We start from the raw sequence: 72,089 nt of genomic DNA on the forward strand, positions 1-72,089 counted from the left end.
ACCAAGGTGTGTTCCACCTTTGCAGCCTCTCTCACATGCATCAAGGTGTGTTCCACCTTTGCAGCCTCTCTCACATGCACCAAGGTGTGTTCCACCTTTGCAGCCTCTCTCACATGTACCAGGGCCCCCACTTCGCCTTTGCAGCCTCTCTCACATGCACCAAGGTGTGTTCCACCTTTGCAGCCTCTCTCATATGCAACAAGGAGTGTTCCACCTTTTGCAGCCTCTCTCACATGTACCAGGGCCCCCACTTCGCCTTTGCGGCCTCTCTCACATGCACCAAGGTGTGTTCCACCTTTGCAGCCTCTCTCACATGCACCAAGGTGTGGTCCACCTTTGCAGCCTCTCTCACATGTACCAAGGTGTGTTCCACCTTTGCAGCCTCTCTCATGTACCAGGGCCCCCACTTCGCCTTTGCGGCCTCTCTCACATGCACCAAGGTGTGTTCCACCTTTGCAGCCTCTCTCACATGTACCAAGGTGTGTTCCACCTTTGCAGCCTCTCTCACATGTACCAGGGCCCCCATTCCACCTTTGCAGCCTCTCTCACATGTACCAGGGCCCCCATTCCACCTTTACGGCCTCTCTCACATGTACCAGGGCCCCCACTTCGCCTTTGCAGCCTCTCTCACATGTACCAGGGCCCCCACTTCGCCTTTGCGGCCTCTCTCACATGCACCAAGGTGTGTTTCACCTTTGCAGCCTCTCTCACATGCACCAAGGTGTGGTCCACCTTTGCAGCCTCTCTCACATGCACCAAGGTGTGTTCCACCTTTGCAGCCTCTCTCACATGTACCAGGGCCCCCATTCCACCTTTGCAGCCTCTCTCACATGTACCAGGGCCCCCACTTCGCCTTTGCGGCCTCTCTCACATGCACCAAGGTGTGTTCCACCTTTGCAGCCTCTCTCACATGCACCAAGGTGTGGTCCACCTTTGCAGCCTCTCTCACATGTACCAAGGTTTGTTCCACCTTTGCAGCCTCTCTCACATGTACCAGGGCCCCCATTCCACCTTTGCAGCCTCTCTCACATGTACCAGGGCCCCCATTCCACCTTTGCAGCCTCTCTCACATGTACCAGGGCCCCCATTCCACCTTTGCGGCCTCTCTCACATGTACCAGGGCCCCCACTTCGCCTTTGCGGCCTCTCTCACATGCACCAAGGTGTGTTCCACCTTTGCAGCCTCTCTCATATGCAACAAGGAGTGTTCCACCTTTTGCAGCCTCTCTCACATGTACCAGGGCCCCCACTTCGCCTTTGCGGCCTCTCTCACATGCACCAAGGTGTGTTCCACCTTTGCAGCCTCTCTCACATGCACCAAGGTGTGGTCCACCTTTGCAGCCTCTCTCACATGTACCAAGGTGTGTTCCACCTTTGCAGCCTCTCTCACATGTACCAGGGCCCCCACTTCGCCTTTGCGGCCTCTCTCACATGCACCAAGGTGTGTTCCACCTTTGCAGCCTCTCTCACATGCACCAAGGTGTGGTCCACCTTTGCAGCCTCTCTCACATGTACCAAGGTGTGTTCCACCTTTGCAGCCTCTCTCACATGTACCAGGGCCCCCACTTCGCCTTTGCGGCCTCTCTCACATGCACCAAGGTGTGTTCCACCTTTGCAGCCTCTCTCACATGTACCAGGGCCCCCACTTCGCCTTTGCAGCCTCTCTCACATGCACCAAGGTGTGTTCCACCTTTGCAGCCTCTCTCACATGCACCAAGGTGTGTTCCACCTTTGCAGCCTCTCTCATATGCAACAAGGAGTGTTCCACCTTTTGCAGCCTCTCTCACATGTACCAGGGCCCCCACTTCGCCTTTGCGGCCTCTCTCACATGTACCAGGGCCCCCACTTTGCCTTTGCTGCCTCTCTCACATGTACCAGGGGCCCCACTTCACCTTTGTGGCCTCTCTCACACGTACTAGGGCCCCCACTTCACCTTTGCGGCCTCTCTCACATATACCAAGGTGTGTTCCACCTTTGCAGCCTCTCTCACATGCATCAAGGTGTGTTCCACCTTTGCAGCCTCTCTCACATGCACCAAGGTGTGTTCCACCTTTGCAGCCTCTCTCACATGTACCAGGGCCCCCATTCCACCTTTGCAGCCTCTCTCACATGTACCAGGGCCCCCAGTTCGCCTTTGCGGCCTCTCTCACATGCACCAAGGTGTGTTCCACCTTTGCAGCCTCTCTCACATGCACCAAGGGGTGTTCCACCTTTGCAGCCTCTCTCACATGTACCAGGGCCCCCATTCCACCTTTGCAGCCTCTCTCACATGTACCAGGGCCCCCACTTCGCCTTTGCGGCCTCTCTCACATGCACCAAGGTGTGTTCCACCTTTGCAGCCTCTCTCACATGCACCAAGGTGTGTTCCACCTTTGCAGCCTCTCTCACATGCACCAAGGTGTGTTCCACCTTTGCAGCCTCTCTCACATGCACCAAGGTGTGTTCCACCTTTGCGGCCTCTCTCACATGCACCAAGGTGTGGTCCACCTTTGCGGCCTCTCTCACATGCACCAAGGTGTGTTCCACCTTTGCGGCCTCTCTCACATGCACCAAGGTGTGTTCCACCTTTGCGGCCTCTCTCACATGCACCAAGGTGTGTTCCACCTTTGCAGCCTCTCTCATATGCAACAAGGAGTGTTCCACCTTTTGCAGCCTCTCTCACATGTACCAGGGCCCCCACTTCGCCTTTGCGGCCTCTCTCACTGTACCAGGGCCCCCACTTCGCCTTTGCAGCCTCTCTCACTGTACCAGGGCCCCCACTTCGCCTTTGCGGCCTCTCTCACATGTACCAGGGTGTGTTCCACCTTTGCAGCCTCTCTCATATGCAACAAGGAGTGTTCCACCTTTTGCGGCCTCTCTCACATGTACCAGGGCCCCCACTTCGCCTTTGCGGCCTCTCTCACTGTACCAGGGCCCCCACTTCGCCTTTGCGGCCTCTCTCACATGCACCAAGGTGTGTTCCACCTTTGCAGCCTCTCTCACATGCACCAAGGTGTGTTCCACCTTTGCAGCCTCTCTCACATGTACCAGGGCCCCCACTTCGCCTTTGCGGCCTCTCTCACATGCACCAAGGTGTGTTCCACCTTTGCAGCCTCTCTCACATGCACCAAGGTGTGTTCCACCTTTGCAGCCTCTCTCACATGTACCAAGGTGTGTTCCACCTTTGCAGCCTCTCTCACATGCACCAAGGTGTGTTCCACCTTTGCAGCCTCTCTCACATGTACCAGGGCCCCCATTCCACCTTTGCAGCCTCTCTCACATGCACCAAGGTGTGTTCCACCTTTGCAGCCTCTCTCACATGCACCAAGGTGTGTTTCACCTTTGCAGCCTCTCTCACATGTACCAGGGCCCCCATTCCACCTTTGCAGCCTCTCTCACATGTACCAGGGCCCCCATTCCACCTTTGCGGCCTCTCTCACATGTACCAGGGCCCCCACTTCGCCTTTGCGGCCTCTCTCACATGTACCAGGGTGTGTTCCACCTTTGCAGCCTCTCTCATATGCAACAAGGAGTGTTCCACCTTTTGCAGCCTCTCTCACATGTACCAGGGCCCCCACTTCGCCTTTGCGGCCTCTCTCACTGTACCAGGGCCCCCACTTCGCCTTTGCAGCCTCTCTCACATGTACCAGGGCCCCCACTTCGCCTTTGCGGCCTCTCTCACATGTACCAGGGCCCCCACTTCGCCTTTGCGGCCTCTCCTAACTCTGCCCCCTTTCTCTGCCCCCGCCACTTCCCTGGGCCAGGCCACCATCAGCTCATGGGTGGACATGGACATAGTTTGGTGGTGAGTCAGCTCGTCTTGAGAATTTTCTCCACTACAATCCACTCTCCATGGCTGCCAAACTGGCTTTTCTGAATGACAGACTCCTCACTGGATGTGTGTAGTGTGCTGTATCACCTCCTGCTCACTAGCCCCCTGAATCCAGGACAGAAACCCCTGCCCCAGCCCTTTATATCCTGATTCCCCCCCCCCATCCCACTCTTCTACTTTTGTCAGCCTTGCACCTGGCCGGTTCTCTTGGTCTCACTGCCCCCTCTTGCTGCTTCCCCTCCTCCTCCTGACTCCGGGCTCCCTCTAAACCCCAACACCCCTTATTTAAGAAACCTTTGCCAAGCCCTATTATTTCTGCTCCCTTCCCTCTTGATGTCCCTGTATTCTGGTATATATAACTTGTTTGTGCATTTATTTTCTCCATTAAATTGTCTCTCCTTGAGACTTTTCTTTTCATCGGCAGCTTGGCCTGTGGTTATTATAAATGATGCAAGTTCCCTGGCAGAGACGATGTCATTACTTTAAAATCCCCCCAAGGGGCAGAGTCCACAGGGCCTGCTCTCTGTTTCCCTAAGAAACATGCACAGCTGTGTAACTGGAAATTCGGGCTAATTTTCCTATTTTTTTTTTATCCTTTGGAAAAAGGGAAGCCCTGGGGTGCTGCCTACGGGTGGAGAAGTGAGAGGGGGGAAAGGGACAGGAAAAAGTGTTGCGGAGGTTTCCAGAAACAAGCGGCAAGTTAAAGGTCGCGGGCAGTCTGGGCGGGCCGCTTCCGGCTCCTTTCAAGGCCCAGAGTGGGGGAGGTTAGGGAGGGGCTGCTTCCGGGAGGCCAGCAGCAGGGCGGCCTCTCCCCCATGACTTCCGGTTCCTCTTCCCGCTTCTCCGGCCTTCCGGGGGCGGGGCCGAGTCTGAGGTCAACGTTAGGGCGGGGGCGCCCCGGGGGAGGGCGCTGCGGCCGCGCCCGCTCCTCCTGCTCCTCCGGCCGTGCCAGCGGGCGCCACACGGAGCGGGCACGGGCAGCGCTCGGGGCCTGCGTCCGGAGCGGAGAGCGGCGCGCGCCGGCCACGCCGGGCCCAGGAGCCGCGGGCCTCGTCGGGCGGCGTCCCCGGGAGCGGCGCGCCGCGGCCATGGGCTCCGGGCCTCGGCTGCCCGCCGCGGCGCTGCTCGGGGCGCTGGCGCTGCTCGGCCTGCCCCGGGCCAGCGGTGAGGAGGGGGCGCGGCGGGCGGGAGCCCCCGAGGGCGGGCGGGGGAAGCCATCTAGCTACCCGAGCTTTCTCAGAAAGGGGCGGTGCCTCCAAAGAAGGCACTAGAAAGAACGGGGGGGCGGGGGAAAGTGGTGTTGGGGTGACCTCCGGCCGGGGGCGACAGCGGGGACCCAACCATGTATGCCAGTAACGCTGGCAGAGATGCTCCTAATAGTAATAACTGAGGAATCAGCCCGGGGGTAGGGGCGGCTGGGTGGCGCACTGGCTAGAGCACCAGCCCAGGCCCCGGGAGGACCCGGGGTCAAGTGCGGCCTCAGACACTTCATAGTGACCTCGCTGTGTGGCCATTGGCAAAAACCTAAAAAAAAAAAAGCGTTATCCCCGCCTAAGGTTAGCTAAATAAATAAAAACAAAAGGAATGAGAAGAGGTATTCACAATTGGCAACCATTCTGCCTATGGCCTTCCTTGCTAAAATTATGTGGAAATAATCCTAACCCCAATGAGTCAGGGCTCTACTGAAAATGCTACATTTATTTTATAGTGAGTAATTCATACTTTGTCAAAGCAGTTGGAAGCTCAAATCTTGTAGTTCTTTCTGTTGAAGTAAGACTAGAAAATGAACTATAGATTTGTGAATGAGGTTTTGAAATCTTCCATTAGCTTTTTGCCTTTCCAAAACATTAATTCATGTTAATGCTTCGACAGTGATAAGGACCCAAATCATATTAACTCTTGGTTCCTGAAAATATATGCCTTGGGGAAATAGAAACCTGGTGTCATGTTTGAAAAGGAGGGGAAGGGAATGGGCATATGTACATATATTATACAGAGATGTAGGCATAGAAATATATTTTGATATACAGTTATATATATATCTATGTTATGAGATATGTAGAAATACTTTTATGTCATATATAGGTAGATATTTAGATATATATCTGTAGATTTAGATATATAAATAACATGTATATTTGTACTTTGTTTAGATATATAGATTTGTGTATATATTTAGATATATAAATATATAGTTATATGTGAGGATACATAGATATATAGACAAAGTTATATATGTGTTTATATATTTAGATATGTAGTTACATATATATTTGTATCTATATATAGATCTGTGTATATATATATATGATATAGTTATGTGTATACATAGGCATAGATAAATATTTAGATAGTTATGTGTATATATTTTTGAATATATAGTTATGTATATATATTAGATAGATATATGTGTATTTATATCTATATGTAGATATATAGATCTGTATATATATTTAAATATATAGTTATATGTGTGTATACATAGGCATAGATAAGTGTTTAGATTTATATAGTTATGTGTATATATTTTTAAATATACAGTTGTCTATAATTATTGATATATATTTAGGTATATAGATATAGCTGTATGTTTAGATATATAATCATCTACACACACACACAAATTGTGTGACCTTGGATAAGTCACTTAACCCTAATTGCCCACATCCAGGGTCCTGGACCCAGATGATTCTGGAAGAGAAACTGAGACACCCCCCCCCCCCCCCCCCCGCCGCCCACTCAAATCCAATTTATGTCTTTGTCATGTCACCACCTCCCTGATGTCATGGTTTTCTTAGAGAATGAAGGTCCAGTGGTGGCTAGGTGGCACAGTGGATAAAGCACCAGCCCTGGAGTCAGGAGTACCTGGGTTCAAATCCAGTCTCAGACAGCTACCTCCCTTAATGGAATTACGTATGGTTTGTAATATTTAATCACTTTTTTTTAGGTGATTGCGGTACTTTGCCAACATTTCCTCATGCTCAACCAAAAGAAAGTTATATAACTAATGAGACCTTTGTTGATGGAACCACCATAACTTACAAATGTGATCCTGGTTATGTTAAACTACCTGAAAAGTCAGACACAGTTACTTGCCAGGGTATGGAATGGTCAGAAATCCCACAATTTTGTAATCGTAAGTTATTAATTTATCTTTATTTTTTAAGGTAAATAATTTGCTTATTAAAAATGAGGTACATAACAAACTGGATAGAAGTCAGCACGGCCTGGTAGATAGGATACTGGACTTGAAGTCTGAGTCCATATTCTGCCTCAGAGGGTTACTGGTCATGTGGCTCTGAGCAAATTAGATTAAACTCTGTCGCATTTTTCTCAGCTATAAAATGAGGGCTTAGACTTAGTGTAAGGTCCTTCCAGCTCTAAATCTTTAATCCTGTGAATTTTAACACTTTTGAATATCCCTGACAACTTATTCCTTGGAAATTTTCCTTCTATCTCTTGTTCTTTGTAAATTCTCAATATTTGTTATATTTTTCTTTCCAGTGGACTAATTTGAAAGCTATATAATGGTACTCTTAAGTTATTTTTTTTTAACATTTCTTTGATATTTAGTGAGGTTGAATTTTTCCTAGGTTATTACTGACAGTGTGCTTTCACTTTTACAAATTGTTCTTTGATTATGCAAAGTGAGCTGGGAATTTCCCCTTATTATTTGTAATGGTTCCTTATTTTAAATGTTAAGTTGTCATAAATTTTGATGCAATACTCCTAAACTGTTGTTTTTCTTTTTGTGCTTTGCACATAGAAAGCACTTAATATTTATGCCAATGAATTATTAGATTTTTTTGTTCATAATTTTTCCCATACTGTTTTCCATTGTTCCTGATAATTTCTCATTTATATAATAATTTTATATGCCATTCACAACTGAAATAAAACATTCTCCTTTTAATTTTTAATTATTATTTTTTCATGTTTATATCTGTAACACAGTTGAGATTTAAGTTTTGTTTTTGTTATACTGCTGTTAGGTTTTCCGAAAACTATTTACTAAATAATTGTTGACCTCATTTGTATTTTTCCACAAATTCATTGTTGGAGTGAGTATTCACATTCTGTAAAGTTGTTTTCTGACTCATAACTCACTTATTTAAAGTCACTTAGCAAGCAGCCTCCTTGAGTGGGGAATATAGCAGAGAACCAAAAAGTAAGCAAACATAGGCCTCTTAAAAGGGAAAAAATAGATATCATGAAGTCTCTACAATAATGATTTCTTTACTTTGGAATTGTTTCCTCACAGGTTATTTTGTTTTACACAGTTTGTTAGTGATCTGATTTCAAAACCCATGGTAGCTTAGTAGCATCAAATTTTTGAATCACAAAATCTGAATTGGAAGAGAACTTAAAGGCCATAAATTCCAAACCATCCTTGAATAAGAATTTCTTCTACAATGTAGGTACTAATGGACCCTTTGTTTAAAGACATACATTGGAATGAGAGGAGATATTCTGAGATAGCCCATTTCACTTTTTTTAAAAATTTATTTATTGGTTTTTGCAAGGAATTGGGGTTAAGTGACTTGCTCAAGATCACACATCTAGACTTGAACTCAGATCCTCCTGACTCTAGGGTCAGTGCTGTATCCACTGTACCACCTAGCTATGTCCCCATTTCACTTTTTTTTTTTTAAGGTTTTTGCAAGGCAATGGGGTTAAGTGACACAGCTAGGTAATTATTAACTGTCTGAGACTGGATTTGATCTCAGGTACTCCTGACTCCAGGACCAGTGCTCTATCCACAGTGTCACCTAGTTGCCCCTATTTCACTTTTGATAGTTTGATTATTAGGAAGTTTTTTCAGATCTCAAACCCAGCTCTACCTCTCTAACTTCTTTCCTGTCCCTACTTTTATCTCCTAAAACTAAGGAAAACAAGTCTAAGTTCTTTAAAGCTTGAAGTCAGGGGGGACAGAGCCAAGATGGCAGTGTGAAGGGAGCATTCCCAACAACTCTGACCCCCCAACCCCCCCCAAAAAAAAACAAACAAATGAGGGCTCTAGCCAAAATTTAGAGGGGCAGAACCCACAGAAAGACAGTGATACATTTTCTCAGTCCGAGATAACTTAGAACTTCTATGGGAAAGGTGTGTTTCACCAGAACCAGAGATTGGAAAAAAAGCCAAAGCACAGCCCAGCACAGCACAGCCTAGAGATCACTGGCAACAGCCTGAAGGGGCGGGAAAGAACTCTGCTGCATCTGGGTGAGCATGGAGTGAGGAGCACAAGCTACAGAATCTGTAGGGAGAATTGGGAGAAAGCAGCCTGCACCCCCCCCCCCGCCCCCCGAGACAGTAAGGGAAGTCTGCAGAGATTTCTCTGGTAAGAGTAGGACTCTGCCATTTGCCTACACTCAGACCCAGGATGCAGGTTGGGCTTCCATACTAAGATAGCTAGATCCTTCCTTATAGCCTCAGGGCAGAGGGCAGTGTGGTGGTCATCCACATATCAAAGCACAGGCAAGAGAGCTTAAGACCTTGGAGGAATAAAGGTCCCAGTGGGGTGCCCCCCCCCAAAAAAAAACCCAAAGCCTTGGAAGTGAATTAGCCTTGGGCCAAGGAAATGAGTAAACAACAGAAAAAGTAGAATCTGACCATAGAGAATTACTTCAATCCCATGGAAGATCAAAACACATACTCAAATGATGACAGAATCAAAGCTTCTGTATCCAAAACCTCCAAGAGAAATAGAAACTGTCTTCAGACTGTGGATGAGCTCAAAAAAGACTTTGAAAAGCAATTAAGGGAGGTAGAGGAAAAATTGGGAGGAGAAATGAGAGTGATGTAGAAAAATCATGAAAACCAAATGAAAGATATACAAAAAAATACTGAAGAAAATAATATGTTAAAAACCAGTTTAGGCCAAATGGAAAAAGCAAAACAAAAGGCAAATGAGAAGAAGAATGCCTTAAAAAGCAGAATTGGCCAGCTGGAAAAGGAGATAAAACTCCCTGAAGAAAATAACTCCTTCAAATGCAAAATGGAATGAAAGGAAGCTTTGTAAGAAAGCAGGAAGAAATAAAACTTCCCCAAAAAGCCAGAAATTAGAAGAAAATGTAAAATATCTCATTGGAAAAACAACTGACCTTGAAAACAGATCCAGGAGAAATAATTTGGAAATTATTTTACTATCTGAAAGCCACGACCAAGAAAAGAGCCTAGACTTCATTTTTCAAGAAATAATACAGCAAAATTTCCCTGATCCTAGAAGCAGAGGGTAAAATAGAAATTGAGAGAATTCACTGGGCACCCCCTGAAAGGGATCCCAAAAGAAAAACTTCCAGGAATATTATAGCCAAATTCCAAAACTCCCAAATCAAAGAGAAAATTCTAAAAGCTGCTAGAAACAGACAATTCAACTACCGAGTTCCATAGTTAGGATTACACAGGATCTGGCAGCATCTATATTAAAGGCTCATAGGGATTGGAATATGATATTCCAGAAGACAAAAAAAAAGATCTTGGTTTACAACCAAGAATCAACTACCCAGCAAAACTGAACATCCTCTTTCAAGGGAAAAGATGGATTTTCAATGAAACAGGACCTTCAAACTTTCCTAATGAGACAACCAGAGCTGAACAGAAAGTTTGATCTCCAAGTACAGGACACTGGTGAACCATAGGAGTGGAAGAGAAGGACTAACTATGAGGAACTTGATGATGTTGAACTGTTTGTATTTCTGCACAGGAAGTAGATATTGATAACTCATATGAACTTTCTCATTTATAAGAGCTGTTAGAAGGAGAATATATAGAGAAGACATAGGAAGGAGCGGAATATAATGGTATGTAAAGGGATGGAGTCAATGGGCGATGGGGGAAAGTACTGGGAGGAAGGAAAAGGAGATGAAGAAGCTGAGAGATTTCACATGAGTCCACAAAAAAGCTTTTTCAATGGAGTGGAAAGGGAGAAGGCAAGGGGGAATGAGTGAGCCTTCATTCTCATTGGAAATGACATACACACTTAATAGGGTGAGGAAATCTGTCTTGCCCTGGAGAAGGATGAGAGAAAAGGAATAGGATGAGGGGGAAGGGGGGAAATAGGTGATAGAGGGAAGATCTAGGGAGAGGGTACTCAAATGCAACACACTTTTGGACAGGGCCAGGATGAAAGGAGAGAACTGGGGATGGAGGAAAATACAGCTAGCAATAGCAACTGTGGGTAAAAAATATTGAAGCAATTTCTCTGATGGATTTATGATAAAGAATGCTATCCATCCCAAAAGGATGGCTTCTCTTTGTGTGTGGGGGGGGAGTTATGTTTACTTTTAAAGAATTACAATTTAAAAATAAAAAGAATATGTAGGCCAAAGAATCCTACCTTTCTTTTCTCTAAAGGAGAAAATTGTTCTCCTAAAACCTAGGATGTGTGCCAGACTTTCCTCTCTTTCTCAATCATTAATTCTAAAGATGAGTAGTTATTACCATATTCCTTGTATTTTTATTTTATCAATTCTTTCTTGTTAAAATCAGAGGTAAAACAACTAATCTTTTTAGTGGTTTCTATATTGCCTTTGAAGAGTAAAATTGTCATTAAGGCACTTTTGATAGAGAATGAGAATGGCTTTTAGAGGAGATAGTAGCAGTTGATATCCTATAATGGGGTAGGATACAGTTTAAAATCCTACATAAGAACTTTTAAAAACTAATTGTAGAAATGTTGAGCTTCAGGACAAAGAGTCTTTCATACATCCTTAGTTGCCTTAAGGTGGTAGGGTATAGATGTGTGTAGAGTTGGTCCATAACTAATTGATATTCCCTCAAGCAAAAATAAACGTATTAACAGAAATGTACAAATAGAAGTTTTAAATGAAAAATAAAGACTTATTTACTCTTTATTATACCTTTACAAAGTCTGTACTTTAACTGATGAAATTGAAAGGGCCATCTGCCCTTGGCTGGTTCAGTGTTGGTCCCACTCTTGATTGCCTTTCAGAAGTTAAACTTACCAATCCTGGAGACAACCCCACTCATCTTTGATCTTGCATCATATCCCACTGGATGAGTGCCATACTCTGTCTCATGCAAGTTACAGAAAGGGAGAAAGTGAAGTCAGAAAGCAGAATGGTGGGGTATGACCCCAACATTATATCAAAATGCGAGCAGGTCCAGCAGGGGTCCTGAATTTAGTAGAGAACAGAGGAGACCCATGGGAAGTGCTCAAGAGAATATGACCCCGGCGAGAAGAGATGACCAAGGGAATCCATCTGAGCGACTGCTCACCAGAGAGGTGCAACCCAGCTCAAGATGTTCAGACCGGGCCAGGCTGGAGGATTCCTTACTTAGGCCTCCTTCACTCCCAGTGTACTCTTAGCTTGTCTGTCCTCTTAACTAATGGTTTTGTATAGTGAGCTAAGACTGTTGTATAGCCAATCGACTCATGTTAATCTCCTCACCTCTGATCTGGAAATGAGTTGTCCTGATTACTTGATAAATGACTGACTACTAACCTCCTTTAACTTTCCCTTGGCCTGGCTCCAGACTACTGTCCAATCTCCCATTTAGCTATCCCTGTAGAAATCAGGCCCTTTTCAATTCATGCTGTACTCTCATCTCTCCTCCCCCCTGTTATCTTGTCCTAGGAAAAGTCATCAAGTCTCTGATATTTCTGGACTAGAATGAATTAAACAGGTTTGCTCTATAGAATTACCCTCAGGTCCTGTGTCTCCTCCCTGGTTCTACTTCCCATGGGGATTATTTTCCCCCCATTAAAAATTAACTTCTTGGGGCAACTAGGTGGCATAGTCAATAGAGCACTGACCCTGGAGTCAGGAGGACCTGAGTTCAAATCCAGCCTCAGACACTTAATTGCTTTGCTGTGTGACCTTGGGCAAGTCACTTAACCCCATTGCCTTGCAAACCATCCCCCCCCCAAAAAATTAATTTTTGTAATTATACCCCTACTGCCTGGCAGATGGACGTGTTGCCTAATAGGTACTTAAGAAGGCCTTTTTCTTTCATTCTCAAGGGATTCCTGGAAGAAATGAATTTTGAATGTGCGAAGAGTGAACATTTTTTAAGTACAGAATCACCTACTTGAATATACTGTTGGATTAGAAACTCATTCCTATGTAAAGATTATAGAGAATTTTTATGATCTGTATATAGTGTACCATGATGCATTGTGGGTTTGTTTTTTTTCCTTTGTAAGCTTTTTTGAAGAAACTGTTTTGATCACAAATTCACAATATTTTTCATCTACTTGTTTGTTTTTTTTAATCAATTTTGGATAGCCACATTAATTTTTTTCTTATGCTTTTCCCTTCTGTTCTTAGGTAGCTGCAATATTCCAGATCGATTTCCTACTATACAACTAGCTGTCACATTCCTAAATAGAAATTACTTTCCTATTAACAGCACTGTGACTTTTGTATGTCGACCAGGCCATACTATCAGTCAACTTGGTAAGATCACCAGTACTTGTCAAGATGATGGAACATGGTCACCGGTTTCAGGGTCTTGTAAAAGTGAGTAATTCTATGATTGTATTGTATTTTAATCATTAATATTCAATTTTTCTATTCTTCCATACTCAATTATAGGTAGCCATATACTTTTAAAATATTCCTTGTTTCCAGAAAATCTTTGTACTTTTGATTTTTTTGTCAATAAATTTCATTGATGCCTTTTGTTTTTATGTTATTTCAGAAAATTTTTCCCTCCAACTCCCCTTTGTAAATAGACCTTTGTACTCTGTGCTCCATCCCTATAATAAAGAAAAACATTTACTCCAGCATGTTGAATACATCTAACAATTTGCAACATTTTGAACCCATAATTTTCGGAGATTCATTTTTTCATCTCCTTTGGTGCAAGTTTAATGATTAAAATTACTTAGCAGTTGGCTTCATTTTAATGTTCTTTTCTTTTGTTACTTAATTGAGTATATTTTCCTGTTCAGTTTATGTCATTCTGCATTACATCTTAGAAGTCTTTCCATCTATTTCTGAGGGTCATCAAACATGTATTTTTTTCACAAACCAAGTTTTTCAAAAGAATTGTCAAATCATTAAAAAGAAATGCAAATTAGTATCACTCTAAGGGCTATGTGATAAGATAGACATCTTAATGTGCTGTTACTTGAACTAAGAATTGATGTAACTTTCTGAAATTAAATTCAGACTTATGTGAGAAAAGTAGTTAAATTCTAATCTTTGAGCCAGAGATGCCCCAACTGATGATGTTTGTCCTTTATCAGGAAGGTGATGCCATGACAAGCATATGAATTGGATTTGAGTAAGGGGGTGCTGGGCTAAGCCTCACTTTCTCTTCCAGAGAATTCCTGTCCTGACTCCAAGAACAATGTTCTATCCACTGTACCACTTGGCTGCCCTAGATCCAACTAGGAGAAGAATGAAACATCTTAATAGTCTCATGACATTCATAAATGTTTGTTCATCCATTACCTAACCAATTTGTTTTCATTTTTTTGCTACCAAAAATTTGCTGCTATGAATGTTTTGGAATTGAAACAAAATGAGCTACTTGGTCATTCATTGTAGCTCTAGCTTGTCTAGCTACAGGCTCTTCAATAAGGATGGGCTTTGGGATACTTCAAGTTGATTCAGCTGAGCTAAGCTCCCCGTCAGAGATCCCAGCCTGAAGTTTCTGCAGTGACTCCTAAGGCACGAAAGAAGGGACAGCCACCACCTGAGCCTTTGACTCTCTGAGCTAAACTCTGTCTTGAGAAAAGCTTCGCAAGGTGCCTTCCCAAGTTAGGGGCTACCATTACCTCCAAACCATCCTCCAAAATGGACCTCAGTGCACTCGCAGCCTGGATATTAGAGAGGAAGCTGAAAAATTGAGAAAAAGACTAGATTCAGGGACTTTTTGTAGCTATGGCTAAAGGCAGAATTCTTTAACCAGTCTAGACAAAAAAAAAGATGATCACAAAAGATAAAATCAATCATTTTAGTTTACATGAAATTAAAAAGTTTTTGCATTATCAGTGCAGTTAGGAAAAGAAGTAGAATCTTTATGTGGTAGCTATGATAAGATCTAATATCCAAATAGAAAACTCACCCAGATGTTAAGACCATTTTCTGGTAGATCAATAGTTAAAGAATGTGAATGTAAATTTTTCAAAAGAATTGCAAACCATTGAAATATTGGTCAGAATCACTAATAATAAAAGAAATGAAAATCAAAACAACTCTCAGATTTCACCCCTCATTCAGCAAATTGGCAAAAGTGATTGAAGATAGGCATAGCCTTTATTGGAGGAACTATAACCAGATATTATGCCTTTAGGCATCTATCCTAAGGAAGCTAGGTGGTCTGCAGTCGGGAAGATCTCAGATACTTCCTACCTGTGTGACTGGGCAAGTCACTTGATCTACCTGACAAAGTGGATCCACCTGAGAAGGAAATGGCAAAGCTCTCCAGTATCTTTGTCAAAAAAGCCCCAAATGGGGTCACAAAGACAAGACTGAAATGACAACAATAACAAAGATATCTACCTGAAAGTCAAAGAAATTCATTAAAATATTCATAAAGCACTCTTTTGTACAATAATGTATGTTGTTTAGGGAATGAATAAACAAAATGTGGTATGTAGATGCAATCGGAAATTATTGTACCATTAAGAAGAAATGTGAAATGAAAAAAAAATTAAACAATATGAAGAATTTGTTGAGGTTTGAGAAGATTTATATGAAATTATATAGAGTAAAATAAGGTACACCAGGAAAATAAGGTCTAGCAACATAAGGGGAAAGGCTAAAAAATTAGATTGAATGCTTCGTAATTATAATGACCAAGATTAGCCCCAGATAACAGATGAGAAAGTCCTTTTCTTGTAGAGATGAAAACTGGAGTTGTGAAACATTGTGTTCTCTCAGAAAAAGTTAATGTTTTGGTTTAATTTTTTTTTCCTCTTTGAAAATTTGTTATAAAAGGTTGACTCCATGGTTAAAAAAAAAAGGTAAGGGATCTATTTGAAATGGAAGGTTATATAAAAAATCAATTAAAAGTTAACATTTTTATAATAAAATTCCATTTACAAAGAACCCTATTTTTTGACCTTATTTGGGGGGAAATAGCACTTGGTCTAACATTTATGTTAATTCTTTTTATGTCTTGGATTTTTATCAGAGATGTTTGATATAAGCTTTTTGTGATTGAGAGTTTTCTATCCTAACTATTGATTTTGTTTGTGCAAAATCTTTATAGTTTTATATAGGCAATATTGTCTATATTTTCTCTATTGACCACTTGATTAACCTTTGTTCATTGCCTCCAGCTATAGTTCTTCCATTCTCTTCTATTTTATGACATGGTCTTTCATATTTAGTTTGCAGTTCCTTTGGGAGCTTACTTTAGAATATGGTGTTAGATTCTGTAAATACTCTGTTTTCTTCCATACTACTTTTAAATTTTCTGTTCATTTTTTGAAGAATTATTTTCTTTGTAATGGTGAATCTCATCTCTGATCTGTAATGAGATCTGTATCAGATGAATTCAGAAAATATTCTGGTGAGTTTAGGATTTGATTTGTATTTGGGCACAGAAAGAACTCCTTAGTCTTTCAGTCTTTTACACTTGCCAGAAAACATCTTGGAACACATGAGACCCTTGAGAGCAGGGGCTGTGGGGTCTTTGTCTCTGTATTCTCAGCTCACACTTCCTAGCACACAGTAGATGTTCAATAAGTGCTTATTGGTTGCCTAGTTTGGCTATGTTCAGTCCACTCGACAAGAGGTATCATTGATACCCTGTTATTCGAAGTACTGTATTTGGAGTCAGGAAACTCGTGATTGAGCCATCTCTGACACTGAGTAGCTGGGTAAACATGGACAAATTACTTAGTCCTTTAAGGCCACAGTTTCCTCATCTTTAAAATGGGGATGTTAATGCCTGTTGTACCTTCTTCTTTGAAATACTCAGGTTCACATTGGGTGTTTTATAGATTGTTTATGAGAGTAGATATCTATAAGAGACCTAATTTAATGTTTATCAATATCTATATTTGTATGTATCACTTTTAAAACTATAATGCTATATAAATGTTAACTTTTTTCTTTTTTTTTAATCAGGAAAATCATGCCCACATCCAGAACCCTTAACTAATGGACGATTTGAAAGCCCAAATGGCTTCCTTTATGGTTCACGTATTACATATATTTGTGATGAAGGGTAAGTTATCTCTTAAGGAAGTAGGGTTTGACTTATTTAGTTTTGTTATTTTGTTTCTCTGTTTTTAGGGCTTGTAAAACATCCACTAATAATAGGCATACTCATCTGAGTGATTCTTGAAGACAGTGCCAACGCACGTTCTTCAGTTCCCATTATCCTGTATGGGCATTGTGCCATAGCCCAGTGGTGGCTTGTATGTCAGGGGCTCAAAGGCAAGCCTAGCAAAGTTTGGAAGTGGCATTACTTGAAGGACTTAAGGTGATGAATATTTTTTGACCATGACTCTCAAAGGTTCTTTATTAAGATGTAGAAGGAGTTGTGTTTGTTTTGGTGGAGAACTCATGCACACTAATGAAATCATAGATTACTGAGGCATTTTAGTATTTAGTTATACCCTCATTTCATTACATTAATAACATGAAAATAATATTATAATAGAATTTCTCTTCATATTTCCTGCTATTTGCAATATATTTTTTCCCTGTTCCAAGAAAAATGAAAGAAGCTAAAGGATGGAATATATAGGCTATTATACTGGGTGAGGGAATTAATTCATCTGAGAGGTCCAATCTCTATCCTTTCATCCTTTTGACTGTCATAAGGAATTGTAATTATAGCCTTATTGCAAATATCTAGTTTAATACTGATCACTGACATTTTTGTCAGAGATAGTCATCTGAGCCTATTGAAAGGGGGGGCAGTCTTGTTTAACTTGAACTTCTACCCAAGAGGCATTTTATTTTACGAAGGTGTTTACAAAGGAATTTTCTGTTTCTTTGGAAGGCATTCATAAAAGAGGCTGCTGGGGTAAGACCTGTGAAAGTGTTAACTTGCCTTCTCTCTGCTGAAAATGCCTTTAATGAACCAGGAGCAGGGAGTCTTTCAATGGCTTATAGCCTGAATGGTTATCAATTGTTTAACTGTGATCCACCAATATATTAGACTGCTGTTGTCTAAGGAATGCTTCAAGAACTGCTTTTTTTCTCTTCAGAATAATTTCAAAGCAAATGTTGGAGAGAACTGAGTTCTTTATTGCAAGAAATTGTAGTATAATTAATTGTAATTTAGTTCACTTTATTAAAAAATGTTTAATAAAAGTCTTATACATGTTTTATATGAGACATTGGAGACAGAGAAAATTGGAGTCCTCATGTAACTTAAGTGTTTTCTCTACATCAGTAATATGAAAAAATTAACAGAACAGTGGAAATGGATAACCCTGTAAAAGAATTTTCATTAACTGTCCTTCCTAGATACTAATCCAACTGAATTAATAGATAGTTTGTATGCTGTAGCTGCTAAATAAATATATGCTGTAATACATACTGGTACGTACTGGTCCCTAGCCTCAAGTAGCTGATAGTCTTTTTGGATAGGTATAGTACAGGTATATAAAAAAAGTTGATTATTTGAATAAGATTGGTATGATAGTAATACATTAAATAAACTTAAACAAATGGGTACTACGATTTCTAGAGATCATTCTTGGTTGAGATGGCAAAGGAGGATTTCATAAAAGAAATGACTAGCCATGGAATAATGTATAAAATTAGGTGGGCAGATAGGTAGAAAAATGCACAGAAATTTTAAACATAAGGGGACATTAGGGGCAGTTAAGTGGCTCAATGGATAGAGCACTGGCCCTGGAGTCAGGAGTATCTGAGTTCAAATCCAGCCTCAGACACTTAATAATTACCTGGCTGTGTGGCCTTGGGCAAGCCACTTAAAAAAAAATAAGGGGGGACATTAAGAAATATCTAGCAAGGTTAGATTCATGTTAAATTTGTTTGCATAATTAAGGGTTGTTTGGGGTCACTATAGGTGTCTTTATTTGTTAAATTGTAGGAATTTCAGTTGCCACTTCTATGATGTATTCTTGAACCTTTATCAAAAGCTTTGGTGTATCTGTAAGATAGAAGTACATACCAACCTCCCTGTTTATCCTAGAAGTCATATTGTTCAATAACATTTCCTCTTATGTTCAGTTATACTTTAATAGGTCAAACTAGTAGCCTCTGTGAGATTGATGGAAATAATGTTGTATGGAGTGGTATTGTTCCAGTTTGCCAAAGTAAGTAAATAATGAATTTATTTGTTTAAAAAGTTTTTTGGATGAATATTTGTAAATAGTTCTGTTATTCCATATGTAAATTGAAATTCATGCTGAAATTCTCAAACCATCACTAATATAGAAGTGCAGTAATCTCCAATTTATAAATTGATTATGTTTCTAATATTCATTTGTAACCTTATAACAGTGTCCTAGGTTAGTTCATCAAAATACATTTAATCATGTTATAACTGACTTACATTAATAATTCTAACTTGAATTGTATGTCTTAAAAATTTAGAGGAAAGAGTGTCATTTCTTGAGGAAAAGACAAAACCAAAGCAAAATTTAGAAGTAAACACTTCTCTTTTTTTTTTCACACCCTCCCATCTCTTAGTGTTCTTCATGCTGTCCAAAGACTCTGGCACTGTATCCAGACCTACCTTCCAAAATACTCCCAAATTTGCCCCTCTTCCCCTTTTCTGAAGTCAGATATCCTATTCCTTTCATGTTGCCATTTCAACTAGAACAAAACATTTGGAACAAATTCACACTGAATGTTTCAGTTCAGTAATACAAATATTTATTAAGTGCCAGTGGTGTAGAACACAGTGTGCTGAACACCATGAATATGAAGAGAAAGAACAATTCTGCCTTCTGGGGCGGACGGGGGGAGGGGGCAGAGTTAAGAGGAAGATGGGGTATAACATGAAGTAATCATGAGTTAAGAAATGAGAGGCATTAACAACTAGAGAAATTGGGAAAAGCCTTATCTTGTTTGAGAAGGAGGATAGCACCTGAATTTGACCTTGACCTTAGAGAAAACCTAAAGAATATTGCAAATGAGAAAGGCAATCATTCCAGGCACAAGGGGAAACCTAAAGATATGAAGGTAAGAAATGGAATTCAGAGTTCAGCTAGAACCCAATGAAAGGAGTAATTTGAAATAAGTCTGAAAATGGAGACTGGAACCAGACTGTGAAAGGCTTTTAAGTGTTCAGGTAAAGAGTTGGTATTATCTTAATCCTCAAGATAATAATGATCTGGGGCAGCTAGGTGGAGCAGTGGATAAAGCACCGGCCCTGGAGTCAGGAGTACCTGGGTTCAAATCCGGTCTCAGACACTTAATAATTACCTAGCTGTGTGGCCTTGGGCAAGCCACTTAACCCCATTTGCCTTGCCAAAAAAAAAAAAAAATAATGATCTATTGATATTTCTTTAACTAGGTAGTTAAATGACCAGACTGTGTTTAGGAAGATTATTTTGGCAACTCTGAAGAGTAGATAAGAGAATTGAGAAACTGGATGTATGGTTAAAAGTGTGATGTATAAAAAGTTTGTGAGGCATAATTTCTGGGTAATTATTATTAATGCTAGCACATTTTTTTTTTTAGTTTTGTTTTGTTTTTTTTGGCAAGGCAAATGGAGTTAAGTGATTTGCCCAAGGTCACACAGGTAGTTATTAAGTGTCTGAGGCCGGATTTGAACCCAGGTACTCCTGACTCCAGGGCTGGTGCTCTATCCACTGTGCCACCTAGCCATCCCAGTGCTAGCACCTTATTAATGAAAGGATATTCATTTGGCTCTCTCACATTGAAGATGTATTATGGATCCCAATCAGTGCTTATATTTAAGCCCTTGAAAGAGTGGGGATTCCTGAGGGTGGACATCAACTCTGGTTAGCAATTAATGAGTGATAATTAATATTATATTGAGAGGTGACCTATTCTAATGAAGGACTGAAGGACATGACTTTGATCTAGTCTTTTACTTCCAAATCACCCCAGTCTTGGGCATTATAATCAAAGAATTTATCCCTATCCAAACCCGAGTAGAACACAGTGCACAGGGATTCAATCTAGGTTATAAGAGATCTCAAGGGGAGATAGAGATTTTTGGCAGAAGTCAGTAATATCTTTTAAACATTGGATTTGTAACAAGAAATAGGACAGGAAGAAACCTAGATCTCCCCCATAATTGGTTATTAATAATTATTTCTCTCAGAAGGCTGTAACAATAATCCAGGTTAAGAGGTGCTATGGATTTGGATTATGATGATGTCATGTGAATGAAGAGAAAGGGTCAGAAATAGAAATTAACTAATTGGATGTAGGGATGAGAAAGAGTAAAGAGTTCAGGATGATGAGCTGCAAACTTGGATGTCCTCCACAGATACAGGGAAGCTAACAAAGAAGAGAGATGGGATTAGAGGCAAGATGCTGATTGTTTATTAAGCCCTTTGGAGAAATTTGTGTTCTAAAAAGAAGTTGGTTACTTACTACCTGTATTAATCTCTTTAATGGTGAAATTCAGGATTTTTTTTGTCATAGTGAAATGACAAAAAGTTTAGAAAGCTCTTTTTAAATTTGGAGACTAGGATTCTAGTCAGACTTTGTTCCCTTCAGTTTATTCCTGTTTTTAGAGCAGCAGATATTTATTAAATACCTATTATGTGAAAAGTCAAAAGCATTGAAATCAAAACAAAAACAAAACTGCCCTCTAGGATTTTACCCAGAAAAGTAAATATAAGATAATTTGAGGAAGGAGAGGGCAAACTAATAATTCGGAGATCAGGAAAGGATTTCCAGAGGAGAATACCACCTGAGCTGAACTTTAAAGTAATAGAAGGAATCTAAGAAATGTCTATTTTTATAGGAGGTGAGTTGGAGTGATGAGTGAGAGCTGAGGAAGGGATTTCATGCACAAGGGACAGAATATACAAAATCACATCAAGATTGGTATAAAAGGTGCTGAGGCTTTGATCTAGATTACTGACCATGTTGCAGAAAAGAATGAATATCAGAGATGTGAAGGTAGAATTGGCAAGACTTAGAAAGTTATTAGTTATGAGGGGAGGGGTTTGGGAGAAGCATAGGTAAAGATAAATTCCATGGTTGTTACCCTGGGTAATTGGGAGGATGGTGGTGCCCATAATAGCAGTAGGGAAGCTTCACAACTCCTTTTCTTCTGCTTATGGATCCACACTCTTCAAATATCTCACCTTCTCCCTCCTCTGATTTCACTAAGCTTTTGTATAGTTTTGTGTTTCTTGGAAACCATATTCACTGTACAGAGCTACAGGTAAATAAATGTCCTTATGTCTAACAAGAATGACCTCAGCCTTTTCTTCTGTTGACTGGATCTTTTTTCCAAAGCAAAACTTATCTTTTTCTTACTGAGTACAAAAGCTTTCTTAGGGCAGTCCCCATAATGTTCTCAACTAGAGCCTGGCACAGCCTGTTTCCAGGACTAGAAGAAAGATCACCATCTCCCTCTCTGTCCTGCCAAGCAAACTGTAGTAATGATGATCAGTGCAACTTAGGTTGAGTTTCAGCTAAGTGGGTAAGGTTTTCTGACCTCTTGAATGTAATGTTTTTGGTTTAACAAGTGAATAAAAGAGAAATTCTTACATTTAGTTTTTTTCTTTCCCATAAGTTAAGACTTGTGCACCACCTCCAGATGTCCTCAATGGTAAGCACAATGATGACTTCAAGGATTTCTTTAACTATCTTGAGACAGTGACTTATCAGTGTAAGGAAGATAGCTTCTCACTTATTGGAGATGCCACCATATTTTGTAATAAAGATGGACAATGGAATAAGTCACCTCCTCTTTGTAAAGGTAATGGATTTCTTTAGTGTTTTTTTCTTCTTGATCTATAAATAGAAGACTAATTTGCAAAATAATCATTTTGGGTTTAGCATTGTATATGAATAGAAAGAATGTCTATGTCTCATGCTTCTTTTAAAATCTGACTTTAATTCAGAATGGAAACTATAGAATAAAAGCTGACTCTTTCCGAAAATGTTGTTATATATTCTGAATATATAAAATGTTATATATATATTCTGAAGATGATCTGTATAGTTCATGTTTTTTGGAGAGTGTAACAAGACCATATAGATATTCAAAGTATTTGATTAGGGTTCAATTTGAGAAAAAAATCTGTACAATATTTCCACCTAAAAAACTCACTACTAATTTTGAGAATATCACTACAAATGGAATGAAAATTTTCATTTACTATCCCTATGTGGTAGGTGTATATTTCTGTCACTTGTCATCATCATTCTAAATAAAGTGAAGTTTGCTGATTCACTTTTAAAGAAGTTTATTCATCACCCAAAGAACTAGAGCTCATAATAGGATACTTATCTACTCTGGTGAAAAATGCCTTCTTAGTCACTTAAACCAAGCTAGAAATTTTAGACTATAGGCATGGTTAAATTTAAGGTAGGAACATCGTTTTCTTCAATTACTTTAAATACTTTAAGAGAGCCAAATTTAAACAATTGTGTTAACAAGTTCTAAGTTAATCTTGTTGCATATCAGGAAAGTTTTTAATAGCTGGTAATAATATAAAATTTCTTAAAAAAACATTAGAATATGCCTTTTGAGTCCCTTATTTTTTATTTTTATAAGGCATGATGTAACTCATTTTGCATTTATTGTTGTGCTCCTTGATGGTGTAGGTTGCATTGTCATGAATGAGTATTGAATTCTGTATGCAGTGCTTGATGGGATTTTCTTGAGCATGAGACCCAGAAGAGTTAAAAAGTTGAACCTCTGTATAGAAGGCATAATTTTGATCTGATTTTGGTTTTGTTTCCATTTTATTTGGTTTTTATTTCTATATTTCCATTAGATAACTTTTTTACTAACCTTCCTGAATCCTGACATTAAAATTATACTCTTATCTAGGTTTTACCCGCAATTCTGAATATTTAGAAATTTGTAAATCAAGAGAAAAAACCTATAAGTGTAAACTTGATGATATTTTAGTTTCAGGCAGGACTTGACAAAATTGTTTTATATCTAGGATCTCGTCCAACCCTCCACAGTCAGATGTCTTTTATTTTTAACATAGTGAGATTAACAAGTATTTTTTCTAGTAGTAAAGCAAAACAAAACAAAAACCCCCTTTAAATTATTTCTCCATTGTAGAATAGTAACCTGATCTAATTCTAGGGAGCAATTTGGAACTATGACCAAAGGGCTATAAAGCTGGGACCCTTTGACCCATCAATTCCATTACTAGGCTTTTATCCCAAAGAGTTCAAAGGAAACCTTTTTGTGGTGACAAAGAATTAGAAGTTGAAAGAATGTCCATCAATTTGGGGAGTGATTTGTGATGGAATACTATGGTGCTATAAGGAATGTTCAGAATGGTTTCAGAAAACCTCTGGGATTTTAACTGATATAAAATGAAGTGAGCAGAACCAGGAGACCATTGTAAATAGTTACAGCAATATTATGCAATAATCAACTGTGATTGATTTAACTATTCTGATCTATACATTAATCCAAGATAATTCCAAAGGATTTATGATGCAAAATGCTACCCACTTCCAGAGAGAGAACGGATGGAGTCTGAGTGCAGATTGAAGCATAATTTTTTTCACTTTTAAAATTTTCCTTCCTTCCCTTTTTTTTTTGACTGATACGGAAATGTGTTTGCAAAATTTCACATATAATGTTACAATTCTTGCCCTGTCAATGGGAATAGGAGGGGTGAGAAGGGAAGAAGAAAATTTGAACTTCAAAGTTTTAAAAAAAATTAATGCTAAAAATAATAAATGTATTTAAAAGATCAAAACTATTTCCCCACTGTATATATAGGCAAAAGTTGGCAGGCTCAAGTTCCCATTGTACTTGATCTATAGCTCTAATCCCTCCCTTCCCACACTTACAAGACATATATTGTGAGAGTTTAGGGGCAAGATGAGTCAGACCCTTGAGTGAGCAGAGTAGGTTAGAAGATTGGTTGGACATCAGGGTAGGTGTAATATCTCGACTGTCATGTGATATTTCAAAAATAATATCATTAGATCAGGATTTCTGGGAAATTTGAAATATGAGTGCTACACAGTGCAGGTGTTTATTTTTATGATAGGAATAAGAACAGGGTGCAGAATATCATTTATGATGGGGTAGAGAAAAACCTAGTGTTTATTTCCCTGTCATATCTTTTTTCTTTACCTCCAACCTCTTGCCCAGCCAATCTAGTTCCCACAGTCTTCACATAAACCTATTGACTGAGCTATACTTCCTCCTTTCCCAGTGAGTAAAGGGGTCAGGGAAAATATAGTAATTGAGATTTTTATTGCATTTGTATGTGATTTAATATTTAAATCTTTTCCTTCCATTTTGCTGTCAGATAATTTTCCATGATGAGAATCAGATCTACTTTAAAGGACTGCCCATATACAAAGTGAAAAATCACACACACACACACATATGAGAAGGTAGCACATATCATGTTCCTCATTTATGAGAAACCAAATTCGTTTGATTCACCTTTGTTTCAAGTAATAAAGTATAGTATACAGGTAATTAGTGCTCTGATCTTTAAGAGACTTTTCAAAACTGAGTGTTCCACTTCATTTTCAATCCTAGGTTCCAGAATTTAGAGCTAGAAGCAATTTTATTATCATCTGATTAAGCTCTTCATTTTTACACATAAGGAAACTGAGAGCCAGAAGTGAAGTGATAATCAAATTCGTAATTCATTGCTCCTTTCTACTGCATTGTCTCTTTAGCAGTGAAGAGAAATGTGGGAGATTGCTAGTTGGAAGTACATGTTCTCTCTGCTCAAGTGCCTGGTGACACCTTCTGGGATGCCTCCTCTCTGGGTCCTCATTTGTAAAGCAAAGGCTTTAATTAATTGCTTTTCTACGTCCCTTCAGACTGAAACTCCTTTGATCCTTAGAATGTAGGATATTTTTACATTTTATATCCCTTTAAGACCCATATGTTCTTATCACAGAAAATTTATTTTCATTTGAATTTTATTATTTTCTGTTTTTAAAGAGAAATCTATCATTTGTTTTCCTTTATATTTTTGAAGATGAGTTTCCTTAGTTCACCCTAGAAGTTTTTATCTTTTACAAACTGCCTGTATCTCAAGAAATTTCAAAAAGCAACATATATATATATATATATATATATTTCTTTTCACAGACCACTCCATCTTGTCACTGAAAAATACAGAAAACTGAAAAGTTCATTACAAAATTTTATTACTTTAATTAGTGGTAGGGATTTATCATAAATTATATAAACTGCTTCATTGACCCATCAGCTCACCATGAAAAAACCTTCCAAAAAACCATTTCGTGAACCACACTTAATTCAACTTGGCATACATTTATTGAACACCTAATTCAATAAGTCCAGAGCCAAACACAAGAGAAGATTAAAAAAATGAATGAATAAGAAAAGTTAACTCTAAAACATCATTTGCCCATCCCAGTCCACCAAAGGGTTATTCTATAGAGTTTAAAAAAATAGCAGTTTATCTGGAAAAACAAAAGGCCAAGAATATCAAGGAACCTCTTCAGTAGGGGAATAAAAAAGTAAAGGAAGGCAACCTTGTAATAGTACCAGATCTCAAATTATACCAGAGAGCAGTAGTCACATTACAATCTGGTGCTAGATAAGAAGTAGACCTACCTTTATACATTAGTAAATAACTGCAGTAACTTCATGTTTGATAAACCCCAAGATCCAAGCATTGGATCAAGAACTCATTATTTGACAGAAACTGCAGGGAAAACTGAAGATCATTTCAGCAGAAACAAGGCATAGACAATTTCTCACATACCTCATGCCAAAGGTAAATTCAGATTGGTATGTGATTGAGACATAGAAAGTAAGATAAACAAAATACTTTCACATTCATCAATAAGGGAAGAATTTGTGACTAAATAAGAAATGGAGAGGATCATGAGATGTGCAATGGCTAACTTGGCTTACATTCAGTTAAAAGGTTCCCCCCCCCCCCGCCCCCAAAACCAAAGCAGCCAAAATTAGAAGGATAATGGGAAACTCGGGGAAGTTGGTCGGGGTGGGGCAGAATTGAAAGGATGCCCACCAATTGGGGAATGGCAGAACAAGTTGTGGTATATGATTGTGATAGATTACTTTTGTGGTATAAGAAATGACAAGCAGAGAAAAAAACCCTGGGAAAATATATATGAACCCCTTGGAAAAGTAAATGAGCAGAACATTCAATACAGTAACAGCAGAATTCTAATGAGAATGAACTATTTTGATAGCTATTTTGATCAGTACAATGTTCCATGACAATTCCAAAGAATTTATCTCTACCTTCAAATCCTTGATCTGATGAACTCAGAGTACAGATTGAGACATACATTCTTTCCTTTTATTTTTCTTGCTGTTTTTCCCCCTCTTGTGACAAGACTAATATGGAAATGTTTTGCTTGACTTCACCTGTATAATTGATTTTGTATTTCTTGCTTTTTCAAGGGTTGAGAGGGGTCTGGAAAGGGAGAGAGGTAGAGACTTAAGAACTGAATATAAGAAAAAACATTTTAAATGATGGCATTTGCCCCTGAAATGAGAATTTATTACATTGCAGAATTTAAGAGCTTGAAGTAAAGTATGGACATCATTTATTTTGTAGATGAGATTTGATAGATGAGAAAATTAAGTCCCAGTGAGGGGAGGTGATTTGTCCAAGCCCTAGACATCTTAAGTAGGAGAGAACAAATGTGATCCTAAGGACCCTTAGTACAGCTAAGTACTAATTAGATCCTAAGTACTACACCTCCAGTTCTTTGGAATGTGATAGAGTTGGAATCAAAATGACATTTACTTTATATTTTAAAAATGTTAATTATGTTCATTTATTTTAAATTTTCTTGTCATGAATAGTTTTTCATTTCTGCTTTTTCTGTCCTTGAGGTACTATCATACACATCATCTATTGATTTACTACTGGTTCTTCAAAGTTTCAAAAACTTTAAAAATTTTCTTTTGTAGAAGTCAGATGTAAAACTCCACAAGTTGAACATGCAAAACAGTTAACAGGATTTGGATCTATTCATAAATATAAGGATGCAATTCTTTTCCAATGTAATGAAGGTTATACCTTAAAGAATAATGACAAAATTACCTGTGAAGCTGATAATAATTGGAGCCCTGAACTTCCAGTTTGTTATAAAGGTACAAAAATAAGTTTCATTTCTTTTACTTTGCTACTTCTTTTTTTTATTTTTTATTTTTTATTCTCATTTTCTACAAATGTTTTTTTACATTAATAAAATATTCTTGTTTAATAGTAAACGAAATACCCCCTCCCCCCATAAATATAGACTTGCTTGATCAATAAAGTAAAGGGGAGAGAAAAAAAATTAAAATTAAAAAAAATAATAGTAATAATTGTAGGTATGGCCAGGTGGTGAAATGAACGAAGCACCAGCCCTGGAGCCACTAGCACCTGAGCCCACATCCAGCCCCGTAGACCCAACAATCACCCAGCCGTGTGACATGCAAGCCATCCGGTCCCCACTGCCCTGCAAAAACCAAAAAAGAAGGGAAAAAAAGACCCCAAATAAAATAAAATAGTAATAATAGTATAGGTGGCTGGGTGGCGGACAGAGCACTGGCCCTTGAGCCAGGAGCACCCAGGTCCAAATCTGGCCTTAGACAACCACCGATCACCCTGCTTTGCGTCTCCAGGTAGGCCACCCAGCCCCATTTGCCCTGCACCCTCCCCCAAATAATAATAATAATAAATGTGCTTCAGTCTTTGTTCCAACACCAACAACTCTGTCACGGGTGGATTGCATTCTTTATGATAAGTCCATCGCAAAAGTTACTTCCATATTTTTCCAACGTTGCCATTGCTGATTGCAACTCCTTCCTTTTGTATTTCTTCACTACCATGTACTATATTTTCTCTCTCCTTTCACTCTGACTCTGTTGTAGGGTAGCTGAGTGGCGCAGCAGGCAGATCCCTGGTCCTGGGGCCAAGAGGCCCTGAGCCCCCATACCACCCCTTAGGCCTAGCCTCCACCTGGCCCTAAGGTCCTGGACAGGCTTTCCAATCCCAGCCCCTTGCAAGAAGTAAAAAAGAAAATGTGTTATATCTGACCATTCTCCCCCCATGGTCCATCCTCTCCTCCTTTATTCACATCCCCACCCCTTCCCCCTGCTCCCCCCCTCCTTCTTACTCCAGGTGTCTATACCCCATTGAGTATATATGCTGTTTCCTCTCCTAGCCACCTCTGATGAGATCAAGGGTTCCCTCATTCCCCCTTGCCTCCCCCCTTCTATATCATTGCAATAGCTCATTGTAATAAAGAAAAATCTTATTATATGAAATATCTTGGCCTATTCCCTCTCTCCTTTTTCTTTCTCCCATTACATTTCCCCTTTTTTCTATTGACTCCATTTTTACACCATAGTTTATCTTCGAATTCAGCTTTCTCCTGTGCTTCAACTATAAAAGCTCCTTCTACCTGCTCTGTTAACTGAGAAGGTTCATATGAGTATTATCAGTGTCTTTTCTGTGCAGGAATACATGCAGCTCATCATCATTAAGTCCCTCATATTTTCCCCTTCTCCACTCTCTATGCTTCACCTGAGTCCTGTATCTGAAGATCAAACCTTCTGTTCAGCTCTGGCCATTCCAAAAGGAACATTTGAAATTCTCCTGGTTCATTGAAAGTCCATCTTTTTCCTTGTAAGAGGACATTCAGCCTTGCTGGGTAGTTCATTCTTGGCTGCATTCTAAGCTCTTTCGCCTTCTGGTATATTGTATTCCAAGCCCTACGAGCTTCCAAGGTAGTTGCTGCTAAGTCCTGTGTGATCCTGACTGCAGCTCCACGATATTTGAACTGTATCCTTCTGGCTGCTTGTAGTATTTTCTCTTTGACTTGGGAGTTCTGGAACTTGGCTATAATATTCCTAGGGGTTGGTTTTTTGGGATCAGTGGATTCTCTCCATTTCTATTTTGCCCTCTGCTTCTAGAATATCAGGGCAATTTTCCTGTAGTAATTCTTTGAAAAAGATGTCAAGGCTCTTTTCCTGATCATTACTTTCAGGTATTCCAATAATTTTTAAATTATCTTTTCTAAGTCTGTTTTCCATATCAGTTGTTTTATCAGTGAGGTATTTCACATTTTCTTCTAAGTTTTCATTTTTGGGGTTTTGAAGTATTGATTCCTGATTTCTGGTAAATTCATCAATCTCCCTGAATTCTATTCTTTGTCTGAAGGATTTGTTCTCTTCAGAGAGTTTTCTTATCTCTTTTTTCCATCTGGCCAATTCTGCTTTTTAAAGCATTCTTCTCCTCAATAACTTTTTGAACTGTTTTATCCATTTGACCTAAGCTGGTTTTCAGCATGCTATTTTCTTCAGCAGTTTTTTGGATTTCCTTGACTAAGCTGCTGACTTCATTTTCATGTTTTTCCTGCATCTCTCTCCTTTCTTTTCCCAGTTTTTCTTCTAACACCCTCATTTGATTTTCAAAGTCTTTGAGCTCTGTCATAGCCTGAGCCCAATTTCTGTTTTTCTTGGAATCTTTAGATGCAGGAGCTTGTGCTTCCTCATCTTCAGACTGAGTGTTTTGATCCTTCTTGGGCTCATTTGCAAAATATTTCTCAATTGTCTTCCTCTTATTTCTCTGTTTGCTCATTTTCCCAGCCTGGGCCTGGTTTTGGGACACTCCCACAAGGGTCTCAGTATGTGAGGCTCTGTCCTCCCTCCTGGTTTGTGAATTACCATATGGGCTCCCTCTGCCATGGGGTTGAGGTGGGGGGGGGGCCTAGACTGGGATCAGGATCTGAATGTGGTCAGAGCCCCAGAGTCCTGTTCCAGGGACAGAGGACAGAGCTCTGCAGTCTCTCTTCACTCCCCTCCCTAGGTTCAATGGGCTCATGTCCTGGGGGCTCCTGCTTACTGGCTCCACCTGCTTCTGGGCTGCTGTGGCCATGCTGCTCCCTGTGTGCCCCGAGGGCTGGGCTCCACGTGCTCGCTCTGGCAGAGGTCCCCCGCTGTTCCCCCACTTTGTGCCTGGTGCTCCCTGGGGTGTAGCTCAGGAGACTCCCCCCGCTGCTGTGAGCTGGGGCTCCCAGTGCCCTGGGGCTGCCTCCGCGAGGCTGAAGTTATTTCGCTCTGGCGGGCAGCCCCTCCGACCCCGGGGAGCAGAGCCTTTCTGCTCTTTTCCAGGTTACCTTGAGTAGGATAACTGCCTCGCTGGGTCCCTTTGTGGGTTCTGTCTCTCGAAAGTTTTGTTAGAGTCCTTAGTTTATAAGTTATATCAGAGAGCGCCTAAGACTCGATCTTTTCTTGTTGCCATCTTGGCTCTTACCCACTTTGCTACTTCTAATATGAGGAAGAAAACATAGTGACTAGAAAAATCATTGTTTGTCCCATGTGCAACTAGTATTCATTTGCAGTGGTACATATATTTTGCCATTGTATCCTGATTTAATTGTTAATATTTTTCAAGGCTCACCTTAATTATTGCTGATTATTTGAGGACACTTGCTCATTTTTATAGTTTTAGTGATCACTTTCATTCTCCCCAGAATAAGACTTTCTATTTCCATTGTATTTATATAGTTTGTGTTTATTTAGTGCAAGAAAACTCAGATGTTTCAAACACAGTTCAGATTTGCTTTCAGACCAGATTTCTAGTGATTCTTTATCCCTACCTTAAATGTAAACTCTTATTTTCTCTACCCTACTGTCCCCTGTCTTCTTCTGTATACTGCTTCAGGGTCCCATTAAAGATCTGCCCATTCCTTCCACTCTGCTTTTGGAATGCTAGTAGCTATATAGGGATAAACTTTGCTTTCCTCTTAAACCTTTTCCTTTTCCATTTTTTCCATCTTCTTGCATTTTAGAGAAACCTGGTTCCCTTCTGATAACACAGCTGACCTGTCCATCCTTTCTAGTCCTGGTTGTACTTTCACTTTCACCCTTTGACTCACTGATCATGGTTGGGGGATTTGAGATTCTCCCTGCTCCTTTGGCCTCTTTTGTGCCATCCCTTTATGTCTACCATCACCTTTGAATTTTACTCACTCCACATCTACCTAATTAAGATTCTAATGGATGTTTTCTAGCAACATCTAGAGAATTCTACCTGACACATCTTTCTACTCCCCAACTCCTGTCCTCATCCTAGGGGACTTCAACATGGTACCCTCACCTCCTCATTCTTCAACTTGTTCTTTTTCCATGATCTGATTCTCTGTCCCACCTCAGCTACACATAGAGCTTCACTTATAAGTATTCCACTTACACGTTTATGAATACTTTCACTGATCCCAATCAGTTGTCATTCCACCTCTCCCTCTTCTTGTAGCCCCAAACTTTGGTCTTTATTTACACTGTGATCTCCAATCCCTTCTGTGCTTTTTTTCCTTGTCTTTCTGTGCCAAACCTCAGCCTTGGATTATTCCTACCTGCTCTTGTCTTTTGTTCCTATTCAAGTGGTTCTAAATGAAGCTAGACAAAATCACAAAGCCACGTTAACTGAATCCACTACCAATTTATATTACATTATCTTAACTGGGCCCTCACTACTGTAAGTCATTCTTTCTATATCTCCCTAATTTACCATCCCACTCACCATAGCAGCTTTTTCAGACCATTTCATCCCTCCTCAAACTATAGTTACTTTCCCTTCTCTCATTCTCTAAACTGAGAACTTTGCCTCTTATTTCACTGGAAAAAACTGAGCCCATTATGCCTCACTCATTACTCAGATTCCTTCTGATACTATCCTTTTCTTTACTCCTGTCTCACATGAAGGATTGGTTCTTTTCCTTGCCAAGAAAAGCCTTTCTACCTGCAGAAATGATCCCATTTCATCCCTTCTTGGGGAATTGACCTTTCTTTCATCTTCAATCTCACCCATCTACTGGTTGTTTCCCTGATACCCTGAAACATTCTCATGTCTCCCCCCCCTTCCTCCAAAATCCCTTATTTGATTTGTTTATCTTTCTAAGCTATTATCCCATATTTCTCCTCCCTTTTGTGGTTCACCCATTTGAAAAAACCGTCAGTAATCGGTGCTCCCACTTCCTTTCCTCACACTCTCTTTTTAACTCTCTGTAGTTTAACTTCTGATCTCATCATTCAACTGAAACTGCTTTCTTCAAAGTTTCCAGTCATCTCTTGATGGTCAAATCTAATAGTCTTTTCTCAGTTCTCAACCTTCTTGACTTCTCTTTCAGCCTTTTATGCTATTGATTTCCCTCTTCTTGATAGTTTAGGTTTTTGTGAATCCAGTCTCTTGGTTTTCTTCATCTCATCAGTCTCCTCTACTGTATCTTCATCCAGGTGATGCCCACTATCTGGATGTTTCCCAAGGTTTCCGTGGAGGGCCCTCTTCTCCCTCTTCTAATTCTTTTGTCTGTCTCATCAGTTCTCATGGATTTATGTATCCCTTTTCTGGTGAATCTTAAATTTACTTCTCCAGCTCCAGCCCTTCTCCTGACCTTTAGTTTTTCATTTCCAACTACCTATTGAACATTTTGAAAATCCCATAGAAATCTTAAACCTAACATGTCCAAAACTGCATCACCCCAAGCCTCCTCCCTTCCTAACTTTCCTGTCACTTTCAAAAGTACAGCTACTAAATTCACCAAGCTTACAGTCTAAGTATCATCCTTGACTCTTCACTTATTTCTTATTCCCTCATATCCATTATGTTACCAAGTTCTGTTATATCTTCACAACATCTCTTTATATGACACTAATGACCCTAGTACATGCTCAGACTTGCAATTGTTTACTGGGTAATCTCTCTCCATTTTAGTCTACTCTTCACTCAGCTGTCAAACTGATCTTTCTAAAGTGCAGGTAGAAAATTGCTCTTCTTATTGACTGCAGGATCCAATTTAAAATCCTCTGGACTCTTCTATTTTCCAGTTTTCTGGCCACCTTGAGATACTCCCATCTCTGTCCTGTAGGCATTTTTTACTGACTTTCCCTTATTCATGATCTGTCTCCATCTCTTGACCTCCCTGGCTTCTGTAAAGGAGAAGCCAAAATCTGTCTAGATCTATCTAGATCTGTCTCATCTATAAAGACTTTCTTTATCCCTTAAATGCTAGACCCTTCCCTCTGTTGATTATCTCTCATTTCCTTTATGTGTGTGTGTGTATGTATGTCCTTTTTTTTTTTTACATAGTTTATATATATTGTCTCCTCATTCGATTGTTGAGCAAAGTCCTTGAGGGCAGAGACCTTTCCCCCCTTTCTTTGTATCCCCAGCTTTTAATGCTGTGCCTTGCTCATAGCACTCACTTAATATGTAGTTGTTGACAGTAAAGACTGTAAAGAAAAATTACAGGAATTCTTTTTTAAGAAAATGAAGAGGCAATACTATAACTTTATGCTAATAAGAGCTGTGATTCTTAAACTTTTTGACATAATCTACTTTCCTTTTTTAGAATTTCAAGAACCTGATATTCCTTCCACTAAAGAACCACCCGTCTCAAGTCATCCAGGTTCAGTACTTCCTCATTTAATATATTTTTTAAATTTAATTTTTTGATATATGTTGTTAAAAAAAAAACTTACAGTACTTTGGGTCATCGTTCATTCATTATCTTCATTGAACCCCAGATTCGGTGGTGTTGAAAAGAGATGTAGTGAAAAGGGAAGGAAAAAGACTGATTCAATTTCTCTCCCTTATCTATTTCTAATGGTATTTAATGGCTCTTGGTAGTGACTAAATCTTCAGTAATGTAAACAGGGCAGCATCTAAACTTTATAGAATTCACCCTAGGGTTTTTCGTTTTTCAGAGTTCAGTCTGTTTGTTGTGTTCTGAACTGCTAAAGATGCTTTGAGCCTGGAAATTACAATGTTCCTAGCATTCCCCTGATACCCTCTCCTGATCTTGCTCAGAACCTTCCCTTATCCTTCTGTTGCTAGGAGAATGAATGGGAATAGCACCTCTGCAAATGATACCTGGATATCTCATTAGTCATCAAATCAGAGCTGGAAGGGGCCTTGGAGGCTGTTTAGTTCAGTCTTCTAGTTTTATAGATGAGGAAAATGAGGCCTGAGGGAAGGTATGATAACATAGGTAATGAGAATTAAATTCACAAAATCCTACCAAATAAATATGTAAAATTTTCAATTTCTTTTTCTTTTCTGAAATAATCACCACTTGATAAAATGCTTAAATAGGGATTTTATAAATCCTATGAGTGCTATTGAATATTTTTGATTTCAATGGGAAGCAAGATTGGGGGAAAACTGTAAAACTCAAATAATATCTTTAATAAAAATTAAAAAAAAAGAAATAAGCACCACTAGATAAAAAAAGCTTAAATAGGAATTTTATAAATCCCATGAGTACTATCCCATTTCCAACATTCATTCATTCATTCTTCTACCCCAAAGTTTCAAAAGGAAATGGCTATGATTTTTCACCTCTTCCAAATTTGTTTTTCTTGTTGGGGGGGCCTTTGATTTGCAGTTAGAGTAAAACATATGATAATTGACAGTGTGGGAGAAATGCTGTTTTCTAGAAGTAAATACAAAAAGGACTTAGGCGGTTGACAGTTCACTGATCAGTCCTTTAGCTTCTGTCCAAGGGAAAATATACTTCTACTATAGAAGACCATAGCACTTGAGTATTATTTTTGAGGATCAAATGTGATAACATATAAGTAGTGTACAAACCTTTAAATGCTTATATAAATGTTAGTCCCTGTCAACAGAGATAAAACTATCCCTTATATTTTTTTCTTCAGACAAAAAGACTATAAAATATCTGGGTTAGGAGTTATTCTTATGTACTAGTAAATCCTGTAATTGAAAGAATCTTTGATCTAGGATTCCCAAGTAGAATATGCATATGGTACTGTCCAAATAAGATAAAGGTATAGATTCTATGAATTTCTTTGGGATATAATATAAAAAACATAGCCTTCAATGTGTATTTATTTTGATTTTTACAGTTTTTCATAGGAGTTCAGCACTAATGTACTATAGGTTTGTGAAGTTTCCATGGTATGATGCAAATTGTTAAATAGAAAAAAAATAGTAATTGATTAATAATAATCCAAGTTTATTAGAGATATTGGAGTTTTAGTTTCTAGAAATTAAAAGTACAAAACAATTTTTTTTACAAGACAATGGGGTTAAGTGACTTGCCCAAGGTAACACAGGTAATCATTAAGTGTCTGAGACCGGATTTGAACTCAGGTCCTCCTGAATCCAGAGCTGGTGCTCTATCCACTGCGCCACCTAGCTACCCCAAAAGTTCAAAAATTTTAACAATAGACTGATGAAACTAGAGCAGTGGTTTTTAAAGTTTTGGTTTTTTTAAATTCTGCCTTTCTTTGGGCGACTTTTCTAGGAACACTTCCCCACCAGAACCACCTGTCTCAAGTAGTCCAGGTTCAGTACTTCCTCATTTAGCATTTTAATGCAAATTTTAGTTGTTTATGATGCTGTTCACCCACCATCTTTTATGTCCCTAGACACTATGACATTATAGATGATATTATATTATCAGTAAGGAGTAAAGTGAAAAAGAATGGGTACTGTATTCCTTCTTTTGGTTCAGTGGCTCTTTCTGGCTGTTCTCTGTAGAAATGACAGAGCTACCTTACTCTTCCAGGGCTTTCCATTCTTTGGAATACATATAGTTTGGTGTATTTCTTCATTCAACAAACACTTATTAAATATCTATTATGATCAAAGTTCTCTACTAGGATAGAATGGTTCTGAGATGACTAGGAAGTTCTTCCCTTGTTTTAAGTAGACCTCAGGTTTTTTTTTTTAAATGTTTATTGATATCTGTTGTCTTTACATCACTCACCCCCCTTTCCGAATATATCCCTTTCAGGGTGGAAACTTCTATAACAAATTAAAAAGAAGGGGAAAAGACACTTGAGCAAAACTAACCAACACATGTCTAGCCCCACAACTATACAGAGGAAGAAGGAAGTGCTTTCACATATTTCTGCACTGAGACTTGCTCAGCTGTTGTATTATCTCCACATTTACAGTCATCCCATATACCAAGGAAAAGCCCACTTTCATATACTCACCAATTGCTTGTCTAGCCTCTGCTTGAAGACCTCCAAAGAGGGGGACCCAACCCCCTCTGTAGTCAAACCATTCCCCTTTTGGCACTCTCTAATCATTAGGAAGTTTCTTTGTCAACAAGCCTACTTTATTCTCTTTACAATTTAGAGCTCTTTGCTTACTCACATGCTATCCAGTGGCAAAGTAGAACAAGTTCAAATTGACATATCAGTGATAGATCTCACATCACTCTTGATTCTCCTCTTTTCCAGGCTGTCCCCAGGTTCTTCAACTACTTTTCATATGTTCTGGACCCAAGGCCCCTTCCTCCCCTTTTTGTTGACCTCCTAGATACTCTGACATGTCAGTGTTCTCCTACATAAAATGTGAGCCCACTAGTCCAGAGAGAGCCCAGTGAAAAGCTAGTACAGTGGAACCGTCACCTCCACATCCTGAAAGCCCTGCTTATCTTAGTGCAGCCCAAGGTTATGTGAGATTTTTGTCCACTGCATTATACCATTGATATGTTAAGTTTGTACTCCAATGAAAGCTTCAGACGTTTTTATGAACTGTTGTGTGCCTTATATTTGTGAAGTAATTTTTTTTTTTGCTATTCAAGTACAGAATTTTATATTTATCCTATTTGAATTTCATCCTACTGGATTTAGTCCAGTGTTATAGCCTATCTTTTGGAGCCTGATTATTATCCTTTGTATTGCTATCTCTCTCAGATTTCTATCATTTGCAAGTTTGAATGTATCATCTCTGCATAGAGTTAAGGAGCTAGAAAGAGTATCTAGATGATTTTAATGAACTCACATTACTTGACCCAGATGACTTATGTCCATGAGTTCAGAAAGAACAGACAGATATGTGATTGTCAGTGAAGATCATATTAAATGGGAGAAACCACAATATTGAAGAAGGGTCACAAGAGAAAAGAGAAGTCTTTTTCTGCCTTCATCCAAGGCATTTAAAGTTTTAAAAAGCATAGATGCCTGGAGTATGCCACTGGAGACCTCCTGCCATATTGACATTGAAACCATAAAAAACCATGTTCTGAATCCATCTGGCTGAGTTATTTAATCCATGTCTTTCCATCTTCTCCATAAGAATAGTCTGAGTTATTTTTTCAAATTTTGTTGAAATATGGTAAACTATATTCATAGAATTCACCTCAGTCTACTAGTTTAGTAATCCTATCAAAAAGGGAAATGAGATTAGTTTTATTAAAACCTGTTAGCTGGCCTAGCTCCTTTTAATCATCATATCCCTTTTTAGACGTTTGCCAACAGTCTCTTGATGATCTGTTGTATTTTTTCAGTAATAAAAGTCAAGTTGTAGTTCAAAGACTCTTATTTTTCCTTTTGTGAAAAGTCAGGACAGCATTGACCCTTCTTCAATATCATGGTTTCTCCTATTTAACATGATCTTTCAAGTTTCACTGATAGTGACCTAACAATCACTTATCTGCCCATTCTTTCTGAACTCAAGGATATAGGTTATCTGGATCAAGTAACCTGATTTCATCAAGGTCAGCTAGCTCCTTAACTTGAGTAACTTCCTGGTAGTAATTATTATTCTCTCATTTCTAATGTGCGTCTTCTTTTGTAAGGGAAACAGAAAACCAAATAAGGATTGAGCACTCTGCCTTCTCTATGTTGTCATTTTCATTCCCCATCCACACCAAAGAAAGATCCTTTTTTTTTTTCCAGTTTGCTTTAGAGGCGGTAAGGTTTAAGTGATTTGCCCAGGATCACACAGTTAATAGGTGTCTGAAACCGGATTTTAACTCAGGTGATCCTGACTCCAGGGCCAGTGCTCTATCCACTGAGTTTCCTAGCTATCCCAGAAGTCCTATTCTTTGATCCTTTTTTTCCCCCTCCCTAAATACCAAAGCAAAACCAAAAAGCTTCAGCAAACTTGAAAAGGTTGAGTATTGGTTGGACTTGGAATGGAATAATGATTATTTCTTGTTTATCATTAATAAGAGATTAAAAGGGACTTTTTCAGAGAAAATTGAGAATACTAGGATGAGTTTTCAGTGAGTTGAATCAGGACATTTTATACAATAACTACTGTATTGGAAATACTGATCAATAGAACAATCATCTGATGACTCCAGAGTAAGTTTAATACCCACTTCGTAACAAGAGAGGTTAGGCTCAAGTTACAGATGAAGGTAGATATTTTTTTTTAATATGGTCAGTGAGTGAATCACTGTTGCTTTACTATGATTATTACAAGTTGTTATTTGTTTCCCTCTTCCACTTTGGAGGGAATTTAGATGGGGGAGATAAATTAGTAATTGTGTTACAAAAAAAAATGAAAGAAAAAAAGGATCAGTGAGCCATTTTTTTAAATGTACAAAGAAATGATCAATATCCATATATTTAAATTCTTTAAAAATATTCCTTAAAGGGATAATTGTATCTGTGCAGATATTAAGTATTCTTTGGAATTTGACTCCCATATATTTTATGTATTTTGTAATTATTTGAAATGAGACTTTTCCCCTTTATATTTCCCTTCTGGTTCTTGTTATTGCTATATGGAAACACTGTTAACTTATGTGAGTTTATTTGTAACTTTATACTTTACTGAAGCAATTAGTTATATTTATTGAGTCTTAAATTATGACATTAGAAAATAGGGATTGTTTTTAACTCTTTGCCTTTAATATCTTTTTTTTTCTTATTGCTCTTGTTGATATTTCTGGAACCATGTCAAATTACAAGAGACTTTATTCCTTTATTAGGAAGGTTTCTAGCATTTTCCCATTGCATATAATGTTAGATATGACTTATACAATTTCAATGATAAAACAAAACTTTTAAGAGCCAATTAAAAGTTTATAAAAGAAAAAAGAATTGTAAAATTTCCTTTTAACAGAAAGGTAAACTGCTAATAAGAAACACTATAGTCTCAATTTTTGACTGAATCTTTCTTTTTTGTCTTTTTCAGGGTCTTCACTTCCTCCAAATAACGAATCATCAAGACTAGGTTCAGTAATTCCTCTTATAATATAATAATACATACAGGAGAACTTGTTATGGCCCAAAATATTCTGTAATGAAGAGAAAATATTAAAAGGATAAAGTATTCTTTGATTCTTCCCCTCATTGTTCCTTGGTGTAACATATTGCCTCTAGTGTAAGAGTTCTTAACCTTTTTTTGTATTGTGGCATTTGGCACAAAAGGGATGCTACTTAAATTCTTAGTACTGACTGTAGTAGGGAAGTGAAATCTATGAACCTGTTCTAAGAAAAATATATTTAATTTGAATAAAATAGATATGAGTTACAAAGGAAAGTAGTTATTGAAATATAATTAACAATATTTTTTTTAAAAAGTTTACAAACTTCAGGCTAAAAACCCCTACTTTAATGAGTGAGATGCACTATCAGTCTAAAGCTTTTCTCTAATCTGAATGCAACCGATTTGTCACCTTCTGGTAAACAGTTTTTCCTTCATCCAAACAGTACCTCTAATACTTAGCTGATCTCTTATAATTTTCACATCATACCCAGGTGCTTTTTATGGTATTTTGAAATAGTGAGCAAGAAGAAATATGAAAGTTCACAAAGCTAAGTAAGACAAGTTTTGACTCATGGCACTCTAGTTTTTTCAGGGATTTATTTTTTCTTCTGTCACATTCTTTGGCTTCATTCATTCCAAGTCTAGGTTAAAGCCCTAATAATTTTTCACATAAAGGCCATTCCCTCATCTATAGTTAGTGAAGGAGAAAGATGTAAAATTTAAATATGATTCTGGTCTTCCTCTTGGGGAACAGTGACATTTGAGCCTTGGTAATGGTCCACAGTGACCTGAGGTACATGCTATTTATTTGTACTGTTATAAGTAGATTTTTTTAAAAAATGTTTTTTCTTGAATTTTCACAGGTGCATGTTTAGATTTTAGTGCATATGCTTTACCGTTTTGTGAGCATTTTGCTCATCTGTAGGATAGGGATTTTGTCTCGTTCTAGATATTTGGCAAATTGTACTTAAGTTAACTCTGAAAAACATTTTTGTGGACACATTCTCTGAAAATCCTTAAACTTAATTGTAATTGGGACACATTTTTCATTAATATGAAAACCAAATAATTCAGGAAATCATAGAAATGGATCCTGTAATTGCATAATGAAACATTAATTTATTTTTTCCTACTTAAATCATTACAATTGATTAACATTTACTAACTTTACTACTATTAGTAATGCACAGAAAAAATAAAACTAACTTTGCTGTTCTAAGTTTTCTATATCACATTCTCTGCCATAAGCTTGAATGCTAGTTTAAAAGTTTATTGAACCTGGGGCTTTAGGAATAGTTCTAAAAGCTAGTATAGATTGATTAACCATTTTTATTGTACTAGTACATATAGTATAGAGATGAAAAATGTACAGTATTTCATGCTGAATTATTTCAATTTTTCCTAGGTCCTGGCATCATTGCCCTGATAGTTATTGCTATAAGTAAGTAGCAGAAAAACCTAAATGATCTTGTTTTAAAATGAAGCCTACATGGTTTAATGTGAAAAAGCATGATTATTATTTCATTTTGTTACTATTCACAATTAGAATTTGGTTTTGTAGATTATTGGTTTCCAAACTTTTTGATTACTCTTACAGTGAAAATTGATTGCTTGAATTTCCCAATATATTTACTAAATTTAGTTTATATAATACTATATTAATATGCTATACACATTATAAACCACCATACCAAGGTGAAAAGGATGAGATTTTAAAAGAGAATATTTTAGACATTTAATCATTGTGATGCAAAAAAACTTTGTTCACACTAAAATTATTGACAGTTTTAGTGAGAATACGTTTGAATGATTTAAAGGTATGTCTCTGAGTTCAATTTATTTTAGTACTTGTTTTAATGGATGTCATAGCTGACAAAGATACTATACAAATGTATGTCAGATTGTCAAGACAACAGTCATTTAGTAAGCACTTCCTATAGGTCCAGCCTTCCTTCAAAGAGATCATCTTCCAGTAGGAGGAGACTGGACTTAAAAGGAAGTCAAGGAGGGTACCACAGGGATCTGCTCAGATGAGAGAGCTGGAGAAGGAAGTCTAGTGCCTCAGTAGGTAGATGCAGTTGTACTGGCTTCCTGAATCTCATCCACCAATATCCAGAAGTTTCTATTAACATTCATTTGGTAATGTTATATTTTTGTTGATGTCACTTATTCTTGCAAACTAATTGTGAGATTTTGCATTTTATTTTACTTTTGGAAGATTTTTAAACAGGATAGAAAATTCTCTTTTCAAATTATGTCCACATGAGAGTTTTTTATGACACAACTTGGTTTTAAGGAACAGAAACTTGGGTCTCTACTTCTAAAAGTTATGGTGGCTTAAAAAATACTGTTAAAATAAATTTTCAGAAATTCTGATGGCTTTCTACTATCAGTAGCTAATATCTTGAAGCTCAGCAAATGTTTAGAATGAAATGCATCAATAACAATAGGATAAAAATATTGCAAATAATTTTAATCTGAATTCTTTGACCAATTGTCCCAGTTTATCAAATCATTATTTTCAGTTTGCGTATGGAGCTGATCAAGTTTGTAGCAGGAATAGAAGTGTAACATACTGTTGTGTGCTGTGTTCATATTATTCTTATCTTCAATCTATAATTTCTTCACAGAAATCTTTTAAAAAATATATGCCCATTTTATGAAGATTGGTTGGTTAAAATTAGGTAATATAATCCATAAATCCACTTTATTGAGCTGTATCTCAATTGTGTGCATCATGGTAAATGAATGAACAGATGAAAATACAACACTAATGAGTGGGAGCATTTTCCCTCTTTTTTAGGATATTATTTGATGCACAACTATGATATAACAGATCTACTCAGGGTATCAAGTATCCATCTATAAGTTTCTTCTTTATTTTTAGATAAAAATAGATTTGAAGAAGTTCTACTATTTTCTTCCTTCACTTTAGTGATTCATATTACATATATTCCTCTTTGGAGAGCACCAATCTAGAGTGAAATAAACAAATTTCTTTGATACTGAATTAGATAATCCTGCTTTGTTACAGGGATCTTGAAGGACTCCTTGTACTTAATAACCATTTGGTCTTATAAAAAGTAATATCTTCAGGGGCAGCTAGGTGGCGTAATGGATAGAACACCAGCCCTGGAGGACCTGAATTCAATTGCACCCCTCAGACACTTAATAATTACCTAGCTGTGTGGCCTTGGACAATTCACTTAACCCCCTGGCCTTGCTTAAAAAAAAAAAAAAAGATAATTTCTTCCCTAACCTTAAACTGAGTGAGTTTCCTTTCAATTTCTGTAGTAGCTTTATAAATTCTACTAGGAATCTATTTTTCCTGATTTTTAGAATGCCTGACAGGCCAAGAGTAATTCATACAGGGAGGAAAACTGGTTCAATAATGTATTACCCAGTGTAAGTGGTGTGAATTTATAGTAAATGTGTGTATCTATGTGTTCACAATGCCCAGGTCTGTCATTTAATTTACAGAGTTTGCTATTTTTCAACATTTCCATGTCTAAATTTTTTGAATAGTTACTGGAATTGTTGTCACCTTCATCTTCATTTACCGTGAGTACAACAAGAAAAAAGGGTGAGTCAAAAGTGTCTTTTAAAATGGATCTTTTTTAACATCCAGAATATTTTTCTTTTGCATTGATTTGTACAATCAGTATTTTTTACTTTTTTTCCAAAATATGATAATAATAATGCTAGACTCGACAAATTTGTTTTATATTTAAGAGCCAGCTCAAACTTACTTTGTCAGGGAAAGGGTTCAGGCAAAATATTGGGCTTTCAAAGAAAAACAAAGAGGAACAACAAAAAGTAATTTTACTTCATAAGATAATGGCTTCCAAACTCAAATCAAAGTGCCCATCTAGGATCTATAAAAGGGTGCTGCAAGAGCCCCTCCCAAAATGCACAACTAAGTTCATGTGATTAGAACCACAAATGGGACCAGTCAGAGCCTCAGTGGCCAGCCTGCCCTATCCATGCTGGGGACTTCAGCAAGTGGACCTCAAGCTGGAACAGAATGATTGATGCTTCAGAAGTCTTTTTATTGGGAGGAGGGAATCTCTGTGACTAAAAAACTATATTACTCACATTTTGCTTTCTCAAGTATATGATGAATTTAACATCTTGTTTTTAAAGCTGCTGTTTTTGAATCCTGTTGACCTTCCTGTTCTCTTATGTACATTTTTTAAAAAAAAAAGACTTTAATGACTATTTCCCCCCTCATTTTGATAATCTAAATGGTAGTTCCTCTCCCCTTTTTCCATACTGAATTTAAAGAAATTGGCCATGCCTGAGGATGTATATCTCAACATTTAATTACTAGTTTTACTCACTTATCTCTGAAATCTAAGATCTCTTCCTGAATCAAACTGCTTTGTCTTTTCTTACAGGGCAGTATTATTCCATTATATTTATACTATAATTTATTTTAACTATTCCCCAACCATTGGGTCCCCACTTAGTTTCCAGTTGTTTGTCACTACAATAAAAGCAAGTTAGTAAACAATTTTGTATATATGGATCCTTTCCCTCTTTGATCTCTTTGGAGACATAGGCCTACTATTTATGTTTCTAGGTCAGAAGTCCATAGTTTAATGATGGCTATATTACTTCAGTTTGGTAACTAAGAAATCAAAGGAATTCCTAGGGGCAGGGTCATATGGTCTTGCCTGTTACAGGTGGTACCATCCAGTGTCATAAATGTTCCCTTTTTTTTCAGATTATCATGACAGTAAACAGAATATACATAAGTAGAAAAAGCAGTGTGCAATTCTAAAGTTTGGGATAAAAATGGAATTAAAAAAAGGTACCACAATGAAATAAATAGCTTAGTATCACAGCAACCTGATGCCCATTATTTGTGGTATGCTGTTAAAGGAAAATTTTTTTAATCCCTTTGTCTTCTTTTGTAATCATTGCCCAAGAATTAATTAGTAAAGTTGCTTTAGGTTTTCTGACCAAAACAAAAGACACTTCTTTGTATTTAGATATTAAAATTCTTCAGAGAATCGTGGACTTATTTATAACAACCATTTCATATTCAAAATGAGCTTAGTAACTAAGAATAATATTGATAATAACCAGTAATATTAATTTTAATACCAAGCATTTATATAGTATTTTTATATTTGTAATCTTATATTTTATTATTTGAATCTCACAACCCTGTGAGATATAGATATCAGAAGTTTTCTTTTGGAAATTTGGCAGTTGAGCCATTGGTGTGTTGATGACAAAATTCATGTCTGTCCCTTATGTGGAGGACTAATTTCTTATGTAGCTGTAAAAGCATATGATCATCCAACCTGAGAAATTTATTTTAAAATTGATCTTTATAAGGGCTGTCTGCAAATTCAAGTGCTTTTTGTTTTCTTAAATTCTGTTTAATTTGGAGGAGTTGCAATTTGATCAATTTAACTTAAAATGGTAATTGTTAAACTTAATTGTAATAGTTGACAGAGTCAAGATCTGTTTTTGCTGGTCTTTTAAAAATTTAGAAAGCTTGACAAAGCAGGCGTATAATTTAATGAATAAGAAAGTAAAAAGATGTAAATGAAATATATTAATTGCTAGGATATTTTGAAAGTAATTATTAGAATAAAACAAGAGATGTGCTTTAGAATTATTTCTGAGAAACTGTCTTCTGACTGGATTTGCCTATAGAAATAAGCCACTTTAATAATTTTGACATCACCTTCAACTCAAACCTCATGAATGAGTTCAAATTTTATCAGTTTTCTGTATTATTGAGCAAAGATAAAGGGCTGTATTTATACAAAATGTTATCATTCTAAAGAGCTTAAGAATTTTTAGTTTTATTTGTTCATTTTGCCTTTTGAGAATTTATTATACTTTCTCTTTTATTTCTTTGCCACTATAGATAAAATCTGCTTTTTCCTCAAAAATGTTTTCTTATTAAAAAATTGTTCATTACATTTATTATAAGTTTTTGCTTTCTGTATTTTTAAATTTCATCCTCCCTAATCCTTAATCATGTATTTATGAAAAAGCTTATTTTTCCTGTCATAGTAGCCAAACTGCTATAGGACTTGTGGGAGATAAAAATTAAGTGAAGTTGAGCTGAGAAAAGACATTGAAAAAGAGTGCAAGTTAATTTGGACTTAATAGGCAAAGCACTATAATGCATCCCATATTATTACCATATGTTCTTATTCATAACAGTGTGGAAAGAAGCAGTATCACAAAAACACAAAAATTGCTTGGTTTGGTGTGATGCATTCTTGACTTAAATTCAAGTCCTGCTATTTCTAGAATTCACACTTTGGAAACCTGTGAAATGATGAATTATTTGCTCTTGCAAGATATTACTTAAACACATGCAAAATATTTTTTCATAGTTTAATCTGCCCATGGATAATCAATAGGCATGAAAAATTGATTGAAGTTGAATGTATTGGAAAAACTTTTTGCCATAAAATTGAATAGTATGAAAGCATGTCTCCTTTATAAGTTTATATAAAAACCTGCCCCAAACTTGGAGCATTAGGTCCCAGTACTATCTGGTTTGAAATGATCTTTTAGCAAATGAAATAATTTTAGATCATATAAACTGTATACATTGCAACTCATGCATAGATTATCGCTGGGGCAGAAGTTTGAAATTTCTCCCATTTGGTGGTTAGGTGGTCTTTAATTTTATCAAATTAAGGGCACACATTAATTTGAATTAATATTTTGTTTTTACAAAGTCCACGACGCCAAGAGACAAGCCTTAATTAACTTTTTACTCTTACTTCTTATGCCCCATGGAATTTATTTTGCTTGTTCTTCCTATCTTCATTTTTTCCTTTTTGTTTTTTGTGATTGGTCACATTTATATTTTATTCAGTTAGACCTTTTCCCTTCCTTTGTCCAGCACATACATAACTGATGAAAACCACAAAGAAGAAACATGTTTAAATTCTCTTAATCCTTCTAATGAAGATACATAATGAAAGAAAGGTTTACTTATAAATCATTAAAAGGTATATGTAACTTCTATTATGTCTGTAAGTTATACTCAACTTGAAAAGTGTTCAGAAATTTTCATTGGAAAGTAGCCAGAGTTGCAGAGGGGACAGAAAGAAAGAAACTTATACCCTGTTTTCTTTGCTAAACTACTTTAGTCTTCTGGCAGTGAACTTTTCTTGTTTATAAAACATACTTTCTAAATAAAATTTCTAAATAAGTTTAAAATATTACAGACTATTGCTTTGGAGGAAAAAGCCAAAAAAGATATCTTCAGCAAAGCCCCTGTGTATCTTAAGCATGTTGAGAGGAGGTGGGTCCCTCAGCATTCCTTCCCAAATCTAAATTCAGAACTGAAAAATCCTGTGTTGAGATCTGCTTCTAAGTCGAGTAATCTTAGGAGTAATGGCCTTTCTTCTGGGGGCAGGCCCCTTGCTAGAGTCTAGCTAAAAGCACTGCCCTCGGGAAGCTTGCATTTATTGTTTATTTTACACAAAACTTAGTTATCTCAATAGAAAACTCCAATATCAACACAAGTTATCAGAATGAAACAGTAGGGGTTGTACTGAATAGGGGTGGGCATTGGAGAGAGGACTAGACAGAAACAGATTTTATTGATAGTTGTGAGAGGTGGCTGAAGGATAGAGCACTGAACTACCCTCTTCTCTGCCTCATCCTCAACTATCATGTTGGTATAGCTGTTTGGACTTCACCAGGGGTCAAGAGCCAAGATGTTAGGAGAGCACCACAACCTGGGGACTTCAGTAAAACTTTTTAAATTTCAATCTTCAAAAAAGAGATTACATCTTTTCCTGCCTTAGAAATTCAATATAAAACATTGATTTGCTAGAAATTTTGAACCTGAAGAAGGAATTTAAAATTTTGTCAGATGCATTTGGTTAAGTGCCCCTGTTTTGTCAGGAATATTGCATTTTCCAAGAAAAACTTTTTTGGTAAATGAATGTTATGAAAGGGAAATCTGTCTTAAATTCCAGAAAGACTTCTATTAAGATGGTTTGTGTTTTATAGTGATTTAAACTGTTAAGCATTATTAAGCTGCAGGATTCACTTATCCAGAATGTTCTGTTCTCCCATCAGGGCTCGATAAATTGACATTCTTCTAATTGTTAAAGAACTTGTGTCATCAGAATGAATTGTCTTTGTAAAAGCATCAGTTTAGTCAGAGTTCTGGATTACATCATTTTATTTGATTGTCTGAGTTTTCCTATTGTAACTAAATGAACTCGGCTCAGCATATATACATTGATTACCAACTCTCTGAAGTACTATAGGTGAGAACTGTTCAGAGCTAGAATTAATAGATTGCTTCTTTTGGTGGTTGGGGTTGGGAATCTCTCTAAAAAGAATGAGGAATTATTCAGTTTCTTTTCTATATGTACCTATTTTAAAGATTCTTTTATGGTTTCTTATTGTTATATAATTTTATTTGACTGTGATATTCTTTTTCTTGTTTTGTCTTATAGGAAAAAGACAACAATTTAATGTTAATGCTGATTACAAAATTTTCCCAAACCAAGAGAATCTCTCTGAGGAAAGCAATCAAAGGGTTTGAGCATATTAATGTAACTAAACTATATTTTAAGTGTTAAGCACTTTACAAATTACTTTCAATGAGATTTCTTTGCCACTGTTAAGTTGGAATTTTGATGTTTTATGTACACCCATACACACCATCCTTTGGCATGTTGGGAAACAAGGATAAGAAGAGAAAATCCACATTGTGAAGGTCATCATAGCCTTTTGTGCAGGATATCAGAAGGACAATGGCAAGAAAAAAGTTTTGCAAATGCATTTATAGGAATAGTAGTTTTGAAATCTACAATATTTTCACTGGATAATTTAAGAAATTAAATGACTGAAAACGGGAGGTTGGGCATGATCAACTTGAAAAGTTTTGTAAAGAATGTTCTTGTCAAACAATGGAACTTGATCCTATTCATAATGACTTTTTTTGGGGGGGTAACCCATATACTAACTCAGGACAAAATTTAAGAAGTTGGCTTCTGCCGATGGCTATGAAGTTGACATTTATTTTCACCCATCAATGGGAAATGGGTTTAATTTAAACAAGATAACAAAATAAAAAACTTTCTGTGACAAAGGGACATAAGTTCCTAGTCAAGAATTCCTGCACAAGGTACACTGAAAACTTGGGGCCTTAGCATCTTTTTCACAGATAATTCTAGAATAAGTGTTTTGTGATTTGAATATACCCATGGTTAAAAGTATATTAAAATAAAGCCTGGGGGGTGGGTGACCTAGAAAGGGGTATAATAGCATGTCCCCCTTTCTTATCGGTATGATCTTGGGTAGAGCTCTTATTTGGTATAGGAAACCATAAACTAATATTAACCACATTGTATTATTTTTTTTCTTCCTAATTTTTGGTTGAAGAACACAAAAGGTGTTTATTAGGCAGCTTTCAGCAACACCTCTGTTCTAAGAGGCTACTCTCTAAAATACAGTCTATTAACTTAGGACTGCCAGTGTGTATCAAGAAGGGGAAAACCTCCAAGCCAGGAGCTCCCTGCCCTCCAGACACTCCGCCCCAGTGTGGCCAGTTTTAAACCTTAGGGAACATGTTCAAGCAATGCCTTCAAGCCCTAGAATACACTCTGTATACAGGGGCATGCCATCTTGCTCCTCCATGCTTTTTTAAAGAGAGATCTTTTTAAAGACTTCAACTGGGCAAACATAGTTTATACATTTTCTAATCTGGAGAAGGGAGGCTGTGAACTTGAGAAAATGTTAACAAACTTATCCCCTGCTGTGCTCTTCCTCACCAGAGAGCCTGACACATGGGTCACACTGTGGAACACTGTATTTGGTCAGGAAAAAGCAGGGGCTTTGTGGGATATGTTATATAGTGGCTCCAAGTTCCTGTCCCTGGGAGGGGAGAGGAGCTAGAGGAAACCTTTTCCTGTAACCTTTCTGTTGTCTCAGAGCCCAAACTTAAAGGCTTAGAGGATTAGGAGCCACCTATATAATTCATTAAAAGTAACAGATACAATCTCTTCTTTGGGAAATGTCACAGCCAGAGGGCCCCTGCCCCTCTGTTCTGGAACAGCAGAGGCTGAGCCCATCTCACAGCTGTAACTTCTGGCTTCTCCAAAATGCTAAAGCTACAGCTGGCTTAAGTTCTCCCATATGTTGATTACAAACTTCTCAGAATGGCCTTACTACACTGCTTGACTCTCTTCTGAATAGTTTTGTGGACGTGAGAATCACAGTGAAGGTTCCCTCGAGAGTCTCTAGACTCCAAGCCTCTCCCCAGTGCGTCCTTACATGACAGTTCCATGCCTCAAAGACCCTTCAAAGGTGACCATTCATTTGTCTGAGTCAAGGTTCTTTTTGTAAAGGCACAGTAACCATGTCCAAGGTCTCTGCAAGAGGGGCCATGTAAGGTGGAAGTTATATACATTAGTTACAAGCATAGATATACTTACACTTTTGAAGAAATGAGTAGGAACACAGGACTCAATAGACATCACCAATTTGGACCAATACAAAGTTGGGAGGTGTTTCCTTTTGAATTGCAAATTTTCTTCTATAAAATTATATAAGGAAGTTCTATTTTGAAGGAGAGAAACTCAAATAGGCTATGAAGTAAGTGCTGTTATGTAGCGAAAAGCATGTATATGTAAATGAGTGCTTCAATATTTCTTGCAATCATGCTATTTTTTGAAGATTATGAGAGTTCTAAGTTTGGTATCAGGAACACTTTCACATTCTGATTTTTGGGTATGCCTTATTAAATGACGGGGAGATAACTTCGTTAGATTAATCTCTTAAAACAGACTTCTATGAAATAGAAGTATACCGATTTATACAGATATTTCTTTAAACCTAATTTTGGTGGGGTTTGATTGGAAGTAATATATTCTCTTATGCAATAAGTTCTCTATTGAATATATATATATACACCTTTGCTGTGCTTGTATGTAAGGATTAAATGTGATTTTTGTTTTATATGAACATTATTCATCGGCAACTTGTGCATTCTGTTAATTTGTAGGAAAAAGAAAGGTCATCCTACTTGAAAAAATTACAGATGTTATCCTTGAAAAGGGGATGAGATGGCAAACCAGTTTGTGTGATATGTTTCTAAAGATGAATAAAAATAAATTTTTTTTCTATCGAAGTAGCATTTTTTCCCTCTTGAATTGCAGCAGTCTTGGTGGACTTTCTCCAGAATCAGGGTATGTAGGATTGGGGAAAATAAGTCAATATTAACTCTGATTGCTGTTTAAGAATAAATCATGATGATGAAAAAGGGTAAAAACATCATTTGTACAAAAATATTCATAGCAGCCCTGTTTGTGATGGCAAAGAATTGGAAATCAAATAAATGTCCTTCAATTGAGGAATGGCTTAGCAAGCTGTAGTGTATGTATGTCATGGAACGCTATTGTTCTATTAGAAAACAGGAGGGATGGAAATTCAAGAAAGCCTAGAAGGACTTGCATGAACTGATGCTGAGATGAGCAGAACCAGAACATTATACACCCTAATAGCAACATGGGGGCGATGATCAAACTTAATGGACTTGCTCATTCCATCAATGCAACAATCGGGCACAATCTTGGGGTTCTCTGCAATGGAGAAAAAACATCTGTATCCAGAGAAAGAACTGTGGAGTTTGAACAAAGACTATTCCCTTTAATTTTTTTAAAAAAAGTTATCTTATGTACTTTTGCTATCTCTTATACTTCATTTCTTCCTTAAGGATATGATTACTCTCATCACATTCAACTTAGATCAATGTATACCATGGAAACAATGTAATGAGTAACAGACTGCCTTCTGTAGGGTGTGGGGGGAGGGAAGTAAGGTTAGGGGAAAAATTGTAAAACTCAAAATCTTAATAAAGAAATCATGAGCTGAAGATGCAAACCCCAAATTCTGGGCAGTTTACACATAGCATGAAAGGCTATTTCCAAAGTAAATATGTTCAATACTATTCAAGATTCCTATTTCATTGTATTTCTTTTAGGTTCTTTTAAAAAAAACTTACTAGCTGAACTGATATTCTTTTGAAGTTAACATTTTAAAGACAGTCTTCTAGATTTATGTCCAGAGCCTTTTAAAACTTGAGAAACTATTCAATAATTATACATTTATGACATAACTTTTGCTTTATAAGAATCATTTCTTCCCTAAAGTTGGTAGCCTCCCCCATGCCTCCTTACTTTGGGGGTTTTCTATATTGCTTGTCAGTACCTTTTACTTTTTTGCAAAAGCAATCACTGACAATTGGTCAATCAAGTTAAAAGGGCAATAATTACTAAATTATCTGGAATGAGGATGGCGAGTCAGGTTTTTCAAACGAAGGCTGAAAAACTACTTGTCAGATTTGGGGGAGTTTTATTTAGGTACAGATTCATCAATATCAAGAATTCTAAACCTGGTATTCACAAACCTGGATAATTTCAGGAAATCTCAAACAGATGCAAGAACAAACTTTTTAATTGGTTTCCTTTGCAGGCCTGCATTTTTTTATTTTACACATTTAAAAATACTTCAGAAATGGGGTCCAGGACACACAAAAAGGTTGACATTTTGCTCCCCTTCACCCCTGCCCCTCCATCTACATTGTCTCTTAAGTTCCTTTTCTTCCCTGGATTCTTGAAAATCTTCCCATATTTGGCCCCCTCTAGTGGCAAGGTTGCCACAAAACACAGGTAGGCATCACAGTGTGAGTGGCTTTAAAAGGGCCCAGACTGCAAGAAAAGGGAAGAAGAGATGAATGGGGAACTGGCCTTGTATGTCACACTAACAGCTTGACAGTTGAAATTCTGGATTTTAGAGCTGCTGGGGCAGCTTCTAGAAGGCTCATTTTTATAGGAGAAGAAACATGAGGCCAGAGAGGTTTAAATCACTTACCCAGTCACAGGTGTTGAGTCCAGTCCAGTGCTCTTATCCACTAAACCCTCTTTAGTTGTATATACAATGTTTACAGCAATTAGGGTGAGAATAGAGTTTACCAGTTTGGTTTATCTGATTATTCCTTATAATTTCTTATTCTCAACCTTATGAAATTCAATGAGAAGGAGTTGAAAAATAGACATGACAAGCAATGTAGAAAAAAATTTATTGATATATTTAACCTTATAGACTAAACCATTTTATAGCACCTCAAAATTACAAAGAACAAGTAAAAAGCTTAGGATGCTGTCAGTCATGTTGATTCCTCTGTCCAGAGAACATTTATCCATTAGGCCATCTCTTACCTCTGAGTTTTAGAAGCTTCAATGCAGTTGCTTAGTAAGAACTGGTCTTTTCCCCCTATGATTCAAGAAGCAAATGCTATGACTAACCAACCAGCCTTGCATAGAGTTCCGGGACTGCTGCTTTTCCCCCTACATCATAACCGATTTCAAATGGTGCTAGACAAAAACAGACTCTGAACACCAAGAGAAATCGGTCAGCCTGTGTAAGAGAGAGGTCCTGGAGGGTTTGTGGACTGCTGCTGCATTGAACAGTGGCTGACGGCTTTGCGTGTACAGATTGCCTCCATTTTTCAGGCAAGAAATAGAATAGTTCTTGCTCAAAGGGGCTATATCTACTCTTCTCTTTATTCCAGAAAAACACATCACCACTCAATTGAAGACTAAAATCATGACATTCATTAACCAAGAAGTGTTTATTTTTTGAAACTAGTTGGACCCTCCCGTGGCGGGGCAGGATTGTTAACTAACATTCAGTAGGAATACTGCCATATTTAGAATATACTGTCATACATCCTCACAACAACCCTGTGAGGTAGGTAGGGGATGAGTATAATAACCTTCTTCTGAAGAAAAGAAAACTGAGGCCTGGGAGATACTGATTAGTTCAAGCTCTTGCAGTTAGTAACTGGCTGAGATTAGAAACCTCAAGTTTTGAGATTCCCAATCCAATTGTTTTTTCAGCTGAGCTATGCAAAATAGGCCTTGGTTCTCAGCACTGTCACTGGAGCTTATACCTTGAATGTGATCCTACCCCTTAATTCACTTTTTATAACAATTACCATCCTGTGGAGGGAGTCTTCCCAGTTCAAATGGCAAATCTGAAAAGTAGATGAGCCACTGAAACTTCTTTGCATGTCCTTCTCTTGCCGCAATTCTTACTCCTAAAACACTGATTTCAAATGGTGCTAGATACAGAGATGGAAAAATCTAAGCCACCATGTGAAACCAGCTTCCAGAAGAAGAGGAACATCCTGAAGGGAGGAAGCCTCAGCCTCTGTTGTGAGATGGAAGGTCTTCTTGTTCTTCCACTGGTGACAAAAGGTGTAATTTATTATCACAGCACAGGAAACAGTTACACAATGGCAACCAAAACACAGTGGAAATCATCCTCTTTCTTATTAAGAGGTGGCAACACAAAACCCCTTTCTGGATTGACTCATCAGACCAAAAGAGACCAGATTAACTAGGGTACTAAAGGGAGAAACCAGAGTTAAAAGATCTTACTGAAAGGTGCCATTAACTCTCAGAAGACAAGGACATTTTCCCACCCATGCCACCATTTGACACCTACCTGTGGTTTCTTTCAGCTGGTACATAAACCATTGAAAAATTTCAGTTGAGGAGCCCATGGTGGGGTGGGGGGGGTTTTCCTGATTTGACTGTAAATGGACCTTCCAAATAATTTTTCTAAATTAGGGCATATTCAATGCATTAGTTCTCCCCACACTTCTCCCTCCCCCTTTTTACCTAGGTCAGGGGATCTTATGGTCCATGAACTTTTTTTAAAAAATTCTATTTCAGTAGAATTTGTTTCCTTTTTACTCCTATTTATGTTACATATTTAAAAGCATGATTCTGGAAAGGGATCCATAAACTTCACCCAGGCACCAAGAGTAAAAGAGTAAAAAGACCCTTGACCTAAATTACCTTTTCTGTTGTTCTTCAGGCTAAGAAAACAAGACATACACAAGGCTTTTTCAGAGTTACTTTCCTGACACCAAATTCAAAGAGAACAAAGAGGCAAAATATAATGTTTCTTTGAAAATTCTTAGTGTAACAACCTAAGGTGCTTTTTTGTCACTGCTGGGAAATACTATCTTATACTTTGGAAACGATTTGTTGATTAAAAATAATTTTTTTTTGTTTCAAGAAGGCAGTGGCATTGCTAGCATCAGCCTGAATCTCTCTACTAATCTCCTAATTGGCAGGCAACAACAACAAAAAACCTTCCCGGTGGCATGCAAGATTAAACATGCTCCCTTCCAAGACCTGGGGATTATGGAGACTGCATAGCCTGTGCTTCCTGCTTCTACAGCCTTCTGTGTCCACTCTGGAGGTGCGGCTGTCATTAAGTCCTTCACTATTACCATCCTATCACAAAGCTGTCCCTGGCTCCTGCCTTCCCAGAACCAAAGCCAATCAAGCCAGACTCTCACCACCTTAAATTTAACAGATTTATTTACATGTATGCAAGGTGGAAAGGCACTGAGGATACAAAAAATAAGGCAAGCCCCTGATTTCAAGGACTTTATATTTTACTCAAATAGTTGGGCTTTTCCCCTCCTTTGTCTTAGAATATGGCTGCAAGGGGGTACTCCAGGGATTAACCAAACCCACCACCTTGGCTATAACACACTGACAACTAAGTGGGTGGTGGGGCTGTCCCAAACCACACTCCTAGGTGATGTCAACCAAAATGACAAGAAAACTGGGTAGGCAGGAACAGAGAAAGAGGGGTTTTATCTGTTGTCTTTAAGGAAAAGCCAAGTCAGGGTTGGGACAAAGAGGAGGTTTGGAGACCTTGACCAGACTAAAAGGGAGACAGTCCGTCCCCAGGCACTGGGCTCCCTTGATGTATAATCAGTGGCTCTGCTTATGATCTGGCCTTTGGGTTCTTTTGGTGAGTAGGGACTGAGCTTGTCACTGTTCTTGTATCTCCTCACAATGCCAAACGCAGTCCCTGATAAATACTTAAGAAGAAAATGGAGAAGATGCAGGAAATGGGAAGAAAGGGAGGTAGAGGAATTGTTATACTTTAATGCAAAACTAAATACACGGTGCACATCTGTTATTGGATGTGGCTGTCTACCATCCACAAGGGAACTGCAAGGGCCCATCCTGTGGCCGTCGTCCCTGAGCTTAAACAACAAACTTTGACTTGGTTCACTGTGGAGGCTCTCAGCAAGGCCGCAGCTTCTCCATCCTGCTCCTGCCTCCAGTGCTGAGTCACGGTTACTTACGTGAGAGAAACAAAAAATAAAACAGGGCCTGCTTCCGGCTAGTCCATCAGGAGGCCAGGCAAGAAACCCTATGTCTCATCATTGGCTGAGGGGCTTTCATCATTCCTGGATGTGAAGAGGACACATGAAATGAGGGGCACCTTTGGCCACAAGAGAACCTTATGTGGTGGGGGCATTCCCTGGTGTTGAGCCCCCACTGCCAATCCAGAACACATGGCTGCCCTGTTACCTCCATGCTCTCCTTTTGAAGGAGAGGAGGCCTGACATTTCAGCTGGCTCTCATGGCTAGTATGTATGTATATATGTATATATGTTTGTATGTGCTTCTATGATTTTCCCATACTGTAGAAACCTTACAAAGAGCTTGTGATTGTGTCACCTAGGAAGCGACGGCCACCAAGTCCTGTCGCTGTGCACACCGGAGTTTTAGGCCATGACAACTCACAAAGAGCAACTACAAAGTAGAAAAGTAGCCACAAGCTACATTGGCAGAGGAAGATCCCACACATGAAATTACTAAGTGACGATCCCCAAAACTAACTTTTTTAAGTTTCTTTAAGGGCAGCCGGGAGAAAGGCCTAGGCTTCTGGGGCACTAAAGAGGCTTTCTTTGTTTTTTCCTCTTCAGAATGGTAAACAAACTGTTGGAGCCCTTATGGAAAGTCCTTAATTAATATTAGACTCAAATATGGGGACAGAGAAGTAAAATTGGAATTCTGAGTTGTTCTAGCTGGTGCCCCATGGGCTCACTTATGTCTTTATGATGATGTGAGGCGGGGTCTGACGGACCCTTTCTTGGGACACCATTACCCAAAGAGAATAAGCCTGTGTATGAGGTGCATGAGTTCATCCAAGCAGTTCCTTCTACACACACACACACACACACACACACACACACACACACACACACACACACGGTATGCATACACACAAGCACATGTGGCGCATATATATATATATAGCACGTGTGCGCACATGGCACACATACATGTGGCGTACGTGCGCGCGCGCACACACACACACACACACACACACACGCACACACATACACATACCACTCCCCAAACAGTTCAGGTCCACATTCTCAAATACACACCAAGCAATCAGCAAGGCTCTTTGGTTGGGTTATTTCGACATGGACAGGTAGATTCAAAGTGAAACTACAGCTGTGGGGTGATGTCAGGAGCGGCACTGAAGGGAGGAGACTCACCAGTCCTGCATCTGCACTGGCCTCCATGTGCTCCTGGTCCTCCACGGCTCTGAGCAGAGGGCACCCTTCCCTTCTCTCCACCTTCTGCCCCCCACCCCACCCCCACCCCTGCCAGTGGCCAAAGATGAATAGCAGCAGGCTCGGGCTCCCCCCGGCTCTCTGCTGCTGGGTACCTGCTCACTAGAAGATCTGGGGGGCCTGCTTGAAGGAGCCCAGGTCTTTGCCTCCCCTTCACATTGCCTTCTCAGGAGTTGGCCAGGTGTCAAAGTCCCCAGCGCAGCTTCAACTTCTTCTGAACAGCAGACCACTCCAGCCCCAGGTCTTGAAGGGAAGGGCATTCTGTCAGGTTAGATGTTCTCCCCGTTGTTTCCCTAATACAATCCCTTCCTACCCACCTTCTTTCTTGCACTGGGAGGTGCTGGGCATGTTAACTAACTTCAGGCTGGCAGTTCTGCCCACTGCTTGGGCACACACCTGGCAAACAGCACATGAAGCTGGGCACGCCCAGTGACGCTGTTCCACTTTTCTCTTTCAGGGGGAAGCAGGGATGGGGCTGGGCCAGTCATGGGGTAGGTTCTGAGCCTAGCACCAACTTTCAAGCATGCCCTCTTGCCTGCTTCTTCCAAAGCATGACACAGTGAGCAGCTGGACCCAGGTTGCCCACCAGTCCCTCTCTGTTATCAGGACCTGTCTCTGCCAGTCTTATTACCAGGAACAGTGAGTGGAGGAGGGAGGGGTGGAGGAGGAAGTTTCACAGTCTGGTGCATTCCCATCAGGAGGAGAGAAGGAAAAGGGGGAGAGAGAAAGGGCAGGGAGAGGGGAGAGAACTGAGAAATGGGAGAGAGGGGAGAGAATGGAGAAAGGGGGGAGAGGAGGAAGAAGAGAGAAGGAGAAGGAGGAGGAGGAGGAGAAGAAGAAGATTGTAGTATTAGCAGGGGAGGAAAGGGAAGCGAGGGAAGGGAAAGGAGAGGAAGAGAAGGGGGAAGAAGAGAAAGAGGGAAGTGGAAGAGAGGGAGAGGAATATAAAGAAGGAGAAGATTAAGGAGAGAGAGAGAGAGAGAGAGAGAGAGAGAGAGAGAGAGAGAGAGAGAGAGAGAGACTCAGAAACTTCGCTTTAATGAACTTTGATGTCTCCCCTTTCATTTCTTTTCCTTTCTCCTCCTGTCAGGAATGGCGTTTGCCAGTGAGGGCGGGTGCTCAGGTACCAAGCCAACTGGGCTCTCTCCTGCCTCTCCCCTGAGCCTGGCACTCTCCCTCCAGCCGTTACCCAACATGCACTTCAGCTTCACGTCGGGGAGACCTCACCCTCTTGTTTTCAAAGTTTTATAACAGTATTGTTTGTTGTTGAGTAGATTAAATTCTTTAGAGGTTAGGGTTTGGGGGGGGGGGTGGCTGGAGAAGATCAAGACAATCTGCTGGAGCCAAGAGATTAAATTAGCTCCTTTCTGAACACAGAGTTCACCTGTCTTGGAAAGAGACCAATGGCCAAGCACGTGTTCCCCCTCTGCCCTCATGCCCTCCTTCTCTTCCTGTCCTGGAGAGAAACTCTAGTCTGACAAGGACATGCCTGGGTGTGTGATCAGGGGCCAGGGCTTTAAGGGTCAATGAGACAAAGTTCAAGATAAAATGAAAGCAACTGAACTGGAGAATAGGAATGAAGGAAATGGTCTGTCTCTCCCCTACCTTCCCATGGACCAGTTGAGGATCTCCCAATCTAGAAAATGCCCCAGGCCTTCCCCTCATGATTGGGTACTTCCTTCATCTTCCCAAGGGTCTACCACCCTCAGTCCTGGACCACACTGGGGTCCTATGGGTAGTTTTCCAGGCAGATGATTTACTTCTGAAATGAGCTTTGGCTGATATTTAAAACTTTTTTTTGAAGGTTAAATGACCAGACACATTTTTATAAAAATATTCCCTAATGTACACTAATCAGCATAATGCAATATACTGGGTAGATGATGGATAAATTATAGGGATTGTATATGAGTTATTTTCTATACACAAACAAGGGGAAACAAGGGCTAGAGGGCAGAATACTGGTCTCAGTCAGGAAAACTGGGGTTCAACTCTTGCCTCTGACACATCCTGGTGCAATGCTTGCCAAGTCTTCAATGTCTCTAGTATCTCCTTAAGACTCCACATTTCTAAACAGTCAGTGGTCTATATTGGTAGAGAAAGCATCTTCACTCGAAGTTCTCCATTACACCTATATCACCACTGCTCCTAAACTTTTTCACATATCTGTCTACACAGATGTGTAGTGTAGTGTAGTGTAGTGTAGTGTAGTGTAGTGTAGTGTAGTGTAGTGTAGATGTAGTGTAGTGTACACAGATGTGTAGTGTAGTGTAGATGTGTGTGTGTGTGTGTGTGTGTGTGTGTGTGTGTGTGTCTGTGTGTGTGTGTGTGTGTGTGTGGTCTCTGAATGGAGCAAGACAAAGATGAAGAGAAAGACAAGACAGATGGTGGGAAGAACTTTAGACTTTGAGATCAAGAACTGGGTTTCAGGCCCAGTTCTGCTACCTGGGCAAGACATGCCTCTTCTCGATCTACTCATTTTTAAAATGGTTGGGAAAGAAACCAATTTTGGAAACCAGAACTGTAAGCTATCCTCACCACTGTCCATTTAAATGTTGTCAGCTCCTTTTCTCAACAAAAGACCGAAGGCAGAGAAATCTATGCCCCTGCCCCCATCCCTCCTCACCCCACCTGCCCCAATCCTTGAGTGATGGAAGGCAATGGAGAAGCTTCTATTAGAACTTTAGCGTTATGCTAAATATACCAAAGAAGACGGTTTCTCTTTCAAGCAGATTTTGCTCTTCTATTAAAATTGATACTCACCTGTAGCCTCATTCTTCTTCAGGCTCCAGGCACTCCAGTTCATATCTAAGAAACATGCACGTGCACTTCCTCTTCCCTTAAACTGCTAATACTCATCCACCTCAACTCAAGCCATTTCAGCAGGAGAGACTCAACCTTATCTGCCTAGGGCCATAAGACAGGCAGGGTATGCAAAGGATTCTACCTTTGTCCCTCCCCCACTCCAACCTTCAAAAAATCATCTCTGGATAATGATGCTAGGCTCACACTTTCTACTCTTGTTAGGCCACAGAGCTCCCTCCTACACACCTATCAGAATCCCTGGCTGTGGGGCAGGTGGGCAGTGCCCAGGCCTGTGGTTACAGGTCCCACCAGCCTAAGGCTCCTCCCTGGGAGGGATTGGTGGGAACATGCCCTCTTGGGCCTTTCTCTTGCCTTTTCTTTCTTTTTTTTTTTTAACCTCATAAAAAAAAAAGCTATTTCTGGGGCAAGTTCCAGGAGCCCACACAGTCAGGTTAGGGGGTAGGTTGCCAAGGACAAAGCTATTTATTCTAGTAAGGCACAACTCAAACTTCTTGGCTCAGCAACTACAATACAAAGTATAGAGAGGCCCAGAAGCATAAAGGGGGTGAGTGCCATGGCACCCTATTCCTAGAACTATCAGAAAATATGGCAAAGAACTGTCACATTCATAAATTCTTATCCTGGAGTCAATTCTAATAAATTAGTCCCTTCTTCTAGAAAACCCCCAGTCACTGTCTTAATCTAGTTTCTCCCTGATAGGAAGTTCTGTCTGATGTCTACCCTAAATCCACCATAATGTAACCTTCTTCCTATATCCTTCAATGTCAAAAAGAAAAAGCTACTCATCATCCCTCAGGGATTATCTCCTTGGAGTTTGGAGGACTACTGCTCAGAAGATAAATACGAATATCTTAAGAGACACAGAGACATCACCAAGAAGTCAAAAGTCTGGGGGTGGCTAGGTGGCACAGTGGATGGAGCACCGGCCCTGGAGTCAGGAGTACCTGAGTTCAAATCCAACCTCAAACACTTAATAATTACCTAGCTGTGTGGCCTTGGGCAAGCCACTTAACCCCACTGCCTTGCAAAAAAAAAAAAAAAAAAAAAAAAGAAGACAAAAGTCCCACCTCTGCCTTCTAACCCTCCTCAGCCTCACAGAGTTACTGAGCTCTACATGTTCTCCTCAGTGAAAGGGACTTCTTACAGCACATTTAAAAACAAAACCTCAAAAACCATAGGAACCAAATACAACCATTCAAACAGTGCCATGCTAAAGTCTCAGCAAAGCAATGTTCCTTTCCACAGGAATTGTTTCTTTCAACCAACATCCCCATAAATGTCACTCCACATTCTATCACCCAAAGCCATAACAGTCAAGGAATGCACACTGACAAGAATCAGGGCTTCATAAACACACACTCTCTCTTTTTTCTGCCATTCAGAATGTATCTTTAAATGAGCCCCAAACCAGAACTGTTAAACAATAATTCCTCCAATGCTTCAGGGATCTATGATTTAATTGGCATGGTTGCACCCTCCAAGGAAGCAGATGGCAACCTCTCCACACCTTAGCAGACATAGTCTGTTTGCTTTTGTAGCCAAAAGAATTCATCACCTAGTGACCAACCTTCTGGTTGATGAGCCTCTCAACACTTATCCAAGCTGATTCTTGGAAGACAGCCATATAGGCCTTCACCAGGCCCAATTAAACAAAACGTTTTGACACTTGTATGGATCTCTGAACTCAATGGTGTAACCCTCACCTGAACAGATTGAAGACCCCTCCATGCCTCTTCATTCTGTGTCATTCTCATCCTGGCTTTCCAAGTCATTCAAGAAGATCCAGCTAAAGATCTGGAGACCATCTTTAGATTATCTTCAATGGACTTGTGACTTCATCAAAGTGGTTATTTCCCTCAATTCTGCATGCCAGCTCTTTCCTCCTCTTCTCCATCTCCCTCACCCTTACCTTCCCAAAGAAAAGATCTTGACTATTATTTTGCCAAGGAAAAAAAGAGCTCATAAGCTCCCTTCCCCCTCTAGGCTATGTTTCAGAACTTGATCCACTCTCTCTTCCTGGCTTACTTGCTGTTTTCTGAACTTGGTGCTTCCATAGCTCCCATTTTTGTACTTTCACAGTCTGTGATGAAGGAGTAGCCTCCTCTCCCCCTAGGTATACATGCCCTTGATCCCATTCCCTCCATCTTTTCTGGTAGGTTGCCCCTCAGTCATTCTCAACCTCTCTTTAATCTCTGATCTCTTCGCAGAAATTTGTCAGTGACTACCTACTTGCCTCTTCCACCCCCTCAAGCTATTATTCTACATTACTTCTCCCTTGAGGCCAAATTCCTAGAAGAAGCCATCTCTTGCTGCCTCTTACTTCTTAAACTCCTGGAATCTGACCTCAACACTCAACTGAAATTCCAGTCTTCAAGTTTACCAATGATCTCAACTATTTTACTGACCTTTCTGAAGCTTTTTGACACTACTGATCATTCCCTCTTCTTGGAAACTATCTCCTCTCATGGGTTTTGATAATAATGATCTCTCCTTATTTTCTTACCTCTCTAACCACTCCTAAGTCACTTTGCTTCACCAACCCTGTCTTGCATATCTTAAAGGCTCTGTTGAAAGCCCTCTGCTTTTCTCTCTTTACAAATATCTTGCGGGGGCTTATCAGCTCCCATGGATTCAAATAACATCCATTGGCAGAAATCTCTCAGATTTATCATCCAGCTCTAACCTCTCTTCTGAGTTCCAAGCTTGATTAACTAACTGCTTTGGACATCTCCAAGTAGATGTCTAATAGACCTCATGGAACTCATCTTTCCCCTTAAACCTAGCCATCCTCTCTATTTCTTCACCACTTTGGAGTCATCTTGATTCTTCCTCTTCTGTCACTCCCTATATTTAATCAGTTGCAGAATCTGTTGATTTGACCTCTTCTACATCTCAAGCATTTATTTCTCCAGTGATCAAACCACATCCCAGTTCAGGGTATCATCATTTTCTGCCTAGACTATAGTGATAGTCTTCTAATGGAACTTGAAGTTTCCCTCTCAATTCATTCTCCACATAATTGCCAAAATAAATTCTCCAAACCCAATCTGCCCCCAAACCTTTTATCCCTAGAATGAAATACAAAAGCTTCCATTTGGCATTACAAGTCTTCTATGATTCCCATTTACCTTTCCAGAATTAATGTACTTTACTCTCCTTCACACTCTCTTATTTCCAGTCAAATTGGTCTATCTACTGTTTGCTGAAGTCGGTGACTTCCATCTCCCATCTCCATGTCTTTGCAACTTTCCCCTCTCTTCCCCTGTTAGAGCTTGCTGGACAATTTCTATAGAAAACCTTTCCTGGGTTCTTTAATTGTCGGTGCTCCCTCCTCCCTCCATCCCAAATGTTCATGTTTTATGTCTGTCTTTACATGTTGTATCCCATCTCCACTCCAGAACATGATAATGTTTCTTGAAGATGGAGACCATTATTTCATTTTGTCTTTGAATCTCCAGCAACCAATCAATGCCTTTGTACCTAATAGGTGCCTAATAATATGTGTTTGTTGGTTTGGATCAGAAATCTTCAGTAGGGGGTTGCTACCTTCAAATGGAAACTAAAAGAGTCAAGAGACTGTCCACTGGTTCTTGCTCACTCTCCACATGACTGGCCCACTTTCTCTGGTTATGCATTTTCCTGACAACATTCTTTATGCCACTCCTCTTGCACAACTTAAGTCTGGTGACGCGTTGCAGCCAACTCAAGTCACCCACTATCACTTCTCCAGTGCCCTTTATATGACCTCCAACTTCCATTCTACAGAGATTTGGTGTTCCGTGACTCATGGCCACATGGCATCCTAGGAAGACTATTGTTAAGAGATGCCTTTGTTTCAGATCCATCAAGCCTATAAAACCATTCAAACCCATAAATAATAGTATACATTCTCTTAAAAAGTAAATCAATGAAAGCCTATGCCATTTCCCATTTTTATGGAAACACTATTGACCTGAACAGAGCATATTTAAATTAATGTCAGTTGTAGTAGTGAAATCGGTCAAGAGACCACATAAATCATTTGCAAACCTGAGCGTGAGACCGAACTGTCTGAGGCTAATGGTGGCAGAGCAGAGTGATGGAAGCCCTGGGATCAAATCTTGCCTCAGAAATTTATTAGCTGTGGGCCCATGGGCAAGTCACAACCTCTCTGGGTAAAATATGAAAATTAAACTCAAAGACCCCCAAAGTGCCTTCTAAGATCTAAATCTATGATTCTATGAGCCTATTCCTAAAATGTTCAGAAAAGCAAAATCCTAAAAAGTTCATAAAAGAAAAATCCACCAGAGACCTGAAGACTTCAGAAACAGTGCCTCCTATAGTGGTATGTGAATCTTTTGTTTCTTCTTCAGGGAAAATAAAAGTACAAGAAAATATTCCCCTCAATATCTTATTAGTTGCCTCCTCAATAGGTAGGAGAGGGTGAGAATTTGGAACTCAAAATAAAAAAAAGCAAACAAAAGAAAATTAAATTAAAAGATAATTTTAAGAAAAAATATCCCTTCAAGTGTATAGCTAAATTTAATAAACTTAAGCACTCTCAAAGATATAAAATTATGATATTGAAGGTAGTTCTTTCATTCTGCCACTACTCCTGCAAACCCTCTTCCACACAGGAGTGCTTCCACACTGTTTCCATGCATTAGCCAGATCCTCAGGTAAAGGGCAGGCATTGGCTGGCTGACTACAGGCTAACTACAATAACCCACAACTTGGAAGTACGTTAGAAGAAATTCAAAGCATCTTACTTACTTAAGGGAATGAAGCAAACATATCTCTAAGGATCCTACTACAACATTTTAAATAGGCATTTAATAAATAAACACCCACTTGAAGTGCATCCTTTTCTAATGGGAGCGACTTGGGCTAACTCCATGTCCACAGCAGCTTCAGGGGCGAGCCCCATCTCTCAGTGGTGAGATTCTACCAAGGGAGGAAACCCAGCCAATCCCGCAATATCAAATTTGCAAAGCAAAATGCATCTTAACTTAGCCTCATGCCAACTGTGCAACTTGGTTGAGTAGGGGAAAGGCAAAATCACTAGAGGGAAATAATATTACAACCTGGTTCCCCCAGCCAAGAAATCAAACTCCAGTTCTAACCTGCCCAGATGGTCAGAGTAGCACAGAATGTCTGAGAGGAGAGCATTGAATCTAATCCCTCACTCTGCAAACAAGAAAAACCAAAACCGAGGGTTAAGAAAGAGACTTGTCCAAGGTCATGAAACTGGGGAGGGGGGGGTCAAAATGGTGACTAGAACAGGTTGGCCCAATCCTCTACCACTCCTTCCAGTGATTAGAAGAGAATCTCATAGGTTAGAATCATTACCTGGTCAGTGCCTCCAATCCAAACTGACAGATGGTTTCTGGAGAAATATACTTCAGAAATTCAAAAGATCAATGATTTAATCAGTTCATTCCAATCCAATAAGCATTTATTCAGTGGCAATGTCCTGTGCCAGTCCTGGAGATAAGAAGATAGAATGAAAAAGAAGGGCCCACCTAATCTTCCCCCCTCCATCTCTCTCTCTCATATACACATTATCATCATCAATCATCATCATCCATCACATATATATTTATTTGAAATTAATAATATAGTATATATATGTGTATATATACATATACATATTTAAGGTTTTCCAAGTATTTTACATGTTATCACATATATGTATATCTTATCTGCATATAATTTCTCTATATATCAAAAGATAAATAAATATTATTATTATAGAAATAGAATAATATAGAAATAGAAGTATTTGAGTGGAGCTTTAAGGGTGGCAGTTGGAAACATTAGGGTTTTGGCGGCCACTAGAGATATTATTTTTAAAACACCACAAGCATTCTCCAAAGAAGCTCCTGAGAGACCCCAGCTCTTACTCCCAGGGTCTCCTGCCCAGGCAGCCTTGGAGATGGCAGGACAATGGCAGAAATACACCACCAGGGGGCCACACTATCCCACCTTCCAAGACATCCAAGGCAAGCCCTATCAATGGTCCTTTCCATCCACCCCTCCCCCAAAATGGTTCCCCAATTATATTTTAATCTGTTTTCCCTGAACTGGAGAGTGTTGCCCTAAGTCATGTATTTGACACCTCTGGGATCTAGGCCATTCTCTTAAGAAAGAAAGGAGGATTTTCTCCACTTGAGATTACTTGCACAAATGAAATCATACTCTGTTCTATAAAAAAAAAAGGTAACTTCTAGGTGTGGCTAGGTGGCACAGTGGATAGAGAACCAACCCTAGAGTTCAAATCAGACCTCGACACATAATAATGACCCAGCTGTGTGGCCTTTGGGCAAGCCACTTAACCCTACTGCCTTGCAAAAAAAAAAAAAATCTACTGTCAATGTGGAGGCTACTCAGGGTTATTGGGTAGCAAGAGGCAAACTTGGATTTGAATCCTCCTTACTGACCTTTTCCAGTGGTCTTGAATCTCCCTGGACCTTTTTCCTCATCTGTAAAATAGAGGGGGAGCAGACTAGCTGATGTCTAAGATCCCTAGGCTACCAGAACCCCAGTTCCTCCACTCATGAACTAGTCGTCATCTGCCCGGAGTTCCAGAGACTCAGCTAATTCTTTCTCTCTGCCACCCCCCACCCCCGCTATCCTGAGAGGCTCCTTCAAGGATGCTTCCCTCACCATCTCTGACACCAGGTAGAGCTCTCCGTACCTTAGCCCAGAGAGCCAGAGGGTTTTATTCAGGGGAGTCCTTCCTTTTTGCTGACCCAAATTTCACTTGTTATAACCCAGGTGCATTTCCCCTTGTTCAATAGTTCACATAAGTCACGCCTCACTCTGTAAAATGTTCCTGGGGCTGCCCAACCTGTCGACTGGCCCTGTAACCCTTCTCCAGCCACAGTGCCAACCACTGACCTCAGCCGCCCTAGCCAGAGCAGGCAGCTGATTTGTCAGGGATGAGGATCCCAGGAATGAGACAATTCAAGGCTCAATTCAAGTTCAGCCTGACCTGCCTCTGCCCTGGAGGAAACAAATCAAGAGCTAGCCATCCACACCCCAAACCACAGGTCCCACCCTCAACCACCACAGACACGGTCCTACTTTAGCCCCCTCAAAAAATCGGAGTAAGGGGCCCCCACTACTTGACTGAGAATCTCTGGGAACCTGTGCCCTCTCCCATGGGATTATCAATCCATAGCCATCCGAATCAGCCAGAGCCGAGCCTGTGGATGCATTCCTCATCAATGAGTTGGTAATGGCTGAACCCAAATGTTTCTCTGTCCCAACAAATGCAAAGTTCTCACTGGCCAGGGCTGAGGGAGGCAGGGGAGGCTGCAGGGGCTGGGACTCTCCCGGACTCACCAGTGACCTTGAGTAAATCATTGCACCTCAGCAGGACCCGACATTCCTGTGGCCGTGTGGGGTAATGCAAAGAACCCTGTGGACTGGAGTCCAAGGACCCAGCCATGGATCATCCCTGGCAGGTCAATTAACTCATGTGAACCTCAGTTTCCTTGTGTGAAAATGAGGGAGTTGAGCCCTTCCAGGCTTGAATCTATCAGCCTAAGATCTGTGGATTAGATGCATCTAAAAGTCCTTTTCAGGGCAAAGTCTATGATGCTGCTTTACCTCCCCTTTGACTGGCCTGGGTCAACAAGTACCCCCCCATCATGAATCCCCCCTGCCTGGTGGACCCTGGTCAGTCGCTGAGCCTCTCCATGTTCCTGGGGACCCAATTCACAGATAAATGTCCTTCAGAAAACCTCTACCCCCAGGCAACAGCTCAACAGCTCAACAGCTCACCTCCTAGAAGTTGAAAACTTTTCGGCAGATTGCAATCTAGACTGAGATTTCCTTTTCTTCAGTCCATGCCAGGCCTACATGTCCTTATTTTGAGGTTTTCTTGGCCTCGGTTCCTTTCTTTCCTCTCCAAGCCTCAAAATCCGTACCTCCATTTCAGAATTTCATGCCTCATTCATGGACTATCTAAATCTACACATCCCTATTGCTTTGGGAAAACAAATTGTTTCTCCCTTTTTACTTGCTCTCCTTTTCCCCTCTGCTTCTCTCTCCCTTGCTCCCTCTCCTCTTTTCTCTGTGTCTCCCTCTATCTTCCTCTCACTCTTTTAATTTTCCTCTTATCTCTCCCATTTCTTCTTCTCTATTCTCTCTTCCCATCTCCCCACCCCCATGTCTCTGTCTCTGTTTCTCTCTCTCTCTCTCTCTCTCTCTCTCTCTCTCTCTCTCTCTCTCTCTCCCTCCCTCCCTCCCTCCCTCCCTCTCTCCCATCTATTTCTGGCAGCTACTGGACACATGCATCCCATGCCCTCTCCTTTCTATTGGGAGAGTGGGCAAACTGCCTAGCCCCCCCCCCCAGTTTCCTGTACTCTATCTCCCTACTAGTCGTTCCCTTTGGGTCTCCTTCTCCATCAGCTCTGCGCAGACCCTAGGGCTAGAGACAGCATCCCTCCCCAGGACCCTACTGACTCCTCTTGTCCAAGTCTTGGAGGAAGAAACCAAACCAGGTCCAAACCTCCATTGCTGCAGGCTCCTCAAAGTCAAGACAAGAAAAGCAGAATGAAGTGAACCCACAGTCACCTGAATGCAAATTTCACTAAGCAGCCTCAGCATCCCTCCAGAAGAAGCCACCATCCTGTGACCACTGCTGACCCAAGGCTCAGCCCTGCCTTGGTGGTCATTGCGGCCCCAGCCAAGATCTCCACTGAGCATTTCACAATACCATCCAGACCGCAGTTGCTCAGAAGCGTGACTAAACCCCAGGATGGGGCTGACCAATAAAGTCCCCATATGCACAGATGTTCCTTCCTCCTCGGAGCCAACCCCACCAAGACTCAAGATACTATTCTCCCTCCCTTCCTCCCCCAACTCAGTAGTCACTGGTTGATCCTTAAGCTCTCAAAAGGACCCTACGGGAAAATCAAACAATGTCTTTGAGGCTCCTGGGTCTTCAGGGTGAAAAGAGCAAAAGAAAGTGCCAGATATTTCTGGAGTCTTCCCTTATCAATGTGCTCCAGGAAGGATGCAATGTAAGAAAGTCCCCTGGAATTCCCTCTGGAATTCCACAACCAAGGTCGGCAAAGAGGAAGTCATCAGTCTGGAGGAGGGGACAGAAAGAATGATGGGGGCACGACTGGAGGGAAAAGGGGACTATGTGAGAAACTCCAGTAGAGGCGACAGCTGCCTGCTGAAGCTCGATTTCCCAAGAGAAGCTTCAGACCCTCTGGCTTCAGCTCTATCCTGCCCCCCCCCCCCCGCCCCACCTCACCAAGGGAGATGCCCCAGTGGAGGCATCTTTGGAGGCTTGGTTGGATTCCACGTTTGCTGGTTCCTGGCTTTGGCTAAGTTATTTGCAGAGAAAACTTCATTCCAGAAATCTTCAAACACCTAGATCTGGGAGGGATTTCCTATCTGCCAAGGTCTTTGTCTATGTGTGTACTGAGAGGAGGGGGTGGGAGGAAGTGGGGGGGGGGGGCTGAAGAAAGGAGCAAGAAAAGTGAATACAAAAAGCAAGGTTCCTGAGAGTTAGTTCACCATCCTCCTCCTGGGAAGATCTCGAAAGCCCCCACAATCTACCCTCAGTTTATATCGGAGGGTAAACTGTTCCAAAGCAGAATCAAAGCTGGGCCAGACCAGCCCAGCTAAAGCTGGGGAGGGTTTGGGGGAATGGGTAACAGATCAAGGGCTCAGTCCTCTTAACAGCATCTTCTCACTTTATCCAAAAGCACTATCAAAATACAAGGCCTGATTATGTTCATGACGCAGACGGATTTGGTGTGGCTAATTAAAACAGGTCCTATTGGCCAAGTACATTACAGTGATTTATTGGTGGGGTAGAGATTTCCTGGTGACGTGGCCAGTGCTTAAAAGGGCTGCTTTCTCAACTGTCACCATAACATGTCTGATAAGCCCCACCACCACCACCCCCAGCTCTGCCAATTGTCATTATTTTTATTATTGTTGCTATTATTGTTACTGGTATTACTTCTATGTCAACTGCTCGGAAATGTTTTGTAATCAGCCTGCTGGATAGGGTTCAAATTAAAAAAGAGAGAGAGAGGGCAATCAGGGTGACTCAGTAACCCAACAATTTGGGGATGGAAATCCAGGGCCTGGTCACCCTACAGACCACAGCCCCCCCCCCCAACTACAGATTGGGACAAAGGTCATTCCTTTTTTAAGGCAGAAAACCAGCAAAAAACATCAAAGAAGGATACTTGATGTTCCTCACATCACATCTCTTCATGCCCATCTCCTCAAATGGGCTCTAAGGACCACTGAGCTGTTAAAAGTAGCCTGAAGTCCTAAACTTTGGGGAAAAAGGATGGGGTGGGGCAAAGTTTCCATTCAGTTACTCAGGAGAATTCAGAGTCCTCCAGTTACCTTCCTCCTCCAACCACCCTCTTCCCATTATAGTCATAGCTACAAACCGACACACCCAGCAACGCCTCCTAGATCTCCCCACCCTGCCTATTCCCAGGCAAGATGGTAAGAGCCTGCGCCGGATCTTTGCTCTCCTTCAGTCTATCCTGTCACCTGCCAGCCTTTCAGACCCCATTTCCACAAATACATGGGAAAAGAGGACAATTATTTATCCCAGTACTGTAAGACCCAGTGGTCAGTTGGTCTGATCCCTCTCATTTCTGTAAGACCCAGTGGTCAGTTGGTCTGATCCCTCTCATTTCAGACACGAGATAACTGGATCTGAGCAGAATCTTTCAAAAAAAAAATCAGACACACTGGGGCAGGATTTTAACCCAAGTCATCTGGCATCCGAACTAGGCCCATTTTTAATTCTTTCCTTTAAAATATTTAAAAACTGCTCTCTCTTGTTTTCCCCTCATTTTCATTTCTCACCATTGTGGGGTTTTTCCTACTGTACAATACCATCTTCCCCTTTTTAGAATATTCTTCCCTCAATACCACTTGGGGATTCCCCACCAAATGAGCTAACCAGTCAAGATCTGGTAAGGGGAAAACAGTGACACCAGGCTTTACTCATTTGGGAGGAATGCAAGGGTGATGGCCCATGTAGCCTGACCAAGGCTAGTTTTCTAATAAGCGGTCCAGTAATCCACGGGTCAGTTCATATCACATTAAAAAAGCTCCTTCTGTCATGACATACAGGTCCTAGGACAAGCAGCTCAGCTTGAGGATGAGGATGGGACCAGTAGGGCAGGGAAGCGATCAAGGTTAACAACAGAGGGCGGCAGACCACCCACCTGTTCAAAACCCAGAGCATCCAATTTCCTTCTGAGGGCAGTTCTCTGTTCTCTGTTCTAGAAAAACTAGTTTCAGAAACTCACAAATGAGTAGAGCTTTCATCGACGACTATTCTGATCTCCAACTCAGATGCTTCTCTGCTCAGATCCCTTTGTGCCTCTCCTAAGAGGGGGAGGTAGAGAAATAAAAAGTAAAAAGAGGAAGGAGGAGGAAAGCAAGGGGACCCAGTAGGTCAAAATAAGACTCTCTGGGCAAACAGGAAATGGAAAAACTGGAAACTGAGATCCCTCCTGAAGGACAGCTAGGTCTTTGTTCGCATCATAAGCTCTCTCTCCAGCTGGCTTCTGACCCCAGCTCTTTCCTCAATGTTCAAGGCCCCCAAGATCAGAGACTCAGAGAGATACTCTCTAACTGACTTTGTAGGTGAACTCTGATCACAGATAGTCAAAGTCGTGAGGTGTCTGTGGGGTATTTTCTCTCCTGTTTGAGCCAAAAGAGACAAACCCATTCCCTCCCAAGGCGAACCATTGATTCCCTTACTATATCAGCACTGCCATAAGGGAAGTTGTATGATAGAAGACACAGAGCCTCATAACCACATACATCCAACCATGATAAAGGCTGCAAGTCCCTCTTAGGTACCTGTTCCCTGATAATATCACCCATGAAGGTCCTGCAGGGCTCCCCTTGGGATGGAGAGAGGAACAGCCACATTAGATGAGAGCC

The 72,089-nt window shown here is 39.8% G+C and overlaps 1 protein-coding gene across 2 annotated transcripts; it reads left to right on the forward strand.

Annotated features, from left to right (window-relative positions):
• Window positions 1-4,673: 4,673 nt before the first annotated feature.
• On the forward strand, window positions 4,674-54,643 carry LOC141513075 (membrane cofactor protein-like). Of its 2 annotated transcripts, XM_074222557.1 has the most exons (13): window positions 4,674-4,974; window positions 6,758-6,946; window positions 13,101-13,292; window positions 16,860-16,959; window positions 18,945-19,030; window positions 22,444-22,629; window positions 27,796-27,978; window positions 34,227-34,283; window positions 39,785-39,823; window positions 41,265-41,300; window positions 43,385-43,442; window positions 46,743-46,851; window positions 48,319-54,643. In XM_074222557.1, exons 1-12 carry the CDS (start codon window positions 4,899-4,901, stop codon window positions 46,816-46,818), a joined length of 1,278 nt encoding a protein of 425 aa, XP_074078658.1. In that variant the 5' UTR covers window positions 4,674-4,898; the 3' UTR covers window positions 46,819-46,851; window positions 48,319-54,643. The 2 variants fall into 2 exon arrangements, with proteins under 2 accessions (XP_074078658.1, XP_074078659.1); XM_074222558.1 differs by lacking the exon at window positions 46,743-46,851.
• The last annotated feature ends 17,446 nt before the right edge of the window (window positions 54,644-72,089 follow it).

Source organism: Macrotis lagotis, chromosome 2, assembly GCF_037893015.1.
Source record: "Macrotis lagotis isolate mMagLag1 chromosome 2, bilby.v1.9.chrom.fasta, whole genome shotgun sequence".
NCBI classification, from domain to species: domain Eukaryota; kingdom Metazoa; phylum Chordata; class Mammalia; order Peramelemorphia; family Peramelidae; genus Macrotis; species Macrotis lagotis.

Excerpts from the sequence above, each read along its gene's own strand:
- LOC141513075 (XM_074222557.1), top strand. The coding sequence starts at position 4,899 with ATGGGCTCCGGGCCTCGGCTGCCCGCCGCGGCGCTGCTCGGGGCGCTG. Across the intron at positions 4,975-6,757 it reads CGGCCTGCCCCGGGCCAGCG|GTGATTGCGGTACTTTGCCA; the intron begins GTGAGGAGGGGG and ends ACTTTTTTTTAG. Across the intron at positions 13,293-16,859 it reads GGTTTCAGGGTCTTGTAAAA|GAAAATCATGCCCACATCCA; the intron begins GTGAGTAATTCT and ends TTTTTTAATCAG.